Here is a 72,089-nt window from a genome sequence, read left to right on the forward strand (position 1 = left end):
ACATCGACGGCATGGACGACGATGCAGGAGAGGAATAGGAACCAGTGCCCACAGAGCGCTGGACAGCCACCCCATCATATGATATATACATGGTGGACACCCCCAAAGAAGGCAATGGTGACGAGACAGCGGAGGATGACCCCTCCAAGAAGCAACCCAAGCGCCAACGTCAGCGGCGCCGCTCTAAGTCTCGCCATAGAAAAAACAGCGATAATAGCACAAGAGAAAATAACACCCCAGTTGACTCCAGAGGAAACGACGACCATATTGACCCAGCGGCAGACCACAACTAAACTGCAAATGGCGAACATAGTACGGATCCAATATCCGAACACGGCGACGCCGAGGATAAAGCTCATCAACCTCTCTCCGGGGAGGAAAACAGTCTGGACGAAGATGCACACATCATCCCGGAAAGGCACTTGGAACAAGAGAACCTCCGCAGAAGGCTTATTGCCACAGCGAGGAGTCTGAAGAAGCAGAAGCAAAGGCTTAAGGCCGCACAAAATACGCTCAGCTGCAGATGGAACAAAGTGCTCGACAACGAAGAAAAGTACGGTGGAAGTTACCACACAAAGAGCTATCCAAAGTGCAAGCTACTGCCTGAATTTGACGATGAGGCCTCAGAGCCCACACAGCCGAAAAATAAAACGACCAACCGGCCGGATCAACCATCTTGTGGCCACGATAGAGAGGCAAACAAGGCCGCACATAAGTCAACACACGATCTACGTGAAGACTTGCGCCAAAAATCCAGTATGACCAGATCCATTTATGGACCTAGGAAGCGCGCTCCGGCACAAAATCAAAACCAAATACTACAACCGTATGAACGCCGTGATACATCCAAATACAGGGGTGCCACACACCCCCTATGTTTCACCGATGAGGTGCTGGACCATGAATTTCCAAAAGGATTTAAACCAGTGAACATAGAGGCGTACGACAGGACCACAGACCCTGGGGTCTGGATTGAGGACTTTATCCTCCATATCCATATGGCTCGCGGAGACGATCTCCACGCCATCAAGTACTTCCCCCTCAAGCTTAAAGGACCAGCTCGGCACTGGCTGAAAAGCCTCCCCGAAAATTGAATTGGAAGTTGGGAGGAGCTCGAGGATGCTTTTCAGGCTAATTTTCAAGGGACCTATGTCCAACCTCCGGATGCAGATGATTTAAGTCATATAATTCAACAGCCTGGACAGTCAGCCTGAAAGCTTTGGAACATGTTTCTCACTAAGAATAACCAAATCGTCGACTGCCCGGACGCTAAAGCCTTAGCAGCTTTCAAGCACAGCGTCCGAGAGGAATGGCTCGCCAGACACCTCGGCCAAGAAAAACCAAGAACAATGGCAGCCCTGACAAGCCTCATGACCCGCTTTTGCGCGGGCGAAGATAGCTGGTTAGCCCGCAGTAGCACCAGCGATCCAAGCACAGCCGAAGTCACGGATAGCAATGGAAAACCATGATGCAGTAAAAGCAAGCATCAAAATAAAGAAGATATCCCAGTTAATACGGCGGTAAACACCGGATTCAGGGGCTCTCGACCAGGTCAGCGGAAAAAGCCTTTCAAAGTCAGCAGAGATGGACCGTCCAGCCTAAAAAAGATTCTAAACAAACTATGTCAGATTCATGGCACCCCTGATAAACCTGCAAATCACACCCACAGAGAATGCTGGGTCTTCAAGCCGGCTGGTAAGCTAAACGCCGAACACAAGGGGAGGGAGACACCAAGCCAAGACAAGGACGAACCTCGCCAGCAAAGCACTACATCCGGCATGAAGGATTGGTTGCCTTGGTGTTAGACCCAATAGTAAACGGATACCATCTCACACGAGTCGTTATGGACGGCGATAGTAGTCTTAATCTGATATATCAGGACACAGTCCGCGAAATGGGGATAGACCCGACAAAAATCAGCCACGGTAATATTATCTTCAAGGGAGTAATACCAGGCCCAGAGGCCTGCTCCACGGGCTCTCTAATACTAGAGTTTGTGTTTGGTTCACCCGACAACTACCGAAATGAGAAGTTAGACTTCGACATTGATCCATTCCGAAGCGGCTATCAAGCACTACTCGGAAGAACAGCTTTCGCTCGTTTTAATGCGGTTCCACATTATGCTTCTCTTAAGCTTAAGATGCCGGGTCCATGTGGTACCATCACAGTTAGTGGAAATATTGAGTGTTCTCTACACGCGGAAGAACGTGCGGCGGCTTTAATAGCCGAGCACTAGACGGCCTCACCAACCAGAATAAATGACAGGTCGTCAAGACCGTGGACACAGTTAGGCGAGTCCGGCGCATCATTAGATATACCTGAGATTGGTTTGATGGTTAAACCATCATAGACGGTACCAGGAGCTTCCCGCGTGTAATCAGGGCTAGTTCGCTCAACTTGAATTATCTTGAATTATAATGGTTTATCGAGAATAACCATTTTTTTATTTTTTTGGCACGACAACTTTCACCTAAGTTCTTCTCTTTTATAGATGACAATCGTGCTACACCCATCCAGGACATGGCACAATGGAGACACATGCGCAGACGTGGAGCAGGGACCCGCTCAAAGGTTTCTTTTTAGATTAAGACCCTGCGTAAACCTTTTTTACTGTCTCTTGTTGTTCACATCCTTCGGAGACTCAATACAACCAAGAAGGATGCTGGTGTTATTGGCATTTCGCCATGTCAGACTACTGCACGTACCTGGACATGCATGGTTTATTATTAAGGGCATCGTTCAGCCCAGAATATATTATAAAGACCGAATACCTTAGGGAGTGTTCGGCGTCGCGAGTTTGGCCTTATATGCATCAGCTCTGAATCATGACTTTGGTCAAATGTTGGGTTTGCCCGACTCCCGTGTTTTGCTACCTTACGTTCCGCTCTATCGGCTAAGGCGGCACCGGGAGAACTACTACAATTGTGCCCTGGTTCATCCGGATGAGCACCTTAGTAGAGAATGCCGAAAACTGACTGTCATGATAAAGCGCGAGACTGGTCAACCACTTGATGACTTAGCGGAATCTTCGGGATTCCTCCGCATTAATAAAGGGACGTTTCCCGGTCATGTACGTACGCGCACCGTATTCGGATGAGTGCGGAGGTACCAGGGGCTATATAGTAGTACCACCGTCAAACTCCTATGGCTAAGTGAAAGTGTTAAAGCAATATAGTCCGATTGCCTTGTTCGCTGCGCTACCACCTCCTTAATGGACCAAGACGTTGGATCAAGTGTGAATATGCGTTTTTTGCGAACACCCCCGCATTATATGCGTGGGGGCTGAAGCCGACGACTGCAAACTTTCAGGTTATATACATATATACATAAACGGTTGCACATGAGGCATCATAATACTTTCAGGAAAAAGTATAAACACAGCCTTTATAATTCAATAGAACATTGTTTTTACAATGGGAATACATGTCACTAGAACATAATATTCTTCGAGCACTGAGCCTCTATTGAACGAGCGCCTTCAAGGACTTCTTCAAAGTACTGCTCGGCAGGTACTCGGCCTACGGCCGAACTCTGGGTTGCAATTGTGGTGGCCTCCATCTCTGCCCAGTATGTCTTGACACGAGCAAGTGCCATACGCGCACCCTCTATGCACGCCGACCTCTTCATAGTGTCGATATGTGACACAACACCAAGGAACTGTTGCACTAGACTAAAATAACTATTCGGCCTTGGCCCCTCCGGCCACAGATGATCCACAACAGACCTCATGGCAAGCCCGGACAACCTATGGAGCCCGGCCCACTCGGCCATTCGCTCATTCAAGAGTAGCGGACGCACTGGAACATGGAACTATGACCAGAATAGCCTTTCCACTTCACGATCTTTTTGATCTTTGAAGTACTCGGCCGCATCGGCATCACTGGCTGCCAAATCCACGTATGCATCTGCAAAGCTCCATAGTTGATCAAGAGGGGCATACTTCGGATCTCCGAACTTCGTCCGCAAAAAAAAGGGCTTCCCAGCCGCGATATCTCCAGCTTGACGTAGCTCCTCCTTCGTCGCTCTGATTTTAGAGCGGGCTTCCTTGGCTGCTACCATGGCCTTCTCTAGGTCCACCGCCTTCGACCGGCTTTCTTCTTCAAGAAGCTGGTAATGGTCGGCGGCATCTTTCAACTCAACGGTCATCTTGGCTATTTTTTCCTTGCTTTGGTAATGCGCAGCCTGTTCGGGACTTAGCTCTTCGACCGCCTTTAGAGCGGCCGTATCACTATTCCTGGCTTGTTCTCTGGCTCGGGCAAGTTCCGCTTGAAGGGTCTCCACGGTGGCAGCTCCATCTGCAGTCACAACATATTAAAGATACTAGCATCATTCTCCTCTTACTATGTGTTGATCACCGGAGAAATCACATACCCTATGCCTCGTCGAGCCGCTTGTTAACAAGCATGATGTCGGCATCTGCCGCATCAAGTTGCCGCTTCAGCTCGGCAAACTCACTAGTCAGGCTAGCCACCGGACCTTCAGCCACCTGCACATGAAGGTGGCCTGATTATTACCTGGGACTATGATCCTCTGTTTGCCACCATTCTCGACGGCAACCAGAGTCTAAGGGGATACTATCTTCATAGGGCACACCTAACGTGTGCGGTACTGTCAAAAACATACACTATTTCACGTACCTCAAAGCCTTTCAGCAGACTCATGAAAGCTTCATGCAACCCGCTCTCGGCGGATGAAATCCTCTCAATCACCGTACTCATCAGCGTACGATGCGCTTTTGAGATGGCCGCTTGCTCCAAAAGATCCCTCATTGCGTTTGATCACACACCGGATGGTTCCGGACTCTTTCTGTTGCTCTCTTTAGGAGCCGAATACTTTGGACTTCGGGTGCCGAAGGATTACCCTCTGGCCTTGGCAGATCAGGAGAAACCCTCCGCGACGACACTTCATGGTCGCCCGCTTCATGAGGCGGGGTGGCAGGGGGAGGTGTTTCTCTCTCCATCATCTCCGGAAGAAGATCCCCCGAAGACGAACTCTGTCAAGAAGGGCTGCGATCCGAACTACAAGATATATGCTTCGGTTATTTTCTTCAGAAGTAAGGTAGGATATTTTTACCATTAATACCTTTTGTTTACTTACAGCTCGGTAGAGGGCTGATCCCCTTGCAGGCACTGTGCGGCAGGAGTGCCCTCCGAGGCAGGACCCTCTGGCGAAGATTTCTTCCCCCGTTTGGAAACCTTTGTATCCGGGTCTTTAGAGGTGGTCCTCTTCCTTCCTTGGGGAGAGTGAATTTCAGATTCTTCTCCCTGGTTATCCTCCTTCACGGAGGCACTAATTCCCCCGGTTTGGATGAATACTGAGTGAGGCCTGCTTTCAGCCTCCTTATTCCCCCCTTTATCTTCCCCTGAGGGCGCCTGATAAGGCGTCGGCTCGAGCATTCTGGCTAGTACTGGATTGGTCGAGCCTTCGGGAAGGGGGGCCGAACACCTGATCATCTTCGCCTTTGTTACCCAGTCCTGGTCAAAGAGCGACTTTTCAGAATGATGTTGGGATAAATAAAAAGACAGCATGTTCGGCCGTAGGATTACTTACTTGGGTATCTGGGCGATTACAGCTTAGACCCGCATCCTCGGTGCTGTCCGGACACTTTATTTGTGGTCTGAAGAACAATTTGTACATCTCCTTGAGCGTCATGCTGGGGAAATGCTGAATAGTTCGCGGTCCTTCCGGGTTAAATTCCCACATACGAAGGGGTCGATGTTTGCAAGGCGGGACTCGACGAACTAGCATGACTTGCATTACCGTGACCAGGCTGGCATCTCTCTCAAGGAGATCTCGGATGCGACTCTACAATATCGGCACATCCTTTACTGGCCCCCAGTCCAGCCCCTTGTTGATCCATGACATCAGTTGTGGTGGGAGGGCCGAGCGAAAGGCTGGGGTGGCTACCCACTTGGTGCTCCGGGGAGCTGTGATATAAAACCACTCCCGTTGCCATAAACTGGACACCTCAGGGAAGGAACCCTCTGGACATGGAACATTAGCGTTTTTGCTTATTACGGCACCTCCACACTTTGTGTGTCGCCCCTCGATCATCTTCGGCTTCACATTGAATGTCTTGAACCACAGGCCGAAGTGTGGGGTAATGCGGAGGAAGGCCTCACACACGACGATGAACGACGAGATGTGAAGAAGGGAATCCGGGGCCAGGTCATGGAAATCCAGCCCATAATAGAACATGAGCCCCCTAACAAAGGGATCCAGAGCGAGGCCTAGCCCTCGGAGGAAGTGAGAGATGAATACAACGCTCTCGCCGGGTTCGGGAGTGGGAATGACCTGCCCTCGAGCAGGCAACCTGTGCGAGATTTCGATAGTCAAATACCTGGCCTCTCTTAGCTTCTTGATGTCTTCCTCTGTGACAGAGGAAGGCATCCACCGATCTTGAAGGTTGGATCTGGACATGGTTGAAGGTCCGAAGCACCTGACCTGAGCCTTGGGTGTTGGAACTCGAGGCAGGGGAAGAATTCGATTGAGCACGAGAGGAAAAAGGACAGGCCTTGGCCCCTTTATAAAGAGGGTGAATATCAAGCGTCCTCCTCGTGGCCGTTTGTGACTTGCCTAAAATCGAGGAGTCATACCAATGGGCACGATTAGGTTACCCACGTCTGTATTGATGAGAATCCCATAATAAGGGGGACACGATCTCTGCTTCGACAAGACGTGTCAATAAAACTGCCTCACGATATGTGCAGTGCTGGTTGAGAAAAGCGGTTCGAATAATTACCGGGCCATGGCATGATGTCATGTTGCTAAACATGTCAGCAGATTAGATTTGTGGAAATATTATCCTCTCTACGGTGGTATGTGGAACTTGTTTTGCAGAGCCGAACACTATCCTTGTGTTCAAAATCTTCTATGGAGTATTTGGAGGAAGAACCCGCCTTGCAATGCCGAAGACAAATCTGCGCACCGGACTCATTGTCATTGAAGCCTGGTTCAGGGGCTACTGAGGGAGTCCTGGATTAGGGGGTCTCCGGACAGCCGGACTATATCCTTTGGCCAGACTGTTGGACTATGAAGATACAAGATTGAAGACTTCCTCCCGTGTCCGGATGGGACTCTCCTTGGCGTGGAAAGCAAGCTTGGCAATACGGATATGTATATCTCCTCCCTTGTAACCGACTCTGTGTAACCCTAGCCCCCTCCAGTGTCTATATAAACCGGAGGGTTTAGTCCGTAGGAAAACATACAATCATACCATAGGCTAGTTTCTAGGGTTTAGCCTTGTAATACTCATATCATCAAGATCAATCAAGCAGGACATAGGGTATTACCTCCATCGAGAGGGCCCGAACCTGGGTAAACATCGTGTCCCTTGCCTCCTGTTACCATCCGCCTTAGACGCACAGTTCGGGACCCCCTTCCCGAGATCCACCAGTTTTGACACCGACACCCTCTGTGTGACACGAGGAATCCCAGCAGCTTGCCGGAAGGGACACCAAACACACACTTTTCCGGTTTAAGCCGCAAGTTCACCTGGCACAGGCTTTTGAAGGTCTCCTCCAGGTCTTGGATCAAGGTTCTCGCCTCCCGAGACTTCACCACAATGTCGTCGACGTAGGCCTCCGTGTTCCTCCCGAGCTGCCGCCCTAAGGCAATGTGCATCAGCCGCTGAAAGGTCGCACCCGCGTTGCGCAATCCAAAGGGCATACAGGTGTAGCAGTACACCCCACATGGAGTCAAGAAGGCTGTCTTCTCTACATCTTCCACCGCCATCTTGATTTGGTGATACCCTGAGAACACATCCAGGAAGCACAGTAGGTCGCACTCGGCGGTGGAGTCGACGATCTGGTCGATGCGCGGGAGAGGGAACGGATCTTGAGGGCACGCCTTGTTGACGTTGGTGAAGTCATTCGCTCCTTCCCGCCTTTCTTTGGCACCACGACCGGGTTCCCCAGCCATTCGGGGTACCTAACCTCATGAATGGCACCTGCCGCCTCCAACTTGCGGGTCTCTTGGACGATGAAGGCATGCTTCTCCATGGACTGCCGCCTTGCTCGCTGCTTCACAGGGCGCACATTGGGGCACACCCTTAAGTGGTTCTGAATCACCTCTCTCGGGACCCCCACCAGCTGATTGGGCTCCCATGCGAATATGTCCTAGTTCGCGTGCAAGAACTTCATCAATGCTTCCTCTTGGCTGGGGTTGAGGCCGGCACCTATGGTGAAGGTGGCTCCTGAGGAGCCGTCCTCGTCAACCGGCACCTGCTTGGTCTCTGCCTTGTCTTGGGTGAACAACTGCTTCTTCTTGGTTGGCGCGGCCTCCTTGGCCTCGGGGGCACCGATGCCGATGGGCTGCGCCACCGCAGCGGTCCTGAAGGCAAGTTTGAGCACCGTCATGACCTCCTTGGTGTCCCCCTTGACGGTGAGGACACCTTTGCTTCCAGGCATTTTCATGAGGTTGTAGGCTGGATAAGTCGCCGCCATGAACTGGGCCAGAGCTGGGTACCTGAGGATGGCGTTGTACAGGAGGCCGATGCGGGTGATGTCGAAGTCGACCAGCTCGGTACGGTAGTTGTCGCACGTGCCGAAGGTGACAGGAAGGCGGATCTGCCCCAGGGAGCGGGCAGCGCCGCCACCAACTCCTGAGAATGCATGCTGAGGCTGAGTCGCTCGAGCGACACGTGAAGAAGGCTGAAGGCCTCCATGGAGAGCAAGTTGAGGCCAGCGCCGCTGTCGATGAGGGTCTTGGTGACGGCCACGTTGCAGATGGTGGGCGTGCAGAGCATCGGAAGCATGCCCGAGCCGGTGGTGGTGACGGGGTGGTCTTCTGAGCTGAAGGTGAGGTCGGCCTCAGGCGCGGCCCAGCCCAGCGGAGCCCCCGAGCGCGTGGAAGATGCACCAATCTGGCGAAGGAATGACTTGATGTGGCGCTCTGAAGGCGGCGCCTGTGAGCCGCCTAGCAGGGCCGCGACCGCGTGGTGCGCCCGTGCCGCGTAGCGTGCAGTGAAGAGGTCGCGCAGCTCCTCCCAAGACGCCACCGTGGATCTGGGAAGGTTGAGCAGCCAGGCACGCGGCTCGCTGGCGAGGGCCATGGGAAGCTAGTTGGCCATGACCTTGTCATCACCCCCGGCTTCGAGGACGGCCTCCTCGTACGCTAACAGGAAAGCCGATGGGTCCGCCGCGCTGTCGTAGCGCGGTGGCATCTCCAGCTTGAACTTGGGCGGCCACTGCACCCACCGCAGGGCGGGGGCCAGGGCTCGAAGCCCCCTGGCCCCGTCGTCAACGCTGGCCATCGGAGTCGGCGGCAGGGCGCCTGCCATGTGGGCGAAGCGCGGTGGGGACGAAGCGCACATCGACGGAAGTGAAGCTACGACGCACCCTTACCTGGCGCACCAAATGTCGGATCATGGGTTCCGGCAAAACCCTCAAGGTTTGAACACTAGGGTGCGTGCGAAGGTTTCCTCCCTACCAATCCACACCCTAGCTCTCTAAGGTCTCGTGGACGAACTCAACGAACTCGCAACACAGAAAGACACAAGATTTATACCGGTTCGGGCCACCGTTGTGGTGTAATACCCTACTCTAGTGTGGTGGTGGTGGATTGCCTCTTGGGCTAATGATGAACAGTACAAGGGGAAGAACAACCTCTGAGGTTGAGGTGTTCTTGTGCTTGCAGCTCTTGTGTGGTTAGGTATGATCTTGATGATCTGTCCCCGCCTATGGTGGTGGCTAGTCCTAGTTATAGAGGCCTAGGTCCTCTCCCCAAGTATTGAGCGGGAAGGGAGCCAACGACGGCCAATTTGAAAGGGGACAACTAGTACAACTTATCCTGACAAAAGTGGTCTTCGCCTGCAAAAGGCTCTGGTGGTGATGCTGTCCTGAGCTCCATGGTGACCTCCATCTTGCCGCCCCGCTGGTCCTAATCTCGTTGCAATGGCATGGAAACCTTTGCCTATTGCCTTGGTACTCCATGCCTGCGCTTGCCCCTAGCACCAAAGAGGAAACAAGGACGCTACGCGTGCTGGAGCCCGCCTGACGCCCGCCTGGTCTCGACGTCATGGCTCACGTCATGAGAACCTCGCGAGGTTTTCCTTGCCTTGATCTCTCCGCCCCTCGTGAGCCTGCCTGGCGAGGCCGCTCCTGAGGAGGTCTTGCGTCATCTGCCTCGCGAGGCTTGGCCCCTCGTGAGGGTCTTGAATGCCTTGTCGATGAAGATAGGCCGTACAGACTTGCTAGCCCAGCCACGTCGTGGGCCGTAGGCAGGCAAGTATGGGGACTCCTGTTCCCAGAATGCCGACACAACGTAACTGGGTGATTATAAAGGTGCTCTACAGGTGTCTCTGATGGTACTTGTTGAGTTAGCATAGATCGAGATTAGGATTTGTCACTCCGATTGTCGGAGAGGTATCTCTCGGCCCTCTCGGTAATGCACATCACTATAAGCCTTGCAAGCAATGTAACTAATGAGTTAGTTATGGGATGATGCATTACGGAATGAGTAAAGAGACTTGCCGGTAATGATATTGAACTAGGTATTGAGATACCGACGATCAAATCTCGGGCAAGTAACATACCGATGACAAAGGGAACAACGTATGTTATGCGGTTCGACCGATAAAGATCTTCGTAGAATATGTCAAAGCCAATATGGGCATCCAGGTTCCGCTATTGGTTATTGACCAGAGAAGTGTCTCGGTGATGTCTACATAGTTCTCAAACCCGTAGGGTCCACACACTTAACGTTCGTTGATGATATAGTATTTATGAGTTATGAATGTTGGTAACCGAATGTTGTACGGAGTTCCAGATAAGATCACGGACATGACGAGGAACTCCGGAATGGTCCTGAGATAAAGTTTGTTATATGGGATAATAGTGTTTGGTCTCCTGAAGGGTTCCGGAATTCATGGGAAGGGGTTCTGGATGTTTCTCGAAATGTTTGGGTACGAAAACACTTTATTTGGGCCAAAGGGGAAAGCCCACAAGGTTTTTGGAAAGCGCAAAAGGAAGTTTTGCGGAGTCGAGGGGCCAGACGCCAGGGTCCCTAGCGTCTGGGTCCAGACGCCGGGAACCCTGGTGTAACACCCCATATGTAACCTTCTATATTTGTATGCCAACTCTTGCCATTTCCGACACTAAGTTATGTCATTTCCTCGTTGTTGGGTTTTTGTCTCCGTGTGCTTTTGTCTTTGTCATGCATCTCATATCATGTCATCATGTGCATTGCATTTGCATACGTGTTCGTCGCATGCATCCGAGCATTTTCCCCGTTGTCCGTTTTGCATTCCGGCGCTCCTATGTCCTCCGGTGTCCCATTCTACCTCTTTTCGTTGTGTGGGTGCTAAACGTTTTCGAATTGGACCGAGACTTGCCAAGAGGCCTTGGTTTACTACCGGTAGACCGCCTGCCAAGTTTCGTGCCATTTGGACTTCATTTGATACTCCAACAGTTAACCGAGGGACCGAAAAGGCCTCGTGCCTGTTGCAGCCCAACACCCCTCCAAAGTGGCCCAAAACCCACCTAAACCTCCTCCATCTTCTAGGCCGTTCGATCACGATCGCATGGCCGCAAACCGTGCTCAATTTGGAGCCCCCTAGCTCCTCCTACCTATAAAAAGGTCCCTCTCCCCCGAAATCCGGTTGAAACCGCAGACCCCTCCCCTCTCCTCGCGCCGCCGGACAAAACCCGGCCGGCTGGACACGTACGCCCGCTCCGCCGGACGAATCAGCCGCTGCCAAGTGGCACCGCAGCCACCGCCGCCGCCGAGGCCCGTCCCGGCCCAGGGCGGGCCCTCCCGCGCCGCCTCCCGGGCCGCGCCCCGTGTGCCGCCCGAGCCGCCTCTTCCTCAGCGTGTCGCCTCATCCCGCCTCCACGCCGGCGACCGCGCGCCACTGCACCGGCGACCGCCACTCCGGTGCTCCACGCCCTTGCCGCCCTGCCGCGTCGTCGCCGCTCCACCACACCGGCGCCGCCCTGACTCCGGCCGTCCTCCGTCCTCTTCCTCGCGACCGGATCCCCAAGTCTGGTGACCTCACGTGCAGCTTCGGCGAGCTCGGCATTGAACCTCGATATGCGTGCGATCCGGATCCAGATCTGAGTTTTCTGTTGTCTTTTTGACCTAATCCCCATAATTTTTGGCTTATTTCATCGCATCATAACTCTACAACCGTGGCTCCGTTTCGGGCGTGTAGCATATCAAATTGTTCGCCTCGACGAGTATTTCATTTTGTCTCATTGCATCATGTTTATTTGAGCTCATCTTGATGTCCTGAATGCTGTTGGAAGAGTGCTAGTTTCTATTAGTTTTAGTTTATTATCAGTAATTGGACATTTGTCATTTTTGCCATGATTAATGTGTGCCTCCTATGAACTCGAGCTCTACATGTGTTTTGAAGTATGCCATGCCATCTTTACAGGGGTCTATGCCATGTATTTTTTGTGATCTCTGTGGTGAATAGCACAAGCATGCAAAGTAGCCCTCTCATTGTTGCTTATTTCAGGGACTTAGAAATATTCTAAGTCTTTGCCCTGCCATTATTTTTATGCCATGTATTCATGTTGCTACCGAGTGATCCATGCCCCTTTTGAGCATGATCAGTAAGGATGTTTTGTAGATATTGTGGTGCTCTATCCATCCATGTCTTTGTTTGCAATTATGGAGCACCCTAGCTTGAGTCAATAGAGCTCTACTTTTTCCATAAAATGTTCCTGGTAGAATGTTTACATGTTAAGCATTTTTGCCGAGCTTGTTGTAGTTGATCCATGCATGCTATGATGTTGCTCTTGCCATGTTTAGCTTCTATGCCATGTCTACTTGCTGGGTGTATGCTTAGTTTATCATGCAATGCTTTGAGGTGAGTGCATCGAGCTCGTAAACATGCGTACTTAATATCTGTTTTGCCATGTTCCAATTTCTCTGCTAAGTCTGAATCTGTTAACGATAATTGCTATGTTCACATGGTTGCCATTGTATTTTCTGATCCCTTTTGGCTTCATGGTCAGTAAGTGACTTTTGCTGTATGATTTGAATAGCTTCATGCCATGCCTTGCTTTTCCATGATATGTTCCTGTAGCTTGCTGTTATCGTGCTCTAAACATTGCTTCCTGATGTTAAATTCCTGACATGTTTATTTCACCAAGTCTGTAACCTGATATCTTTTGCACTTTTGCCATGCTTGTTTGAACATGCTATTTAGTGAATTAGCCGTAGCTCAGTGTTCATCTCTTGTCAAGCATCTTGAGTGGATCCCTGACATGTATTTTGTTGTTATGTTAGAGTGCTGTAGCATGTTGTTCTTGATGCATTTAGATGGCCTCGTGCTGTTAATCGCAGATCGGTGCCATATTTGTTTTGCTTGTCATTTCCAAACCGTGCATCCGATTCCGGTGATGTTTATATCGATTTCGACCGAAATCAACTCCTCTTTCCAGTGGCACTCTTTGTTTTCCAAGTTGAGGCCAGGTTCAATCATTCCGTTCCGAATCATGCATATGCATCGCATATCGCATCCCGCATATCATGACATGTTTCGCATCATGTTGTTTGTGCATTGCACATGGTTGATTGTGTCTCCCTTTGCTTGTTGTTATTTCTTGGGTAGAGCCGGGAGACGAGTACGTGATCGAGGAGCCCGTTGAGTACACTTGCGAGGATCTAGCTGATGTCAACTCGGAGAACTTTGCACGCAAGATGACCATACCCTCGAAATCACTTCTATCTTTGCTTGCTAGATGCTCGCTCTTTTGCTATGCCTATGCTACGATACCTACCACTTGCTTATCATGCCTCCCATATTGCCATGTCAAACCTCTAACCCACCTTGTCCTAGCAAACCGTTGTTTGGCTATGTTACCGCTTTGCTCAACCCCTCTTATATCGTTGCTAGTTGCAGGTGAAGATTGGCGTTTGTTCTTTGTTGGAACATGTTTATTGTTGGGATATCATTATATTATCTTGTCTACTTTAATGCATCTATACACTTGGTAAAGGGTGGAAGGCTCGGCCTTATGCCTGGTGTTTTGTTCCACTCTTGCCGCCCTAGTTTCCGTCATACCGGTGTTATGTTCCTTGAATTCGCGTTCCTTACACGGTTGGGTTATAATGGGAACCCCTTGACAGTTCGCCTTGAATAAAACTCCTCCAGCAATGCCCAACATTGGTTTTACCATTTTCCACCTAGCCTCTTTTTCCCTTGGGTTTCCGGAGCCCGAGGGTCATCTTTATTTAAACCCCCCGGGCCAGTGCTCCTATGAGTGTTGGTCCAAACTAGAGCCCCTTGCAGCACCACCTTGGGGAAACTCGAGGGCTAGTTTTAGTTGTACGGATTGCTTATCATGTGTGCCCTGAGAATGAGATATGTGCAGCTCCTATCAGGATTTGTCGGCACATTCGGGTGGCTTTGCTGGACTTGTTTTACCATTGTCGAGATGTCTTGTAACTGGGATTCCGAGTCTGATCGGATTGTCTTAGGAGAAGGAATATCCTTCGTTGACCGTGAGAGCTTGTGATGGGCTAAGTTGGGACACCCCTGCAGGGATTTGAACTTTCGAAAGCCGTGCCCGCGGTTATGGGTAGATGGGAATTTGTTAATGTACGGTTGTAGAAAACCTGAAACTTAACTTAATTAAAATGAATCAACAGGATGTGTGGCCGTGATGGTCTCTTTTCGGCGGAGTCCGGGAAGAGAACACGGTCTCGAGTTATGCTTGACGCAGGTTGTTCTAGGATCATTTCTTGATCATAGTTCGTTGATCGTGCCTTTGCCTTCTCTTCTCGCTCTCATTTGTGTATGTTAGCCACCAAATATGCTAGTCGCTTGCTGCAGCTCCACCTCATACTTTTACCCTTCCTACAAGCTTAAATAGTCTTGATCGCGAGGGTGTGAGATTGCTGAGTCCCCGTGACTCATAGTTTACTTCCAAAACCAGATGCAGGAACCGCTGATACCGCTCCAGGAGATTCGACTTAGCTCAAGTGGGAGTTCGATGAGGACTCAGGACGATACTACATTTCCTTTCCAGACGATCACTAGTGGTGCCTAGTTGGGGCGATCGGGGACTTTGTCGCATTTGGGGTTGTTCTTTATTTTGGTACCGTAGTCGGACCTTGACTGTATCTGGATGAATGTAATGTTTTATGCTATTGTGTGACATGGCGAGTGTAAGCCAACTATGTATCTCTTTTCCTTATTTATTACATGGGTTGTGTGAAGATTACCTCACTTGCGACATTGCTTACAATGCGGTTATGCCTCTAAGTCTTGCTTCGACACGTGGGAGATATAGCCGCATCGTGGGTGTTACAAGTTGGTAATCAGAGCCTTCCCCGACCTTAGGAGCCCCCTGCTTGATCGAATCACTAGCATTGTTGAGTCTAGAAAAATGTTTTGAGTCATTTAGGATTATATATATCGGAGAGTAGGATTCTTTTTACTCCTCAGTCCCTTCGTCGCTCTGGTGAGGCATCCTGACGTAGAGTTTTGACTCTTCTCTTCTCAAATTTCACTAAAAAAATTTAGGTTCACACGGGTATCTTAGAATCATTCCGATGGTTTTGTGACGAGAACATTGTTCTTGGTGCCTCCTAACATTTAGGGGTTGTGGTGGTGTCCCGGGGAGTTGAGCTCCGAGGTGTTGTCGTCACAATTTTATCGTTGCAATTCTGGAATACCTGAGTTTCGCCGACATCGAAAATCTCTTTTATGCAATTGTTGGTGAGATAACCTCGACGCCACCCAGTACTGGGGCGGGAGTTTGAGAGTATTGCCATAACTCGTATAACGGATGCTTTCCGAAGGTTGAGGTAAATGATTTCCAAAGGTTTCTTGGTTATGTGTTGAAGGATGGGTACAGCTGGATGTAGGATTTTCTAGCTTTGGGTGAGATATTATGCTTCCCCTGTATCCCCAACACATGATTGCATAACCGGAAAAGTTCGGGAGTTTCATAGGTGGGAATTCATGTAGCTGTAGTATTTCTTCCGCGAATATTTGGTTTGAGATTGGGTAATCCTCACCAAGTATTTGTTCATATCCGTACCTTGCTATTTTGTTTCTTCTACCTCTATCTAAGTGGCTTCTCAATTTATGGAAGTGTGACCATTTCAATTGGAATGCATTCGTTCATTTTGTTCGGATGTTAATACTATATGTTGCAATTTCAATCCATTTGATTCAGCTTGAATATATGTCTGTCAAGATGCTAACGGATGTCACCCTCTTCAGGATGGCTCCTCCTACGCGTTCGAATCCTGATCCGCCACCACCACCTCCACCTCCGGAGGCATGGCAAGCTATGATGGCCGCTACCAATGCAAACATGCAGCTGATCATGCAAATTTTGCAAGAGCGCAACCAAGGGAATCAAGGCCATGGCAACAATCAGAATCAGTTTGCTACACTTAACCAGTTCCTCGCAAACCAGCCAAAGAACTTCAGTAACTATGTCGAGGCAACAGAAGCTGATGATTGGCTCATGGATATCTGCAAGCATTTCGAGTGCAGCAACGTCAGGCCTGAGGACTTTGTCAAGTTTGCTTCGTTCTAACTCAAAGACCAAGTTGCAGAATGGTATCAGCAATACAAAGATTCCAGAGGAGGTCGTGTGATTACTTGGAATGAATTCCGTCAAGACTTCAGAGCTCACCACATTCCTCAGAGTGTTGTTGAGAGCAAGCGTGAGGAGTTCTGCAATCTGAAGCAAGGCAGCTTGTCTATTTACCAGTATAACATCATGTTCCAGAAGCTCGCTCGTTTCGCCAAGCAAGACGTCCCTAACGAGAAGAGCATGATTTATCAGTTCAGAGGTGCCCTCAGAGAAGATCTTCAACTAGCTCTCATGCTTTTTGAGCCACAGAAGTACGATGAGTTTTACAACATGGCACTGAAACAATAGACTGCTCAGCTGAAGAGCGATGCTTCCAAGAAACGAGTCAGAGATGCAACTCCTTCTTCCTCAACTCAAGTGGCAACTAAGCAGCAAAAGTATTGGTTGCCTCCTCCTCCGTTCCGTCAGCCTTATCAGCAGAAGAGCAAAGGTGGCAATGGATCTTCCCACCCACCCAACCCAGGCTTTCAGAACAAGACTTCGTCTCATGCTCCAAGATCAAGTGCTCTGTATCACCGTTCGCTCTCGGAGGTCACATGCAACAAGTGTTAGCAGAAGGGTCACTATGCCAACAAATGCTTCAATCAGAGGCGTCTTCCTCCTCCTCCTCCTCCTGTGAGATCTGCTAGCACCACAGTGGTCAAGCATAACCCCAAGTTTGCAAAGGTCAACATGGTGAACGCAGCTCAGGCCGAGGACTCGTCAGATGTGATTATGGGTAACCTTCCTGTTAATGATATTCCTGCAAAAGTTCTTTTTGACACTGGTGCATCACATTGTTTCATCTCGAGACCTGTTGCATCTAAGCATGATTTGGTTACTCATGTTTTGCCGAGACCTTTGCCTATTGTCTCTCCTGCCCGACAAATGACTTCTCAAGTTTTCATTCTGGATGTTTCTATCACGTTGGGCGACTATAAGTTCTTGTCTTCTCCTAATGTCCTTGGTGACTCGGATATTGATCTTATTCTCGGAATGGATTGGCTTTCTAAGCACAAGGCTCAACTTGATTGTGCTGCCAGACAGATTCAATTGACACATTCGTCTGAGGATGTAATCATCTTTGCCGCTCGTGATGATACCATTTGACTGTTCTCTCTCAACGAGAAGGGCGAGATGGATGCCATTTCTTAGATTCCAGTCGTTTGCGAGTATCAAGACGTCTTTCCAGAATAGCTTCCAGGAATGCCTCCGCACCGGCCAGTTGAATTCATCATCGGTCTTGAGCCTGGCACGGAACCTATTTGCAAACATCCTTACAAGCTTGGACCTGAAGAGTTGAAGGAGCTGAAGAAGCAACTCGATATTCAAGAGCGTATGGGTCTCATCCGACCAAGTTCTTCTCCATGGGGTTGTGGTGTTCTTTTTGTCAAGAAGAAGGATGGAACGGACCGAATTTGTGTCGACTACCGTCCATTAAAAAAGAAGACAATAAAGAACAAGTACCCACTTCCCAACATCAATCAGCTTTTCGAACAACTCAAAGGTGCTCAAGTATTCTCCAAGCTTGATCTCCATATGGGCTATCATTAGATTCGCATTCGTGAAGAAGATATCCCTGAAAACGTTCAGAACAAGCTATGGCTCATATGAATACACTGTCATGTATTTTGGCCTTGTCAATGCTCCTCCAACATTCTCTCGCATGATGAACTTCATCTTCAATGCCTACACAAATGACTTTGTCTTGGTCTACCTCGATGACATTTTGGTCTTTTCCAAGAACAAGGAGGATCATGCCAAGCACTTGAGATTGGTGTTGGATAAGCTCAGAGAACATCAGTTCTATGCGAAGTTTTCGAAGTGCGAGTTTTGGCTCGATTAGGTTCTCTACCTTGGGCATATCATCTCTGCCAAGGGCATAGCTGTTAATCCTGAGAAGGTGTCTGCAATTGTGAATTGGGAACCACCTCAGAATGTGAAGCAACTCCGCAGCTTCCTTGGGCTCGCAAGCTATTGTCGAAGGTTCGTTGAGAACTTCTCTAAGATCACGAAACCTCTTTCCAACCTTCTCCAGAAGCATGTGAAGTATGTCTGGTCACCTGAATGTGACATCGCTTTCAACACCCTGAAAGAGAAGTTAGTCACTGCTCCAGTTCTGACTCCTCCTGATGAATCCAAACCGTTCGAGGTCTTCTGTGATGCTTCCCTTCAAGGTCTTGGTGCAGTGTTGATGCAAGAGAAGAAAGTTGTGGCCTATACCTCTCGCCAGTTGAAGCCCAATGAAAAGAACTACCCCACTCATGACCTCGAGTTGGTGGTAATTGTCCATGCTCTTTTAACTTGGAGACATCTCTTATTGGGAAGAAAAGTGGACATCTTCACTGATCACAAGAGTCTCAAGTACATCTTCACTCAGCCAAACCTCAACCTCAGGCAGACTCGTTGGGTCGAAATGATTCAAGAGTATAATCTGAGTATAGAATATACTCCAGGCAAGGCCAATGTAATTGCTAATGCATTGAGCAGGAAGGCTTACTGTAACAGTCTGATTCTCAAGCCTTACCAACTGGAGCTTTGTGAAGCATTCCGCAAACTCAATCTACAAGTTGCTCCTCAAGGATTTCTTGCCAACCTCCAAGTCTCTCCTACTTTGGAAGATCAGATTCGCGAGGCTCAACTTCTTGATGCTATGGTGAAGAAGGTGAAGATTGGGATTGCCAAGAGTCAACCCAAGTACAAGTGTTATCGTCTTGATGACAAGGATACTCTATTCTTCGAGGATTGCATTGTTGTGCCTAAAGGTGACCTTCGTAAAGTCATTATGAACGAGGCTCACAATTCACTCCTCTCTATTCACCCTGGAAGTACAAAGATGTACCAGGACCTCAAGCAGTAGTATTGGTGGACTCGAATGAAGCGCGAGATTGCTCAGTTCATGAATGAATGTGATGTCTGCAGAAGAGTGAAAGCAGAACACCAATGACCAGCTGGTCTCCTCCAACCTCTTGCCATTCCAGAATGGAAGTTTGACCATATTGAGATGGACTTCGTGACTGGATTTCCCAAGTCCAAGCGTGACAATGATGCTATCTTTGTTATCATCGACAAGCTCACCAAAGTGTCTCATTTTCTTCCTATCAAAGAATCTATCACATCAGCTCAGTTGGCAGAGCTATATACCTCCAGGATTGTCTCTCTGCATGGCATTCCGAAGTTGATATCTTCAAATCATGATAGCATCTTCACATCTAAGTTTTGGGATTCTTTTCAGAAGGCCATGGGCACCAACATCTACTTCAACACATCTTTTCATCCTCAAACCAGTGGCCAAGTCGAGCAAGTAAATCAGATTCTTGAAGATATGCTCAGGGCTTGTGTCATTTCTTTCGGTATGAAGTGAGAAGATTGTCTTCCATATGTCGAGTTCTCCTACAACAACAGCTTCCAAGCGAGTTTGGGCAAGGCCCCATTAGAGATTCTCTATGGCAGGAAGTGTCGTACTAATCTTAACTGGTCAGAGACTGGTGAACGCCAAAACCTTGGCAATGACTTGATCACAGAGGCAGAAGAAATGTGCAAAGTCATTTGTGATAATCTCAAAGTTGCGCAATCGCGCCAGAAGAGTTAGTATGATAGCAAGCATCGTGACTTGGCTTTCGAGATGGAGACCATGTCTACCTCCGCGTCTCTCCAATGAAAGGAACTCGCCATTTCGGTATCAAAGGGAAGCTTGCTACTAGATACATGGGTCCTTTCAAGATCATTGGCAAAAGAGGCGATCTCTCCTATCAACTTTAGCTTCCATCCAACTTTGCAAACGTGCATGACGTGTTTCATGTTCTCAACTCCGCAAGTGTTTCAAGACTCCTGACCGCACCATCAACTTCGAAGAGATTGATCTCCAAGAAGACCTGTCTTATCATGAGCACCCCGTTGCTATTCTTGAAGAAACTGAGCGCAAGACTCGCAACAAGTCTATCAAATTCCTGAAAGTCAAGTGGTCACATCATTCCGACCGTGAAGCCAGCTGGGAACGCGAGGATCACCTCCGTTCTAAGTACCCGGAGTTTTTCCAGTCCTAGATCTCGGGACGAGATCCTTTCGTAGTGGTGGAGTGTTGTAACACCCCGTATGTAACCTGCCATATTTGTATTCCAACTCTTGCCATTTCTGGCACTAAGTTATATCATTTCGTTGTTGTCGGTATTTTGTCTCCGTGTGCTTTTGTCTTTGTCATGCATCTCATATCATGTCATCATGTGCATTGCATTTGCATACATGTTCATCGCATGCATCCGAGCATTTCCCCGTTGTCCGTTTTGCATTCCGGCGCTCCTATGTCCTCCGGTGTCCCTTTCTACCTCTTTTCGTTGTGTGGGTGCTAAAAGTTTTCGAATTGGACAGAGACTTGCCAAGCGGCCTTGGTTTACTACCGGTAGACCGCCTGTCAAGTTTCGTGCCATTTGGACTTTGTTTGATACTCCAACGGTTAATCGAGGGACCGAAAAGGCCTCATGTGTGTTGCAGCCCAACACCCCTCTAAAGTGGCCCAAAACCCACCTAAACCTCCTCCATCGACTAGGCTGTTCGATCACGATCGCGTGGCCGCAAACCATGCTCAATTTGGAGCCCCCCAGCTCCTCCTACCTATAAAAAGGTCCCTCTCCCCCGAAATCCGGACGAAACCCTAGACCCCTCCCCTCTCCTCGCGCCGCCGGACAAAACCCGGCCGGCCGGACATGTCCGCCCGCTCCGCCGGACAAATCAGCCGCTGCCAAGTGGCACCGCAGCCGCTGCCGCCGCCGCCGAGGCCCGTCCCGGCCCAGGGCGGGCCCTCCAGTGCCGCCTCCCGGGTCGCGCCCCGTGCGCCGCCCGAGCCGCCTCTTCCTCGCCGCCTCGTCCCGCCTCCGCGCCGGTGACCGCGCACCACCGCACCGGCGACCGCCACTTCGGCGCTCCTCGCCCGCACCGCCCAGCCGCGTCGTCGCCGCTCCGTCACTCCACCACACGGGCGCCGCCCCGACTCCGGCCGTCCTCCGTCCTCTTCCTCGCGACCGGATCCCCAAGTCCGGCGACCTCGCGTGCAGCTCCGGCGAGCTCGGCGTTGAACCTCGAGACGCATGCGATCCGGATCCAGATCTAAGTTTTCGGTTAACTTTTTGACCTAATCCCCGTAATTTTTGGTTTATTTCATCGCATCATAACTCTGCAACCGTGGCTCCGTTTTGGGCGTGTAGCATATCAAATTCTTCGTCTCGACGAGTACTTCATTTCATATCATTGCATCATGTTCATTTGAGCTCATCTTGATGTCCTAAATGCTGTTGGAAGAGTGCTAGTTTCTATTAGTTTCAGTTTATTATCAGTAATTGGACATTTGTCATTTTTGCCATGATTAATGTGTCCCTCCTATGAACTCGAGCTCTACATGTGTTTTGAAGTATGCCATGCCATCTTTACAGGGGTGTATGCCATGTATTTTTTGTGATCTCTGTGGTGACTAGCACAAGCATGCAAAGTAGCCCTCTCATTGTTGCTGATTTCAGGGACTTAGAAATATTCTGTCTTTGCCCTGCCATTATTTTTATGCCACGTATTCATGTTGCTACCGAGTGATCCATGCCCCTTTTGAGCATGATCAGTAAGGATGTTTTGTAGATATTGTGGTGCTCTATCCATCCATGTCTTTCTTTGCAATTATGGAGCACCCTAGCTTGAGTCAATCGAGCTCTACTTTTGCTATAAAATGTTCCTGGCAGAATGTTTACATGTTAAGCATTTTTGCCGAGCTTGTTGTAGTTGATCCATGCATGCTATGATGTTGCTCTTGCCATGTTTAGCTTCTATTCCATGTCTACTTGCTGGGTGTATGCTTAGTTTATCATGCAATTCTTTGAGGTGAGTGCATCGAGCTCGTAAACATGCCTACTTAATATCTGTTTTGCCATGTTCCAGTTTCTCTGCTAAGTTTGAATCTGTTAACGATAATTGCTATGTTCACATGGTTGCCATTGTATTTTCTGATCCCTTTTGGCTCATGGTCAGTAAGGGACTTTTGTTGTATGCTTTGAGTAGCTTCATGCCATGCCTTGATTTGCCATGATATGTTCCTGTAGCTTGTTGTTATCGTGCTCTAAACATTGCTTCCTGATGTTAAATTCCTGACATGTTTATTTCACTAAGTCTGTAACCTGATATCTTTTGCACTTTTGCCATGCCTGTTTGAATCTGTTATTGAGTGAATTAGCCATAGCTCAGTGTTCATCTTTTGTCAAGAATCTTGAGTGGATCCCTGCCATGTATTTTAGAGTGCTGTAGCATGTTGTTTGTAACGCCCCGAGACCGATGTGCCAGGTGTCGTTCAGTTATTTGTGTGTGTTGCATTGTCATTTCTTGCGTGTCATGCATTGCATATCATGTCATCATGCGCATTTCATTTGCATACATGTTAGTCTCATGCATCCGAGCATTTTCCCCGTTGTCCGTTTTGCATTCCGGCGCTTCGTTCTCCTCCGGTGTCCCTTTCTACCTTTCTTTTGTGTGTGGGGATTAAACATTTCCGGATTGGACCGAGACTTGCCAAGCGGCCTTGGTTTACTACCGGTAGACCGCCTGTCAAGTTTCGTACCATTTGGACTTCGTTTGATACTACAACGGTTAACCGAGGGACCGAAAAGGCCTCGTGTGTGTTGCAGCCCAACATCCTTCCATTTTGACCCAAAACCCACCAAACTCAGCTCCATCATCTCGGTCGTTCGATCACGATCGCGTGGCCGAAAACCGCACCTCATTTGGAGCTTCCTAGCTCCCTCTACCTATAAAAGAGCACCCCTCCCCGAAATTTTGGATCAATTCGCGGATGAAACCCTAGTCTTCTTCCTCCACCGCGCATCCGGACGCGTCCGCGCTGCACCGGACATGTCCGCCCCCGCGCGCCACCTCACTCCAGCCAATCAGAAGGCGCCACGTCGTCACCACCGCCTCCCTCCTCCAATCCCACTGCGCCACATGGCACCGCGCTGCCCCACTTCGCCGCCGGCCCGCGAGCCCAGATCGAGCCCGCGGGGCCCAACCTCGCCGCCGCCCGCGGAGAGCCGCGCCCGCTCGCCGCCTTCTCCATCCTCCCTTGCGCCGCCGCACGCCGTCTTGACGCCGGCCGGCCGCCGACGCCACTCGCCGCCTCGTGCCCTACCCGGCCCCGGCCACCGTTGAGCTCGCCGGATGCCTCCCCCGTCGCCCTTCGCTTTCCGCCGCCGTCCCGGAGCGCAGCTGCCTCGATCCGACCCCAGGGAGGAGCCCCGGTGCCGCCCGCCCCAAGATCCGGCGCCGCCTCGGTTCCTGCCGTCCCCGTCGCCGGAGTTCCCAGCGCGCCGCCGCCGGAGAGAATCGGGAGGAGCCCCGATCCGTCCGCGTTGACCGCGTCCCCGCTCTTGGGCCCCGCCGTGGCCTCCCAGGCCCAGCGTGCCGCCCCCGCTTTCGGCCCAGATCCCAGGCCCATCTCCAGCGCAGCGCCCCGCCTCAGCCTGCTTCCTCTCCCTCCGACTGGGCCAGGCCCAGGGTGAGCAGCCCCGAGCGCCCCCATCTTTTTGTTTTTTTTCTCTGTTGGGCTGTCCAGATTCGGCCCGATGCATGTTTTTTCCTCTGTTGCGAATTTAGCTATTATCCAGAGATTGCCAGTTTTACAGATTAGACCCTCATGTTCATGCATTTAATAACTCATGAACCGTGCATCGGATTAAAATGATTTATATATGAAACTTGCTCAGAATTTTGTGTAGATTAATAATATCCAACTTTCACCCATGTTTAAAATGTTTAAAATGTTGTTTGCATTAATTTGCCCCTATGCCATGTTAAAATGATTTAATTCATAACTAAATAACCGTAACCCCGATTTTAATAAACTTTATATGTAAATGGGGTAGAATTTTGCCTAGTTTAACATGGTGGCATCATCTTTGCATGTTTAACAACTCTAAAATTGTGTTTAGGGCAGAACAGTACCAAACCTTAAATTATGCATATGAGGATTTTCCAGAATTGTTGTTCATTGCTTCCGGCCTCATTTAAATTTGCCTAGATAGGTAGTTTTATTATGCTTCTCCTCTTGCCATGTTAATCAACATTTAATATTGTTGGGTACCTAAACGAGAGAGAACTAAATAATTGATGTGGTGTTTTGTCAATTTGCATCCCGATGCATATTGAGCTCCACTTAATTTGTAGGATTGTTTGTGCATTTTGCCATGCCATGCTTCTTTAAACCGGTCATGCATCATACATGTTGTGCATCATGCCATGTCTATGTGGTGGTTGTTTACTTTGTTGTGTGCTTCTTTTCCGGTGATTGCTTCTTCGGGTTGGTTCCAGTAACGTCGTGATTGTGAGGACCCGTTCGCCTACGTTTCGGTTGTCTTCTTCATGGACTCGTTCTTCTTCCTTGCGGGATTTCAGGCAAGATGATCATACCCTCGAAATCACTACTATCTTTGCTTTGCTAGATGCTCGCTCTTTTGCTATGCCAATGCTACGATGCCTACCACTTGCTTGTCAGCCTCCCAAATTGCCATGTCAAACCTCTAACCCACCATGTCCTAGCAAACCGTTGATTGTCTATGTTACTGCTTTGCTCAACCCCTCTTATAGCGTTGTTAGTTGCAGGTGAAGATTGAAGTTTTGTTCCTTGTTGGAACATGGAGACCGTTCCTTATCGGGATATTTATTTACTTGTTGGGATATCACAATATATCTTATTTAATTAATGCATCTATATACTTGGTAAAGGGTGGAAGGCTCAGCCTTATGCCTGGTGTTTTGTTCCACTCTTGCCGCCCTAGTTTCCGTCATATCGGTGTTATGTTCCCGGATTTTTGCGTTCCTCACGCGGTTGGGTTATAATGGGAACCCCTTGACAGTTCGCCTTGAATAAAACTCCTCCAGCAAGGCCCAACCTTGGTTTTTATCATTTGCCACCCAGCCTTTTCTTTTCCCTTGGGGGTCGCTCGCCCAAGGGTCATCATTATTTTAACCCCCCTGGGCCAGTGCTTGTCTAAGTGTTGGTCCAACCCAGAGCACCGTGCGGGGCCGTCCCTTGGCAACTTGGGTTACGTTGGCTCCCGTACGCTTAGCTTATCCGGTGTGCCCTGAGAACGAGATATGTGCAGCTCCTATCGGGATGTCGGCGCATCGGGTGGTCTTGCTGGACTTGTTTTACCATTGTCGAGGATGTCTTGGAGTACCGGGATACCGAGTCTGATCGGAATGTCTCGGGAGGAGGTCTATTCCTTCGTTGACCGTGAGAGCTTGTGATGGGCTAAGTTGGGACACCCCTGCAGGGATTTGAACTTTCGAAAGCCGTGCCCGCAGTTATGGGCAGATGGGAATTTGTTAACGTCCGGTTGTAGAAAACCTGAACTTGACCTTAATTAAAATATATCAACAGCGTGTGTAACCGTGATGGTCTCTTTCCGGTGGAGTCTGGGAAGTGAACACGGTTGTTGGAGTTATGCTTGACGTAGGTAGTCCAGGATCACTTCTTGATCATACTTTTATCGACCGCGCTTTGCCTTCTCTTCTCGCTCTCATTTGCGTATGTTAGCCACCATATATGCTAGTCGCTTGCTGCAGCTCCACCTCATACCTTTTACCTTACCCATAAGCTTAAATAGTCTTGATCGCGAGGGTGCGAGATTGCTGAGTCCCTGTGGCTCACAGATACTTCCAAAACTAGCTTGCAGGTGCCGATGAGTCCGTGCAGATGACGCAACCAAGCTCAGGAGGAGCTCGATGAAGATCTTGTCCTTTGTGTTGTTTCGTTCTAGTTGATCAGTAGTGGAGCCCAGTTGGGGTCGATCGTGGACCTTTGTCGCATTTGGGGTTCTTCTTTTATTTTGGTTCCGTAGACGGACCATGAGTGTATTTGATTGATGTAATTTTTATTCATGTAATTGTGTGAAGTGGCGAGTGTAAGCCAACTATGTATCTCTTTCCCTTATGTATTACATGGGTTGTGTGAAGATTACCTCACTTGCGACATATGCCTTCAATGCGATTATGTCTCTAAGTCGTGCCTCGACACATGGGAGCTATAGTCGCATCGAGAGCGTTACATTGTTCTTGATGCATTTAGAACCGGTGCCATATTTGTTTTGCTTGTCATTTCCAAACCGTGCATCCGATTCCGGTGATCTTTCTATCGATTTCGACCAAAATCAACTCCTCTTTCCAGTGACACTCTTGGTTTTCCAAGTTGAGGCCAGGTTCAATCATTCCTTTCCGAATCAAGCATATGCATCGCATATCGCATCCTGCATATCATGACATGCTTCGCATCATGTTGTTTGTGCATTGCACGTGGTTGATTGTGTCTCCCTTTTCTTGTTGTTCTTGCTTGGGTAGAACCGGGAGACGAGTACATGATTGAGGAGCCCGTTGAGTACGCTTACGAGGATCAAGCGAACGTCAACTCGGAGAACTTTGCAGGCAAGATGACCATACCCTCAAAATCACTTCTATCTTTGCTTGCTAGATGCTCACTCTTTTGCTATGCCTATGCTACGATACCTACCACTTGCTTATCATGCCTCCCATATTTCCATGTCAAACCTCTAACCCACCTTGTCCTAGCAAATCATTATTTGGCTATGTTAGCGCTTTGCTCAGCCCCTCTTATAGCGTTGCTAGTTGCAGGTGAAGATTGGAGTTTGTTCCTTGTTGGAACATGTTTACTGTTGGGATATCATTATATTATCTTGTCTACTTTAATGCATCTATACACTTGGTAAAGGATGGAAGGCTCGGCCTTATGCTTGGTGTTTTGTTCCACTCTTGCCGCCCTAGTTTCCGTCATACCGGTGTTATGTTCCTTGAATTCACGTTCCTTACACGGCTGGGTTATAATGGGAACCCCTTGATAGTTCGCCTTGAATAAAACTCCTCCAGCAATGCCCAACATTGGTTTTACCATTTGCCACCTAGCCTCTTTTTGCCTTGGGTTTCCGGAGCTCGAGGGTCATCTTTATTTAAGCCCCCCTAGGCCAGTGCTCCTCTGAGTGTTGGTCCAAACTAGAGCCCCTTGCGGCGCCACCTCGGGGAAACTCGAGGGCTGGTTTTAGTTGTACGGATTGCTTATCTGGTGTGCCCTGTGAACGAGATATATGCAGCTCCTATCGGGATTTGTCGGCACATTCGGGTGGCTTTGCTGGACTTGTTTTACCATTGTCGAGATGTCTTGTAACCGGGATTCCGAGTCTGATCGGATTGTCTTGGGAGAAGGAATATCCTTCGTTGACCGTGAGAGCTTGTGATGGGCTAAGTTGGGACACCCCTGCAGGGATTTGAACTTTTGAAAGTCGTGCCCGCGGTTATGGGCAGCTGGGAATTTGTTAATGTCCTATTGTAGAAAACCTGAAACTTAACTTAATTAAAATGAATCAACAGAGTGTGTGGCCGTGATGGTCTCTTTTCGGCGGAGTCCGGGAAGAGAACACGGTCTTGAGTTATGCTTGACGTAGGTTGTTCTAGGATCACTTCTTGATCATAGTTCGTCGACCGTGCCTTTGCCTTCTCTTCTCGCTCTCATTTGCGTATGTTAGCCACCAAATATGCTAGTCGCTTGCTGCAGCTCCACCTCATACCTTTGCCCTTCCTATAAGCTTAAATTGTCTTGATCGCGAGGGTGTGAGATTGCTGAGTCCCCGTGACTCACAGTTTACTTCCAAAACCAGATGCAGGGACCGATGATACCGCTCCAGGAGATTCGACTGAGCTCAAGTGGGAGTTCGATGAGGAATCAGGACGATACTACATTTCCTTTCCAGACGATCAGTAGTGGTGCCTAGTTGGGGCGATCGGGGACTTTGTCGCATTTGGGGTTGTTCTTTATTTTGGTTCCGTAGTTGGACCTTGATTGTATCTGGATGAATGTAATGTTTTATGCTATTGTGTGACGTGGCGAGTGTAAGCCAACTATGTATCTCTTTTCCTTATTTATTACATGGTTTGTGTGAAGATTACCTCACTTGCGACATTGCTTACAATGCGGTTATGCCTCTAAGTCGTGCTTCGACACGTGGGAGATATAGCTGCATCATGGGCGTTACACCTGTCATCTGGCCCTAGAGTCCGAGAAGGACTCTTGCCTTTCTGGTGAAACCGACTTTGTGGAGGCTTTTACTCCAAGTTTCGACCCCAAGGCTCAACATATAAATAGAGGGATAGGGCTAGCACCCAAGACACATCAAGAAACACCAAGCCGTGTGCCGGCAACCCCGTCCCCTCTAGTTTATCCTCCGTAATAGTTTTCATAGTGCTTAGGCGAAGCCATGTGGAGATTGTTCTTCACCAACACCGTCACCATGCCGTCGTGCTATTAGAACTCATCTACTACTTTGCCCCTCTTGCTGGATCAAGAAGGCGAGGACGTCATCGAGCTGAACGTGTGCTGAACGCGGAGGTGCCGTACGTTCGGTACTTGACTGGGACGGATCGTGAAGGTGTACGACTACATCAACCGCGTTGATGAACTCTTCAGCTTTCGGTCTATGAGGGTACGTAGACATACTCTCCCCTCTCGTTGCTATGCATCACCATGATCTTGCGTGTGCGTCGGAATTTTTTTGAAATTACTATGTTCCCCAACATCATGTTCTATTATGGGCTAGACTTTCACGATCTAGCCCCAAATTCCTTCCTCCACATCTCAGCGTTCATCGTCGTGTGTGAGGTGTTCCTCTGCATCCCCCCACTTCTGATTATGGCTCAAGGTCTTCAATGTGAAGCCTAAAGTGGTCAATGGTCAACACGCGGAGTGAACCGGCGCCATGGTGAGCAAGCTCCACAACGTCACTTGGCCCTAGGGGGCCTTCATGGAGACCGTGAAGGGATGGCAAAAGGAGTGGTTCTATGTCACAGAACCTCACGACGCCACATGGGCCGCCACTCCTGAGTTCAAATCTGGGCCTCCAATGCGGCTCACATCATGGGTTAAAAAGGGCCTGGACTGGGCATCGTCTGACGAGGTGATCACGCTGCAGAAGCGCGTCAAGGGCGTGATAGAGAAGAACACCAGCCTCGCCAACGTGATCCAGGTGATGCTTTTTCACCGGATCCTCCCCTGCCAACGCCGGACTCTCCATATGTGGGAGTTCAATCCGGCCGGCCCTCAGACCCTGCAACACTTCTTTAGCACGACGCACGAAGACATCAGGAAGCTGCTTTTCAAGGCCCAGAAATCATGGCCGGGAACGACCGAAGACCTCGGACTCGACCATGCTCACCCTGCCACTCTAGTAAGTTTTCATATTTCCAAACATAACCTCTACTTGTAGATTCAAGGAGTATACTAAGCCTTCCTTTTCTCCTTCAGGTCCGGACGAAGAAAGCGGAGCGGATCAAATGTCTAGCTCCGCTGCCCAAACACCCAACTATTCCTCTACCAACAAAGATGATGGTTCCGATGTCGTCCAGGCTCCAAAGAAGAAGGCCAAGAAGAAGGGCAAGGAGGCCATAAGTAGCCTCCGCCATAAAGGTACTTCGGACATCGTGTCCGAAGACACCGAGGTTCTCTCCTCCCATGAAGGATATGAAGATGAGGAGGAAGAGGACGAGAGAAATTCTCCCCTCAAGGGAGAGAAGAAATGGGTGCCGTCCGCGCACCTAGAAGCGGAGGCATCCAAGAAGGGGAAGATTTCCCTTTCGGATGATTCGGATTCAGACATCGAAGTCATCGCCGAGGGGCACCTCAGGCCGAAGCCCCTGGCCGAATCATAAGTATTTAAAGATACTATACCTACATCTGGCCTTTTACAGATCATATGATAACATTTTATTTACGTATTTTCAGTCCAGCCCTTCATCTCCCCCAACAATCATCGTCTTTGGGAAACTAACTAGCGCCGGAGATGATGGAGAGCGAAACGCCTCCGCAATCCTCTCCGCCATGAGTCGCGGATGACACCGAGGTGTTGTCCCAACGGACTTCTGCCGGCCACGGGGAGGTGCGGAAGGCTGCTGAAACGGCACCAGAGGGTAATGCCTCGGCTGCCGAAAACATGGGGGACACTACCCCCATGGAAACTGATGACGGGGGCCCAGATTAGTCCGGCCCCCAGCCGAATACCACTCCAGAGATCCACATAGCTCTGGAGTCGAGCAAGCAGCCCCCTTCAGGGGAAGGGGGATTGTCGACTCCAACAGCGACCTCTATCCATCCAGAGGCGCCGGATACGTTGAGGGAAGCACTTCAACGTGCTTCCGTTGTGGAAGAGATTAGGGTACGGTGGTTGAGAAGGTTCAGTCCGCCAAAAGCGGTCTGAATGAAGCTTTCACTAGCGTGTTAACAGGTTTCGAGGTAAGTGATGCCTGTATATAGATAGTAGCCCTGAGACTTTATTTGGGTCTTTGGAAAAAAGAGCCGATAGAGGACCAAATAGTCACCGGAGAGAATGCATTCATCAATTTTGATAAACATGCTTTACTATTGGTGGCTTCAGCTAAGGATGCTGAAGTGTCCGAACTCCAGCAGAAACTAAACCTGGCTGACGATGAGCTTGACTGTATTAACAAGTGGTTCGATGAGGCCCAAGGTATGCCGCTTTATTTTGAAAAGACCCTTTTACAAGACTAAATCATAATGCCAACTCAGAGTTTAAGCTCATGCGCTGCTACGTAAATGATTTTAGGCACCGCGATCAAGGTCAAGGCCCTCAAGAGTGCCATTGTTGAGGGAAGAAGGAGGCGAGGGCGAGTAAAGAAGCCGCCGAGAAAGGGCTGCAGATGTAGAGGCCGAAAAGGCCGTCCACATTCAGTATGAGGAGAGAGTGACCAAAGTAGAGCAAGCGCTCCAGGAAGCCGCCAACAAGTGTGAGTCCTTGGAGGAGAGTAACAAGGTGTAAGTGCATCTAGTGCCACCCCTAGTTGGTTTTGGAGTATTGACGACAAACCTGGTTGAGGGACTAGTGTGTTTGTGAGAATTGCAGGATAACACAGGTAGAAGTCCCTCATTGATTCGGTTTTCCTACCAGAGATGACCCCTAAAAATGTATGAAGACATTGAAGTCAAAGGCGGTATGTGAAGACATTCACATTGAAGACTATGACAGGAGAAGACATTGCGTGAAGACTATGGAGCGCGAAGACTTAGTTGTCTCGTCGTTCTTTTTCTTCTTTGTTGAGTCATAGGAACCACCATACTGTTAAGTGGGGTCCAAGAGAACCAGTCAGAATGATTGAAGTGATGCTTAACCAAAATCCTATGTCTTCGACCGTAGACAATGAGAGCAAATCTTATCCAGAGTTGGATAAATCAGCTTCACTTGTAGCCCAAGTAAAGTTGTCATGTGTGTTTGAAATCTGACCGTTGGAACACGTGTCAGTTCCTTAGTGACCCAGGGTCATTTCGGACAAATCAGGTTGGGTTGCCTAGTGGCTATAAATAGCCCATCCTCTACAACCATAAACGGTTGGCTGCTCAGAGTTACTGTACGGCTTTTGTCGTTTGAGAGCAACCCACCTCAAAGCCTTTGAGAGAAAATTCCTTGCGAGGATAAAGCCCTAAACACCCAGAGCCAAAGAGTGTTAGGCATCACTTAAGTCTTCCTGTCTGTGTGATATGAAGAATTATTACACTTGAGGACAGTGAATCCTCCAGCCGGTTAGGCGTCGCGTTCTAAGCATTCAAGAGTCATTGTGGATTGCCGGTGAACGAAGTCTGTGAAGGTTTGGAAGTCTACCTTGAAGACTTACTAGAGTGATTGGGCGAGGACTGGGTGTCCTTAGCTCAAGGGGAATAAGGTGAAGACACGGTCTTCTGAGTTGAATCTCAGCCTCCCTAACCAGATGTACAGTTGTCACAGCAACTGGAACTGGTCCAACAAATCACTGTCTTCAACGAGTCACTGGTTCTATCCTTCCCATCTCTTTATTTACAATTGGTCCTTGTGAAGTCATTGCCTGTTTGCATTATCTTTTGTCTTCACTGAGTGACTGCTTGTTCTGATTGGCTTCATACTATCTTCCTACCTGATCTATACTCCCTAGCTGCTATTAGTCGTTGTGCTTTCACTTCATTGAATACTTGACTATGGCTTGCTTAGTGTAGTCTACCTTCCGCTGCATGGTAATAGGTTTGTTTCTATCGTTTGTCTCCGAAACTCCCATGTTTTGAAGACTTTCTTAAAAATCGCCAATTCACCCCCCCTCTAGTCGATCACTAGCACTTTCAATTGGTATCAGAGCAAGGTACTCCCTTGTTCTGTGTGATTCGGTTTAACCACCTAGAGTTTTAGCTATGTCGACTGTAGGGATAATCAAAGTCTCCGCTACGTGCCCAGTCTTCGATGGAACTGAATATCCCTACTGGAAGAATAAGATGTGCATGCATCTTGAAGCCATTGATGTCGACCTCTGGTATGTCGTCAAGAATGGTGTCCCCAAGGCTCGTGAAGGTGTCACCGCTGCTGATGTCAAGAAGTTCGTTCAACTGGACTCCACGGCCAAGAACATCATCTGTGGTCATCTGACCAAAGGACAGTATGGCCGTGTGAGTGCTCTGGAAACATCTAAGCTAGTCTGGGACTGGCTCTCCAAGGTCAACGAAGGCGTCTCAACCTAGAGAGATCAAAGAATCAGTGTCCTTCGCAACCTCTTCAACCGCTTCAAGAGAAACGACAATGAGAATGTTCAGCTCATGTTTGATCGACTCACTGACATCAGAAATGAGCTTCAAGCCCTCGGCGCTACTGAGATCACCAAGCATGAAGTCGTCAAGACACTCCCGAGGTCACTTGACATCTCGTTTGACACCCTAGCCCTGATGATTCAAGACCGTCCTGACTTCAAGACACTCGATTCGTCTAACATACTTGAAAGGCTCAACACACATGAGTTTCAGCTTTCTGAGAAAAGAGACATCTACGGTCCCAACTATGGGCGAACTCGTGCCTTGAAGGCAAAAGTTGTCTCCTCATCTGAAGAAGAATCTGACAGCAATTTCGATGATCCTGAAGACATAGGAGCTTGCTATGCTTGTGAAGAAGTTCCAAAAATTCACCAAGAAGAAAGGGTTCAGAAAGTCTTCACGATCAAGCTCAAGGAATGATGAAGGTTCTACTCATGACTACAAGAAGAGAACATGCCACAAGTGCAAGAAACCTGGCCACTACATCTCTGAGTGTCCGCAGTGGGACAATGAGAACAAAAAGAAGAAGAAGAGCAAGGAGTATGATTCTGATGACAAGAAGAAGAAGAAATACTCAAAGTCTTCTTCCAAGTCTTCCTCAAAGTCTTCATCACACAAGAAGAGCTCAACTGGCAAGGCTCGTGCGTTTGTTGGCAAGGAAATGGATTCAGAGGGGGAGTCCGCTTCTAAGGAGGTGGAGGTGGAGTCTGAGGAGGAGTCCGATTCTGGCGTTGCAAGTCTGGCTACATCATACGTTGCCAAGTCCATCTTCAACACTGAAGACAATGACTTCATCACTGACGCCGATGCAAATGACAAGGACTACTCCGCTCCCACCTACTGCTTCATGGCACGCGGTGCCAAGGTAAACACACACACTACTCTCTATCAAACATCCACTGAAGATGACTTTGATTGTGGTTCCAAACCCAGCTACAAAACACTTGCTAAAATTGCAACTGAACAATAGAAAGCTATGGAACATATTCAAAAACTGTTAGACAAAAGCGATATGTGACCATATTCCCGGCCATGATTTATTTCTCTACCTTAATTCTACGTGGCTTCTCAATTTATGGATATGTGACCATTTCAAGAGGAATGCATTCATTCATTTTGTTCGGATGTGAAGACTATATGTTGCAATTTTCATTCCGTTGGATTCAGCTTCAATATTTATCTGTCAATGTGCTAATGGTGGTCAACCTCTTCAGGATGGCTCCTCCAACGCGCACGACTCCGAATCCTGATCCACCACCACCCCCACCTCCTCCGGAGGCATGGCAAGCTGTGATGGCCGCAACCAATGCAAACACACAGTTGATCATGCAAATTCTCCAAGAGCGCAATCAAGGCAACCAAGGGAATCAAGGCAGCAATCAGATTCAGTTTGCTACACTCAACCAGTTCCTTGCTAACGGGCCAAAGACTTTCAGCAATTGTGTTGAGGCAACCGATGCTGATGATTGGCTTGTGGATCTGTGTAAGCATTTCGAGTGCAGTAACGTCAGGCCTGAGGACTTTGTCAAGTTCTCTTCCTTCCAACTCAAAGATCAGGCTGCAGAATGGTTCCAGCAGTACAAGGATTCCAGAGGTGGACGTGTTATCACTTGGGATGATTTCCGTTGAGATTTCCGAGCTCATCATATTCCGCAGAGCGTGGTTGAAAGCAAGCGTGAGGAATTCCGCAATCTGAAGCAATGCTCTTTGTCTGTCTATGACTACAACAAGTTGTTCCAGAAGCTCACCCGCTTTGCCAAGCAGGACGTCCCTGATGAGAAGAGCATGATATACCAGTTCAGGGGTGGTCTCAGAGAAGATATTCAGCTAGCTCTTGTTCTCTTTGAGCCCTTGAGGTACGATGAGTTCTACAACGTGGCACTGAAGCAAGAGGCTGCTCAGTTGAGGTGTGATGCTTCCAAGAAGCGAGTCAGAGATGTTACTCCTTCTTCCTCTACTCAAGTGGCCAAGCAGCAGAAGTATTGGCTTCCTCCTCCTCCGTTCCGTCAGCCGTATCAGCAGAAGAGTAAAGGCGGCAGTGGTTCTTCCCACCCACCCAACCCTGGCGTTCAGAACAAGACTTCGTCTCAAGCTCCAAGATAGAGTGCTCCGTATCACCATCCGCTTTCAGAGGTCACATGCAACAAGTGCCAACAGAAGGGTCACTATGCCAACAATTGTTTCAACCAGAGGCGTCTTCCTCCTCCTCCTCTTGTCAGATCGGCAAGTACAGCTGTGGTCAAGCATAACCCCAAGCACGCCAAGGTTAACCCCGGCTACTACAGTGCTCGCGCCGCCGCCTTGGGAAGCGTGCAGATCTGGAAACCCTAGATCGGAGGTTGAATTTTCGTCTAAGTCCCCGGATTTTCTAGCCCATATGCACATGTTCGTAGCTCCGTAACTTTGCATCCGTAGCTCCGATTCATGCATATAGCATATCAAAATGTTCACCTCAGAGGGTACATCATTTCATTGCATTGCGTCATTTTCATTTGAGCTCATCTTGATGCCCGAAATGCTGTTAGAAGAGGGCTACTTGAGTTAATTGCCAGGTCTGCTACTCCGTTTAGCACTTTTGTCATTTTTGCCACGATTATTGTGTGCATGATATGCCCGTGAGTTCTACATATGCTTTGTTAAGGGTTTTGTCATCTCTCCAGAGGTGCAACCCATGTATTTTTAGGATGTGTATGGTGACTAGTGCAAGCTTGCAAAGTGGTGCACTTGCTAATTCTGTTTTCAGGGACTTAGTAATTTCACTAAGTCCTGGAGCGGTTTATCTCATGATGCCATATGTTCATGTTGTTTCCTAGTGATCTGTGCCTCTTTTGAGGATGATCAGTAAGGATGTTTTGTTAATCTTGTAGTGCTCTATCCATCCATGTATTTATTTGCAATTATGGAGCACCCTAGCTTGAGTCAATCGAGCTCTACTTTTGCTACTTTGTGAATCTGGGCAGATTGTCAACTTGTTTGCAATTTTTCCGGTGATGTTGTAGTTGATCCGTGCATGCTATGCTATTGTTCTTGCCATGTATAGCTTGAATTTTGTGCCTTCTTGATGGAGGTATGCTTGTCTTGCCATGACTTGCACCGTAGTGAGTGCATCGAGCTCGTAAACATGCCTACTTGAGTTATATTTCAGCATGTGCCAGTTTTCACTAAGTCTGAAAACTGATTATATTTTTGCTATGTTCACATGCTTGCAATTGTATTTTCTGATCCCTTTTGGCTCAAGGTCACTAAGGGACTTTTGTTAAGCTCTTTGAGTAGCTCCATACCATGCTTTACTTTGCCATGTTCAGGTTCTGTAGCATGTAGGTTTGTTGCTCCGAAGAGGGCTACCTGATCTGAAATTCCAGGTGAGTGTTAATTTCACTAAGTCTGAGATCTGTTCGTCATATGCATTTTTGCCATGCTTGTTTGAACCTGTTAATGGATGAATTGGCCGTAGCTCAGTGCTAGGCTTTTGTTAAGCATCTTGTGTGCATCCCTGCCATGTATTTTGTTGTCATATTTGGTGGCTGTAGCATGTTCATCTCATTGCATTTAAATGCCTACTTACTGTAAATCGCAGACCGGTGTCATTTTTGTATCGCTTGCCATTTCCAAACCGTAACTCTGATTTCGGCGTTCTTTATATCGTTTTCAAGCGATTTCAACTCATATTTCTAGTGGCACACTTGGATTTCCATGTTGAGGCCAGGTTCATGCATTTCCTGTCATATCTTGCATTTTGCATCCCGCATCGCATTCCGCATGGCATATCATCATTTCATCATATTGCTTGGTCTTGCACGTGGTTGATTGTATCCTTGTTGCTTGTTTGTATTGTTTGGATAGAGCCGGGAGATGAGTTCGCTAACGAGGAGCCCGTTGAGTTTGCTTTCGAGGATCCAGTCAACTCTGACAACTGTGCAGGCAAGATGATCATACCCTCGAAATCACTACTATCTTTGCTATGCTAGTTTTGCTCGCTCTTTTGCTATGCCATTGCTACGATGCCTACCACCTGCTTTTAAGCCTCCCAAATTGCCATGTCAAACCTCTAACCCACCATTGTCCTAGCAAACCGTTGATTGGCTATGTTACCGCTTTGCTCAGCCCCTCTTATAGCGTTGCTAGTTGCAGGTGAAGATTGAAGGCCGTTCCTTGTTGGAACATTTATTAACTTGTTGGGATATCATTATATTGCTATGTTATCTTAATGCATCTATATACCTGGTAAAGGGTGGAAGGTTCGGCCTCTCGCCTAGTGTTTTGTTCCACTCTTGCCGCCCTAGTTTCCGTCATATCGGTGTTATGTTCCCGGATTTTGCGTTCCTTACGCAGTTGGGTTATAATGGGAACCCCTTGATAGTTTGCCTTGATTAAAGCTTTTCCAGCAATGCCCAACCTTGGTTTCACCTTTCGCCACCTAGCCTTTTTTCCCTTGGGTTACCAGAGCCCAAGGATCATCTTATTTTAACCCCCCCGGGCCAGTGCTCCCTCTGAGTGTTGGTCCGAACTGAGCTGCCTGCGGGGCCACCTCGGGGAAACTTGAGGGTTGGTTTTACTCGTAGCTAGTCTCATCTGAGTGTGCCCTGAGAACGAGATATGTGCAGCTCCTATCGGGATTTGTCAGCACATTCGGGCGGTGTTGCTGGTCTTGTTTTAACCTGTCAAAGTGTCTTGAATTACCGAGATACCGAGTCTGATCGGAACGTCTTGGGAGGAGGTCTATTCCTTCGTTGACCGTGAGAGCTTGTCATGGGCTAAGTTGGGACTCCCCTGCAGGGATTTGAACTTTCGAAAGCCGTGCCCGTGGTTATGGGCAGATGGGAATTTGTTAATGTCTGGTTATAGATAACTTGAACCTTAATTAATTAAAATGAATCAACTGAGTGTGTTACCGTGATGGCCTCTTCTCGGCGGAGTCTGGGAAGCGGACACGGTGTTGGAGTAATGTTTGCGCAGGTTGCTCTCTAGTTTCTCGTTCGCGCTTTGCCTCCTCTTCTCGCTCTCTTTTGCGAATAAGTTAGCCACCATATTCTTGCTAGTCGCTTGCTGTAGCTCCCCTCATATTATACCTTGCCTTACCTATAAGCTTAAATAGTCTTGATCGCGAGGGTGCGAGATTGCTGAGTCCCTGTGGCTCACAGATTACTATTACACTAGATACAGGGCCTGATGATTCCGCTCCAGGAGACGCGTATGAGCTCAAGTGGGAGTTCGACGAAGACTCTCAACGTTACTATGTTTTCTTTCCCGATGATCAGTAGTGGTGCCCGGTTGGGGGTGAACGGGACCGTTGTCGCATGTTGGGTTCTCTTTTATTTTGGCGCCGTAGTCGGGCCATGAGTGTTTGGTTGATGTAATGTTATTTATGTACTTGATTGACGTGGCGAGTGTAAGCCAACTATGTTATCTCCCCTTTTATTATCATATTACATGGGATGTTGTGAAGATTGCCTAACTTGCGACATATGCCTTCAATGCGATTATGCCTCTAAGTCATGCCTCGACACGTGGGAGATATAGTCGCATCGAGGGTGTTACACACTCACTACTCAACTCTTACTACTACTGCTTGTCTCTATGGCTTCGTCATTGTTGATGATTATTCCAGATATACATGGGTGCATATAATCCTCTACAAGACTGAAGTGCAGGATGTCTTCTAACGCTTCGCCAATCGAGCCATGAACAACTATGGTGTCAAGATCAAGCACATTAGAAGTGACAATGGCACTGAATTCAAAAACACCGGCCTCGACACTTATCTTGATACTTTGGGTATCACTCATGAATTCTCAGCTCCGTACACGCCGCAGCAAAATGGTGTCGTGGAAGGCAAGAACAGAACACTTATTGAGATGGCCCGGACGATGCTCGATGAATACAAGACTCCAATAAAGTTCTGGCCTGAAGCCATTGATACTGCATGCCATATCATCAACCGTGTTTATCTTCACAAGCTTCTGAACAAAACATCCCATGAGCTCCTCACTGGTAAGAAGCCAAATGTCAGTTATTTCAGAGTATTTGGTGCCAGGTGCTGGATCAAGGATCCACGTCACACTTCAAAATTTGCGCCGAAAGCACATGAAGGTTTTATGCTTGGATACGGAAAGGACTGACACTCCTACAGAGTCTTCAACCTCTTCACTATAAAGTGGTTGAAACTGTGGATGTGCGGTTCGATGAGACTAACGGCTCGCAAAGAGAGCACCTGCCAAATGTGCTAGATGAAGTTCCATCCAGTGAAACCATCAAGCTCATGGGAACTGGATAAATCATACCGTCTGAAGCTCAGCCTAAAGAGGAACTCATCATCTCTGCACCTGATCAACCCGAAGACAATGCTCAGCCTGAAGACAATCCTTCTAACGATGACAATGATCAGTAAGAACAAAATCTTCGCCCTGTTCATCCTCGTGTTGCAAATGAAGTACATATTGAGAGAATAATTGACAACATCAATGCACCAGGTCCACTCACTCATTCAAGGGCAACACAACTAGCAAATTTCTGTGGGCAATTCGCATTCATCTCAATATCCGAACCCAAGAAAGTTGATGAAGCCTTCATGGATTCAAGCTATGCAAGAAGAACTTCAACAGTTTGAGTTGAATAATATATGGGAACTGGTCAAGCGTCCTGATCCTCGTAAGCACAATATCATAGGCACTAAATGGATATATCGCAACAAGCAAGAGCATGGTCAAGTTGTCAGAAATAAAACTCGTCTCGTTTCTCAAGGATACACTCAAGTTGAAGGAATTGACTTCGATGAAACATTTGCTCATGTGGCTAGGCTTGAAGCTATACACATACTGCTGGCCTATGCAAATCATCATAACATTCTTTTGTATCAAATGGATGTGAAGAGCGCCTTTCTCAATGGCAAGATTGAAGAAGAAGTGTATGTTGCTCAACCGCCTGGCTTTGAAGATCCAAATCATCCTGACTTGGTTTACAAGCTCAACAAGGCACTGTATGGCCTTAAACAAGCCCCTCGAGCTTGGTATGACACACTCAAAGACTTCCTGAAGAGCAAAGGCTTCAAACCTGGTTCACTGGATCCCACTCTCTTCACTAAGACATATGATGATGAACTATTTGTGTGCCAAATTATATGTGGATGACATTATCTTTGGCTGCACTAACCAGAAATACAGTGATGAGTTTGGATATATGATCCAAGAGCAATATCAGATGTGCATGATGGGTGAGCTAAAGTTCTTCCTTGGTATTCAAATACGACAGCAACCCAACGGCATCTTCATATCTCAAGAGAAATACCTCAAAGATTGCCTGAAGAAGTTTGGAATGCAAGACTGCAAAGGCTACACGACGCCAATGCCAGCTAAACACCATCTGGGTCCCGACGACAATGGTAAAGAGTTCGATCAAAAGGTATACCGCTCCATGATTGGTTCTTTGCTTTATTTATGTGCATCTAGGCCAGATATCATGCTTAGTGTTTGCATGTGTGCCCGATTCCAAGCGGCACCAAAGGAATCGCATCACTTAGCTGTGAAGCGAATTCTTCGATATTTTGCTCACACCCCAAAACTAGGATTATGGTATCCAAAGGGCTCAGAGTTTGATCTAGTTGGATTCTCGCATGCTGATTATGCTGGTGACAAAGTGGATCGCAAGTCTACATCAGGCACATGTCACTTTCTGGGATGATCACTTGTATGTTGGTCTTCAAAGAAGCAGAACTTTGTATCTCTCTCCACTGCTAAATCTGAATACATTGCTGCTGGATCTTGCTGCGCTCAGCTTCTATGGATGAAGCAAACTCTCAAAGACTATGGCATTCATCTGAAGCAAGTGCCACTCTACTGCGACAACGAAAGCGCCATCAAGATTGCTAAGAACCCAGTTCAGAACTCGAAGACAAAGCACATTGAAATTCATCATCACTTTCTCAAAGATAATGTCATGAAGGAAGATATCGATATCATACATGTCAACATTGAAGAGCAACTGGCAGATATCTTCACAAAGCCCTTGGATGAGAAGAGGTTTTGCAAGTTACGTGTGAGCTAAATATCTTGGAATCCTCAAATGTCCTATGATCAGGCACACATCCTAACACTTGTGCATGTTGATGACTTAGATGTGCAAGACACGAAGTAACGTATGTCTTCAATCAATGAAGACTTGCATTCTGAGTGTGAATACATTAACGTGGAATTTACTTCGGAGTGCCACAATAATTGTGCGTCGTGTCTGGGTCTAATACTTCCTATACGGTGGGTAACTCCACCACCAAATTCTTCCCTAAGAAGTGTTTCTCACATGGCGTTACATTTGCAAAGTCTTCACTTTCTGTTTGTCTTCAGTGTTAACATGGCTTCATGTTTGTCTTCGATGTACTGATTTGGTTTCTGTCCTCTACAGCATTCACTTATAGCTATGGCTTCTTGCTGAATCTTTTGAACTAAGTGAATGTGATCGGACCCTAACCCCTCTATGCTTCTTTCCTAAGTCTATCTATCCAAATCATATGCATTCTATTAACATTGTCAAACTGTCTTCTCTGCGTCCTTGTCAGCAGAAGACACAGAGACAAACATTAATCCGTTTTCAATGCTAAATCCTTCCACCTAAAACCCGGAGAAGTGGGAACGACCACCCAACAATCCAGGCGTGCGTGGGAACGTGGAAGAACCTCCAATGTTTTGCATGATAGCCACGTGTCCTTTAGATGTGAACCGCCAGGGACACCTGTGTAATAACACTATGCCGTCCCTGTCCCTATAAATACACGCCTCACCCCAGTCATTATCTCTTCTTCCACTCTCGCACAAACCCTAGCGCCACCGCTAGCCCTTGACGACGCCGGGGACGAAGCGCTTAGCTGCCACGACCTCGCCGACGCCGTCCTCATGCCGGCCGCGGACATCGTCTTCTTCGCTGTCGCCATAGGTGTCCTCCGTTGCCAAGTTAGGGCATGGACGATCGAACTGCTCGGCCTCCTCTCCCACTCCGTCTAGCAGTTCCTCGTGTGGTAAATAAAACCTCCTTTTTACAGTCCTTTTGATCCGATAGATTCATCCTTTTCAACCACAAGTAGTTTCTGTTCACACAAGTTGGATCTATCTCATACTGCATCTCATAACATGCCTAGTATATTCACTTATGCTTCACAAAGTAGTTAGATTCCTCACTTGTACTTATTCGTGGATTCATACAAATCTGGAACCAACTCTCTACCTATGAGTGAATGTCTTCGCACTATGAGGTCAATGTCTTCTAAACTGATTTATCTTCAAAAATCTTCTGAGAATGCATATCACCTCTTCCCCTTCCCTCGCACCTTTAATGCTGTCACAGGTACATGTTCGTGGGAGAATCCCTTGGTTCTCATAGTCTGCATTCATTTGCAGAGTTCTTACAGCATCATATAAATTCTCCTGAAGCCAGTTCTTATCTGACCAGTAGACGGAAGACTTTGATATTTTTGAAGCCTTTCAGTCTAAACTTCATGGCCACAGAGAAATCTGCAAGGAAGGGTGGTAGACAGCGTCGTGGCAACATCTCAAGAGATTTGCCTCCTGACCTCTATGAGTTGTACAAGACAAATCCAGAGGAGGAGTACAATCAGCGGAAAACCCGAATCCAATGGATTCGAAGATATTGGGCAGAACAATGGTTCAAGTACAGGTTCGTGACCCAGGAGTATGCTGAGAAAAATGCCATCAAGCGACCGTGGGGAGACATCTTGTACAGAGATCTTCAACTCAGATCCAGAGCCGATGCCATTGAACAAGGCTTGTATCCTTGTATAGTCTGTGGACCACAGCCTGCCGATGCAGACCCATCTTTGCTGCTATGGTGCCGTGATGACAATTTGTTAAAGTGCAACTTCCAGTTTGCCAAGAACTCGGCCAAAGCAAACAAGAAGTCATGGGGACTAGACTTCAATCCAGGCCCCTCTGCTCCTCGTGCTGACGGCACACGCGAAGCTGAACCCAATCTGGTTGGGCCCTTCTATAACTTAGAAGGTCTCATTACTCACATACAGGTTCAAGGGGCAGTCGTGGATCAATCTGCAGACGACGCTGAATTTGACGAAGCGCCTGCACCACCGAAGCCAAAGAAGCTGAAGAAACCTAAGGCTTCGAAGCCTGCCCCTGCACCAAAGGTTTCACGGGCGAAGCCTCTGGCCACTGCACCTCCTGAACACAGTATGTAGTCTGAAGATCTGTCACGCATCTCCATGCCCTCCAAAGTGAAGATTCCCATGCAACCCACCAGCCAACCACTGACCCCTGCTACTGTTCTGCGCAACGAGAATGACGCCATTGATCTATCCAGCGACGACGACCTTGGCGATGACGCTCTTGAGCAGTTGATCAAGAGAAAGCAAGAGGCAGAAATCTTCAATGACCTTCCTCTCTTTGATGTTGAAATCATCAACAAGTTCATTGATGAGTGGTTTGACAGCCCAAATGTTAGCTTTGATGATCTTCAGCTTCCCATTGGCCTCAGCGTCGCCTTCCATGGAGCCATTGCTGCTGAGCTGGCTCTAGCTCAGAAAATTGTTGAGTTGAAGCATAAGATAGATTATGAAAAGGCTCAGTTCAAGAAGCATATGGCCAAGCTCAATGTTGAAGACATTTAGAACTTTCAGGTCATGATGCATGAGCTCAAGGAAGCATTCCGAACCAAACGTGAAGAAGCCAAAGGTTCTCGTGAGCGCATGAAGGATCTTGTTGGTAAATGTGTTCAGGGATACAATGAAGCTGAAAAGCGCAAGGCTTTGGGGCGACCAGGCATCGACCCCAGAATGGCGGCCAAGAAGATGAAGAAGCCAGCTGTGGCAGAACTCGAAGCACCAAGGCAGGAAGTACATCCAATTGTCTTCCCAGCCAGTATGACAGACTCGAAGCCTAAGGTCCCCACAGTGGCTTCAGAACTGAAGAAAACAAGGGCAGCTGAAGCTGAAGCCAGAAAGCACAAAACCAAGGCCAGCACTGATGATGCTCCTCCAACCAAGAAACGCAAAACCAAGAAGAGAGACTGGGATGCTCCCACAGAGCCCCTTGAGGTCGAGCCAATCTTAGTGGCTCGTCCTACGTCTGAACATCAAGAATGCCAAGTGGTAGTTCATGAGCCTGCTTCCACAGAGGCTCATGAAGCTGAAGACAATCCAGCTGTTGACAATACCGTAGCTGATGACATTGGTCCTCACGACAATGTTGAAGATGATGAAGTCCTTCCTCAGATCGATCACCAATTGGTATCATCGCCTGTTCTCACGCATAGCAAACTCATCAGCATTGGTCGTCCTGTGACGCCAACTGCTCAGGATGCATCGTGGGCTGATCACCCACAACGACAAGACACCCCAAGTTCTCCCCAACCACAAGTCACCTCACCCGTGCAAGACGATGATGACTTTGAGGCCCAGCAAACTCCATCTCCACAACCGTCGCCAGCATTACGCAGGCTTCGCAAAGGTCCGAGGCCCCAAGTCACTCCCACTGTGCACATGTCAGAGTCTGAAGCCAAAACCGCTAAAGATATTCCGGCTGCATCAGCCGATGAAAGAGAAGAACCAAGAGTTGAAGTAGAAAGAGTTGCTACACCCCCGTCCCACCAAGATGTTGTTCTCGAGGAGAACGTGTCCGACCCTCCAGCTTTTGAAGTGACGTTGTCATGGCTGAAGCTAATGTGGCGCCTGAAGCTACTGCGGTGCCAGAAGTGCATGCACCTGAAGCCACTGCAGCGCCCGAAGCCAATACTGAAGCACCTGAAGCCAATGTGGCCCCTGAAGCCCAAATCAACGACAATGTCAATGCTCCTGTACCCCCTACAAGACCTCCTACAATTGATTTGGCATTTGATTGTGGTCAGCCTATTATGGTCCGATGGCCCATTCTGGTTCCTCCACCTACTGCGGGTCCACAATTTGACTATCATGTCGAGCACAGACCTCCCGTCCAGAAGCCCAAGCCAAGACTTCCACGATTCCCTGGCACTGCAACTTCACCTGGGGTCTTCAATATGAATGGCTTCGTGGCACACAACACCTTCTTCAATAGCTCGAAGAACCCTTACACCAAACCTCGCATTTCATCAGATCGGTTCTGGAGATATCAGCAGCGCAGCTACTATTCCTGCATCTTATACAATCAAGGGCACATATTTCCACATATGCGTCTCAACAATGAGGCTATAGGTGGTCTGCCTTGCCTTGAAGAAGCATTGGATTGCTTCAGAGACGCTGGACTGCTGCAGTTTGTCACAGATAAGGAACACTGGAATTAAGAGCTTCTGCTACAGTTCTATGAAACTCTTCACATTCAAGGCTACAACAAGGATCCAAAGACTTGGGTCCTTGAGTGGATGACAGGCAATGTCCATCATGAAGCCAAAGCTCTTGTTATCATTGAGCTCACAGGCCTGCCCACTCCTGGTGAATACTATGAACCAGGTTGTCAACAACACCAGAATGCTTTGGAGAGCATCTTTCAGAAGCCAGAACCCAACACGAGCCAAATGTTGAGCATGATGAAGCCTTTGCCTCACGACGCTGACTACCCATCTGAATTCTTTGTTGAAGACCTAGAGTATCTGCCTCGCACCATTTATCATATCATCAGAAAAACTCTATGGCCCGTCAAAGGACATTCATATGCAGCGACGCTTGAAAGAGCAATGAAGACTTTGGTCTTCTATATCTTCAATGGCATCAGCTTCAATGCTCAAGACTTATTCATCAGGCAGTTGGCTGCATCAGGCTCCGACATTTTTGGTCTGAAGTTCTATGCTCCATGGGTAATGCGACTTATCAAGCTTCACTCTACCATTAACTATCAGCCGTCTGCGCGCAATCATCTTGTCTTCTTGCCAGAGGTTGATCTGTCTGTTGAAGCTATTTACCCAGAGCCTGCTAAGGATCCCATTTATCTTCACAATGTTGATCACCAAAGCTTCACCCACCCATTGAAGGAGTTCAGGCAGTCTCGCGCGTTTATCCCTTGGCTGGCAACACACGTGCCCCTCGCGTTCAAACTGACGCTACTGGTAGCACCATTGTGCAAAGGCCTCGAAGGTGATCTCGTGTTCTAAATGACCGACAGCTTCTCGTCACGCTACACCAGAAACAGGACAAACATCACAACTGGCTTAAGCGTCAGATGCAAAGCCTCTTGGTGGATGTCAACCGCATTCGCAATCCTGCCACCAAGAATGTCTTTGTCACTCATGAAACCTGTCGGAGCTCGTGGAAGAGTTTGACATTGCTTAGTGCTGAAGCTGATCTGCAAGGCGATGGCTTCACCAAAAGATTCAAGTTTGACTCAACTCCTCCCAGGAATGCTCACTTGCGTCGGACTCCCTCACTTGAAGACTCTGACTATTCTTCCTCAGTTGCGACAATGAATGCCAGAGTCATCGATAACCAAGATGATGCAACTTCACCTCCTCCAACTTCAGCGCATGTCGACACTGCACCAAGTTCTTCTGCAACACCGGACCTCAACAACGACCCTGCTGCCTCGCCTGCACCTCATGGGAACGAGTAGGCGCTCTATGTCTTCAAACCTTTTTGGTCCTTACTGACAAAAGGGGGAGAAGCATATGAGTTGATAGTCATCAAGCGGGTCCAAATGGGTGGTTTCTTTAGGTTTTGCTACTTTTGCCAAGTGCTTACAACTCTTGCTTTTCGATACATTTGGTTCTTCGAGTTGTAACGCTTAAACTCGATGGTCGTCTGCTACTTATTTGCTATTCTGTGATGCAATGATAAATTCCGCATGTGCGATGATAACTTCCGCACTTAGGTCATTTTGCAGACGTCCATTTTTTATGCATGTCATTATCTTCGTTACATCAAATCATGCATGATGAATTGTCATCATAAGTTGAAAAGGATCTCCACAAGTACAACCTGCCATGTGCATTTGCATTCCAAGAGCAAATTACTTATATGCAGATCTTCAGGGGGAGCCTTTGCCACTTATGAAGACAATACCCTATCCTTTACAATTTCACATATTTTATTCCCCGTTGAAAACTTCAACCAGTTTGTCATCAATCACCAAAAAGGGGGAGATTGTAAGTGCATCTAGTGCCACCCCTAGTTGGTTTTGGAGTATTGACGACAAACCTGGTTGAGGGACTAATGTGTTTGTGAGAATTGTAGGATAACACAGGTAGAAGTCCCTCATTGATTCGATTTTCCTACCAGAGATGACCCCTAAAAATGTATGGAGACATTGAAATCAAAGGTGTTATGTGAAGACATTCACATTGAAGACTATGACAAGAGAAGACATCGCGTGAAGACTATGGAGCGCGAAGACTTAGTTGTTTCATCGTTCTTTTTCTTCTTTGTTGAGTCATAGGAACCACCGTACTGTTAAGTGGGGTCCAAGAGAACCAGTCAAAATGACTGAAGTGATGCTTAACCAAAATCCTATGTCTTCGAGCGAAGACAATGAGAGCAAATCTTATGCAGAGTGGGATAAGTCAGCTTTGCTTGTAGCCCAAGTAAAGTTGCCATGTGTGTTTGAAATCTGACCGTTGGAACACGGGTCAGTTCCTTAGTGACCCAGGGTCATTTCGGACAAATCAGGTTGGGTTGCCTAGTGGCTATAAATAGCCCACCCCCTACAACCATAAACGGTTGGCTGCTCAGAGTTAGTGCACGGCTTTTGTCGTTTGAGAGCAATCCACCTCGAAGCCTTTGAGAGAGAATTCCTTGCGAGGATAAAGCCCTAAACACCCAGAGCCAAATAGTGTTAGGCATCACTTAAGTCTTCCTGTCTGTGTGATCTGAAGACTTATTACACTTGAGGACTGTGAATCCTCCAGCCGGTTAGGCATCGCATTCTGAGCATTCAAGAATCATTGTGGATTGCCGGTGAACGAAGTCTGTGAAGGTTTGGAAGTCTACCTTGAATACTTACCAGAGTGATTGGGCGAGGACTGGGTGTCCTTGGCTCAAGGGGAATAAGGTGAATACATGGTCTTCTGAGTTGAATCTCAGCCTCCCTAACCACACGTACAGTTGTCACAGCAACTGGAACTGGTCCAACAAATGATTGTCTTCAACCAGTCACTGTTTCTATCCTTCCCATCTTTTTATTTACAGTTGGTCCCTGTGAAGTCATTGCCTGTTTGCATTATCTTTTGTCTTCACTGAGTGACTGCTTGTTCTGATTGTCTTCATACTATCTTCCTACCTGATCTATACTACCTAGCTGCTATTAGTCGTTGTGCTTTCACTTGATTGAATACATGACTATGGCTTGCTTAGTGTAGTCTACCTTCCGCTGTATGGTAATAGGTTTATTTCCATCGTTTGTCTCCGAAACTCCCATGTTTTGAAGACTTTCTTAAAAATCGCCTATTCACCCCCCTCTAGTCGATCACTAGCACTTTCACAGAGCCAAAGAGTGTTAGGCATCACTTAAGTCTTCCTGTCTGTGTGATCTAAAGACTTATTACACTTGAGGACTGTGAATCCTCCAGCCGGTTAGGCGTCACGTTCTAAGCATCCAAGAGTCATTGTGGATCGCCGGTGAACGAAGTCTGTGAAGGTTTGGAAGTCTACCTTGATGACTTACCAGAGTGATTGGGCGAGGACCGAGTGTCCTTAGCTCAAGGGGAATAAGGTGAAGACATGGTCTTCTGAGTTGAATCTCAGCCTCCCAAACCAGACGTCCAGTTGTCACAACAACTGGAACTGGTCCAACAAATCATTGTCTTCAACGAGCCACTGGTTCTACCCTTCCCATCTCTTTATTTATAGTTGGTCCTTGTGAAGTCATTGCCTGTTTGTATTATCTTTTGTCTTCACTGAGTGACTGCTTCTTCTAATTGGCTTCATACTATCTTCCAACCTGATCCATACTGCCTAGTTGTTATTAGTCATTGTGCCTTCACTTCATTGAATACTTGACTATGGCTTGTCTAGTGTAGTCTACCTTCCGCTGCATGGTAATAGGTTTATTTCTATCGTTTGTCTTCGAAACTGCCATGTTTTGAAGACTTTCGTAAAAACCGCCTATTCACCCCCCCTCTAGTCGATCACTAGCACTTTCACAAGGCCCAAGCAGCCGAACTCACCAAGGCTCTTCAAGCTGCGAAGGAGGCACAGTCCAACGCCCGGGTGGATCGCGAGGAGATCAAGCAAGCCGGACATATGGTGGCTGGTAAGCTTTTTCTTTTACAGAGTATATTCGGCGATCGAAGATGCTTTGCTAAATCGACTATGGAGTGCTCCCGATGCTTTTTGTGGATCTCCTGAGGAGTGCTGCCGATGCCGCCTAGTATTTCTAGGCCTAAGAAGGGAATGCGATGGAGAAGCTGTTCTGGTCGCAGTATTCGGCGCCGGAGCGACCAACGTGTAATGCCCAAGATGTGATTCTATCCCAATCACGTGATGAACTCATGATCGGGGCACAATCGCATTTCGAGCGCATAGCAAGGTGGATATCATTACAACATACCATGTACTGAATAGATGAGAATACATGATAAAGGCTTACACTCGCCACAAGCTACATTATTCATACAACAGTTCATCAATACATAGCAATCATCATACAAAAAAGCACGATCCTACTACGGATGAAATCAAACAAAAAAGCAGAACAACATCCACCCTGCTAATCACAAGCTCCTCGACCCGGAACCTATCCCTTGACCGAAGAAGAAGGACTCCAAAAGCAAGCAAGCATTGCTCTCACATCAGAGCATCGGATTACCTGTACTTGCAACTGCACCTGCCACTAGCAACGCTATAAGAGGGGCTGAGGAAAGCGGTAACATAGCCAAACAACGGTTTGCTAGGATGGTGGAAAAGGTAAGAGGCTATCATGGCAATTTGGGAGGCTTGATAAACAAGTGGTAGGTAGCATGGCATAGCGATAGCATCGAGACAACTAGCATGGCAAAGATAGTAGTGAGATCCAATGTGACGGTCATCTTGCCTGAAATCCTGCCAGGAAGAAGACCGGATCGATGAAGAAGATGACCCAACATAGTTGAACGAATCCTCACTATCGCAACGTTACCGGAACTATCAAGGAGAAGCACAACCAGAAACAAGCAAACATCATTGTCGGTGTCAAAACCGGCGGATCTCGGGTAGGGGGTCCCGAACTGTGCGTCTAAGGCTGATGGTAACAGGAGGCAGGGGACACAATGTTTACCCAGGTTCGGGCCCTCTCGATGGAGGTAATACCCTACTTCCTGCTTGATTGATCTTGATGATATGAGTATTACAAGAGTTGATCTACCACGAGATTGTAGAGGCTAAACCCTAGAAGCTAGCCTATGATTATGATTGTTGTTGGCCTACGGACTAAACCCTCCGGTTTATATAGACACCGGAGGGGGCTAGTGTTACATAAAGTCGGTTACAAGGGAGGAGATCTACATATCCGAATTGCCAAGCTTGCCTTCCACGCAAAGGAGAGTCCCACCCAGACATGGGATGAAGTCCTCAATCTTGTATCCTCATAGTCCAACAGTCCGGCCAAAGTATATAGCCCGGCTATCCGAGGACCCCCTAATCTAGGACTCCCTCAGTAGCCCCTGAACCAGGCTTCAATAACGATGAGTCCGGCGCGCAAATTGTCTTCGGCATTGCAAGGCGGGTTCCTCCTCCGAATAATCCATAGAAGATTTTGAAGACAAGGATCGTGTCCGGCTCTGCAAAACAAATTCCACATACCACCATAGAGAGTATATTATTCCACAAATCTAATTAGCTGACAACTTTTCATAACGTGACGTCCCGCCGTCGCCCGGTCATTACGAACTGTTTTTCCCTGCGTGCCACTGCATGTGTTGCGAGGCGGTTTTATCGGCACGTCTTTGTCGAAGCAGAGATCGTGTTCCCCTTATCACAGGACTCTCATCAATACTGATATGGGTAACCCAACCGCGCCATCAATCACGGCGCTTGGGGAATAAGAGATTTTATGGGGCATGTAGGGAGGCGCACAGTTTCTATTGCCTTTATAAAGGGACAAGGACTCCTCTTTTTCACCCACGCCTTCTTCTTCCCCTGCCCATCCATTCTCGCGCACTCGAGCTCCAGCGCCCAAGTTCTCATTTTCTCTGCAAAGCCATTCCAAACATGTCTGGAGCGGGAGGCAAGTGGATGCTCTCCTCCGTTACGGAGGAGAACATTACGAATCTCTGGGAAGCCGGATACCTGGCCGCAGACATCGCGCACCGGCTCCAAGACGCGGGACAGATCATCCCTACTCTAGAACCCCATAAGAGGGTTGTATTCCTCACCCACTTCGTCCGCGGGCTGGGATTTCCCCTCCACCAATTTGTCTGCGGGCTCATGTTCTACTACGGGCTGGACTTCCATGATCTGGCTCCCAATTTCATCCTCAACATCTCGGTGTTTATCGTCATGTGCGAGGCCTTCCTCCGCATCAAGCCCCACTTCGTCCTGTGGCTGAAGACCTTCAACGTGAAACCAAAGGTGGTGGTCGGCCAGCAAGCGGAGTGCGGAGGCGCCATGGTGGGCAAAATGCCCAACGTCACCTGGCTCGAAGGCTCCTATGTGGAGACCGTGAAGGGGTGGCAATCGGGGTTGTTCTACATCACCGAGCCGCGCGACACCAACTGGGTGGCAGCCTCCGAATTTCGATACAGCATCCCCATGCGGCTCACCTCCTGGAAACAGAAGGGCCTATCTTGGGGTTCATCGGTGGAGCTGACCGGACTCCAGAACTGTGTTAAAAATATGATAAGCAAGAAAATCAAGCTTGTCAACATGGTCCAGGTCATGGTCTTCCGCCAGATCCTTCCGTGTCAAAGGTGGGCATTCAATATGTGGGAGTTCGACCCGGCCAAGCACCAGACACTGCGAGAGCTTTTCGACAGACGCACCAAGACATCTAGAGGGTGCTATTCATGGCCGCCGAGGTACCTCCTCCCCTTACCGAGGACCGCGGACTCAGCACAAAGCGCCCTACCAATCCGGTAAGCTCTTTATATCTCACAAGATGTTCCTTTCCCCAGTATAATCATGTGAGGGATCTGAGCCTCCATGCCATTTTAACAGGACTGGGTAGCGACAGCGGAGCAGATCGATTGTCCGGCCCCACTGCCAAAAGATCCAGCAGGGGCTCTCTTAACGGAGATGCTGGTTCCAGCGCCCTATGAGGCGCCGGAGAAGATGGCCAAGAAGAAGGCCGCGGGGACCAGAAAAGGTCTCCGGCGCAAGGTCGTATTGGACTCATTGTCCGAAAACACCGAGGTGCACTCCTCCCACGAAAACGAGGAGGAGGAAGAGGAAAGATCCCCCCCCAGTCGGGGGAGACAAGAAAAGGAAGGCCGCCCCATCTGGGGAGGCCGAAGCGTCCAAGAAGGGAAGGACCCTCCTTCCGGACTACTCCACAACAGCCGCTTACAGCGACGAGGAGTGGTTGCCCAGGGAAAAGCCCCTAGCGAAGTCGCAAGTATCCGGATACTATAATAGTTCTGGTATGTTTTGTTTTATTACTTCTTATTATGTCAAACATGATCATGCAGTCCATCCAAAGCCCATATCGACGTATCCTCTTCGGATGAGTCTTTGGGCCAGTCGGCGATGAACAGCGATTCACTCCCGACAGCCACCTCTCCCCGGCCCACGGACGACGTCGAGGTGTTGTCTCAAAGGGCACCGACTGGGCACATGGGGGGAAAGACTCCCATGGGCTCTAATGACGGGGGCCGCAGCAAGTTTGGCCCCTAGCCGGATACTACGCCAGAACCTCTAGTGGTTCCGGATTTTGTCAGGCGACCCCTCTCTAAGGGGGGCGAGCCATCTGTGTCGATGGCCTTTGTCCATCCAGAGGCATCAGACAACTTGCGGGAAGTGCTTCGTGGCGCTTCCATTGACGAAGAGCATCGCACTATCATGAGTGTGGTGGTCGAGAAGGTTCGGTCCGCCAAAAGCAAACTGGTCGAAGCCTGTGCCAGCCTCCTAACAGGCTTTGAGGTAAGTAATCAAATTATGAGAAAATATCACAGTATAGATAGTAGCCCCTGATGCTCTGTTTGCTGTTCGCAAAGAAAGGCTGAACAAAGGATCAAATAATAATCACAGGAGTCTAATCAGAATATGTCTATGTGAATAAGCAGGCTTCGCTGTTGGCCGCTGCCGCTCGTATTGTGGAGGTCTCCGGACTGAAGTGTGACCTTGAGCGGTCCGAGGAAGACCTCGGCCTTACCAAGAGACAGCTCGAAGAGAACAAAGGTAAGTGATACCCCGTCTGTATATTGATAAAGAAAAAATAAAGTGGTTACTAGATCATGGGATCATCATGAATTTTGCTAGGGGCTGCGACCGAAGTGGCGTCCCTGAAGAAGGCGCTGTCCGAGGCCAAATACAGAGCGGCCCAGGAGCGCATCGAGCGCGAGAAGCAAGAGGCCCGAGTCGGCGAGGTTCAGCAAGAGCTCCAGGATTTCGTCAAAAAATACGAGTCCTTGGAGCGTGACTCTAAGACGCAGGGGTCCGAGCTTGCGAAGGCCCTCGAGAATGCACAAAATGCCAAGGCCGAAGCTCAAAAGGCCCTCCAGGAGATTCAGGCGGTCAAGAAGATAGCGGCGGGTAAGGCATTCATTATGCAAAGCAAGCATGTGAAGGAAACTTTCCTTTTACTTACCTGAATTCATAGCTCTCCGGGAGCGTTCGCAGATCTACCCAACAGCGTATCAGATGCCGCGGAGTTCTACCGGGCCAAGGAAGGGAGCTCGATGGAAAAGTTGTCGTGGTCTCAATATACTGGGACCGAACATCCGATGCCCTTGAGCGACCAGCTGGAGCTACTGGTCGAGCTTCACAAGGCGGCCTAACTGGCCATGAAGGGTCTCATAGTCCGGATGTGGCCTGGCGAGCCCCTTCCTGGCAGCTACTTCGGCCTGGTAAAGTGGCTTGTGAATGCTTGCCCACGACTTGAAGTCATAAAGTGGTCCGTCTGCATTGAAGGTGCGCGCTGCTACCTCTTGAGCACTTCGTTGGTTTTCCCTGAAGAGGAAGGGATGATGCAGCAAAGTAGTGTAAGTATTTCCCTCAGTTTTTGAGAACCAAGGTATCAATCCAGTTGGAGGCTACGTGCGAGTCCCTCGTACCTGCACAAAGCAAATAACTCCTCGCAACCAATGTGATAAGGGGTTGTCAATCCCTTCAGGGTCACTTACGAGAGTGAGATCTGATAGATATGATAAGATAATATTTTTGGTATTTTTATGATAAAGATGCAAAGTAAAATAAAAGCAAAGGAAATAACTAAGTATTGGAAGATTAATATGATGAAGATAGACCCGGGGCCATAGGTTTCACTAGTGGCTTCTCTCAAGAGCATAGATATTTTACGATGGGTGAACGAGTTACTGTTGAGCAATTGACAGAATTGAGCATAGTTATGAGAATATCTAGGTATGATCATGTATATAGGCATCATGTCCGAGACAAGTAGACCGACTCCTGCCTGCATCTACTACTATTACTCCACTCATCGACCGCTATCCAGCATGCATCTAGAGTATTAAGTTCATGAAAACAGAGTAACGCCTTAAGCAAGATGACATGATGTAGAGGGATAAACTCATGCAATATGATGAAAACCCCATCTTGTCATCCTCAATGGCAACAATACAATACATGCCTTGCTGCCTCTACTATCACTGGGAAAGGACACCGCAAGATTCAACCCAAAGCTAAGCACTTCTCCCATTGTAAGAAAGATCAATCTAGTAGGCCAAACCAAACTGATAATTCAAAGAGACTTGCAAAGATAACCAATCATACATAAAAGAATTCAGAGAAGATGCAAATATTGTTCATAGATAGACTTGATCATAAACCCACAATTCATCGATCTCAACAAACACACCGCAAAAAGAAGATTACATCGAATATATCTCCACAAGAGAGGGGGAGAACATTGTATTGAGATCCAAAAAGAGAGAAGAAGACATCTAGCTAATAACTATGGCCCCGTAGGTCTGAGGTGAACTACTCACAATTCATTGGAGGGGCTATGGTGATGATGTAGAAGCCCTCCGTGATGGATACCCCCTCCGGCGGAGCTCCGGAATAGGCCCCAAGATGGGATCTCGTGGATACAGAAAGTTGCGGCGGTGGAATTAGGGTTTTGGCTCGGTATCTGATCGTTTGGGGGTACGTAGGTATATATAGGAGGAAGGAGTACGTCGGTGGAGCAACAGGGGGCCCACGAGGGTGGAGGGCGTGCCTGGGGGGGTGTAGGCGCGCCCCCCTACCTCGTGGCCTCCTCATTTGTTTCTTGACATGGGGTCCAAGTCTCCTGGATCATCTTCAGTGAGAAAATCACGTTCCCGAAGGTTTCATTCCCTTTGGACTCCGTTTGATATTCCTTTTCTTCGAAACCCTAAAATAGGCAAAAAAAACAGCAACTCTGGGCTGGGCCTCCGGTTAATAGGTTAGTCCCAAAAATAATATAAAAGTGGATAATAAAGCCCAATAATGTCCAAAGTAGTAGATAATATAGCATGGAGCAATCAAAAATTATAGATACGTTGGAGACGTATCTGAAGAAAATATGCCCTAGAGGCAATAATAAAGTTATTATTTATTTCCTTATATCATGATAAATGTTTATTATTCATGCTAGAATTGTATTAACCGGAAACATAATACATGTGTGAATACATAGACAAACAGAGTATCACTAGTATGCCTCTACTTGACTAGCTCATTAATCAAAGATGGTTATGTTTCCTAACCATGAACAAAGAGTTGTTATTTGATTAACGGGATCACATCATTAGGAGAATGATCTGATTGACATGACCCATTCCATTAGCTTAGCACCCGATCGTTTAGTATGTTGCTATTGCTTTCTTCATGACTTATACATGTTCCTATGACTATGAGATTATGCAACTCCCGTTTGCCGGAGGAACACTTTGTGTGCTACCAAACGTCACAACGTAACTGGGTGATTATAAAGGAGCATTACAGGTGTCTCCAAAGGTAGATGTTGGGTTGGCATATTTCGAGATTAGGATTTGTCACTCCGATTGTCGAAGAGGTATCTCTGGGCCCTCTCGGTAATGCACATCACAAAAGCCTTGCAAGCATTGCAACTAATGAGTTAGTTGCGAGATGATGTATTATGGAACGAGTAAAGAGACTTGCCAGTAACGAGATTGAACTAGGTATTGGATACCGACGATCGAATCTCGGGCAAGTAACATACCGATGACAAAGGGAACAACGTATGTTGTTATGCGGTCTGACCGATAAAGATCTTCGTAGAATATGTAGGAGCCAATATGGGCATCCAGGTCCCGCTATTGGTTATTGACCGGAGAAGTGTCTTGGTCATGTCTACATTGTTCTCGAACCGTAGGGTCCGCACGCTTAACGTTACGATGACAGTTATTATGAGTTTATGCATTTTGATGTACCGAAGGTTGTTCGGAGTCCCGGATGTGATCACAGACATGACGAGGAGTCTCGAAATGGTCGAGACATAAAGATTCATATATTGGAAGCCTATGTTTGGATATCGGAAGTGTTCCGGGTGAAATCGGGATTTTACCGGAGTACCAGGAGGTTACCGGAACCCCCCGGGAACCATATGGGCCTTAGTGGGCTTTAGTGGAAAGGTGAAAGGGGAAGCCAAGGTGGGCTGCACGCCTCCCCCCTCCCCTAGTTCTATTAGGACTAGGAGAGGTGGCCGGCCCCCTTCTCTCTCTCTCTCAGTTGAGGATTCCTATTCCAACTAGGATTGGGGGGGGAGTCCTACTCCCGGTAGGAGTAGGACTCCTCCTGGCGCGCCCCAAGGCTGGCCGCACCTCTACCCCTTTGCTCCTTTATATACGGGGCAGGGGGCACCTCTAGACACACAAGTTGATCATTGAGATCGTTCCTTAGCCGTGTGCGGTGCCCCCTGCCACCATATTCCACCTCGATCATATCGTTGTAGTGCTTAGGCGAAGCCCTGCGTCGGTAGAACATCAAGATCGTCACCACGCCGTCGTGCTGACGGAACTCCTCCCCGAAGCTTTGCTGGATCGGAGCCCGGGGATCGTCATCGAGCTGTACGTGTGCTAAGAACTCGGAGGTGCCGGAGTAACGGTGCTTGGATCGGTCGGATCAGGAAGACGTACGACTACTTCCTCTACGTTGTGTGATCACTTCCGCAGTCGGTCTGCGTTGGTACGTAGACAACACTCTCCCCTCTCGTTGCTATGCATCACCATGATCTTGCGTGTGCGTAGGAATTTTTTTGAAATTACTACGTTCCCCAACAGTATCAAGCATCCCCAAGCTTAATTCATGCTCGTCCTTGAGTAGGTAAATGATAAAAACAGAATTTTTGATGCGGAGTGCTACTTGGCATAATTTTAATGTAATTCTTCTTAATTGTGGTATGAATATTCAGATCTGAAAGATTCAAGATAAAAGTTCATATTGACATAAAAATAATAATACTTCAAGCATACTAACTAAGAAATCATGTTCTCTCAAAATAACATGGCCAAAGAAAGTTCATCCCTACAAAATCATATAGTTTAGTCATGCTCCATTTTCGTCACACAAGAATGCTCTCATCATGCACAACCCTGATGACAAGCCAAGCAATTGTTTCATACTTTAGTAATCTCAAACCTATAAACTTTCATGCAATATATGAGCGCGAGCCATGGATATAGCACTATGGGTGGAATAGAATATGATGGGGGTTATATGGAGAAGACAAAAAAGGAGAAAGTCTCACATCAACGAGGCTAATCAATGGGCTATGGAGATGCCGATCGATTGATGTTAATGCAAGGAGTAGGGATTGCCATGCAACGGATGCACTAGAGCTATAAATGTATGAAAGCTCAACAAAAGAAACTAAGTGGGTGTGCATCCAACTTGCTTGCTCATGAAGACCTAGGGCACTTGAGGAGGCCCATTGTTGGAATATAGAAGCCAAGTTCTATATTGAAAATTTCCCACTAGTATATGAAAGTGACAAAACACAAGACTCTCTATCATGAAGATTATGGTGCTACTTTGAAGCACGAGTGTGGCAAAGGATAGTAGCATTGTCCCTTTTATTTTTTTATTTTTTATTTGGCCTTTTTTTGGACAATGCTCTATAAATGATGGTCATCACACTTCTATTACAACTCAAGAATTACAACTCGATACCTACAACAAGATATGACTCTATATGAATGCCTCCGGCGGTGCACCTCGGGCTTGGGGGCTGGGACCTCGGCCATGCCAAGGACTGCGAACCTTGTCGGATCTGTCAGAGATCAATGGGCGTCTTCGTCCCGCCACAAGCCCGGATCATGTCATCGACACCGAGCACATTAACCAGCTAACTCGCTTCAATTCTCAAAATCTTTTAGTTTAAAATTTCCCACTAGTATATGAAAGTGACAAAACAAAAGACTCTCTATCATGAAGATTATGGTGCTACTTTGAAGCACGAGTGTGGCAAAGGATAGTAGCATTGTCCCTTTTATTTTTTTATTTTTTATTTGGCCTTTTTTTGGACAATGCTCTATAAATGATGGTCATCACACTTCTATTACAACTCAAGAATTACAACTCGATACCTACAACAAGATATGACTCTATATGAATGCCTCCGGCGGTGCACCGGGATATGCAATGAACCAAGAGTGGCATGTATGAAAGGATTATGAACGATGGCTTTGCCAGAAATACTATGTCAACTACATGATCATGCTAAGCAATATGACAATGATGAATGTGTCATGATAAACGGAATGGTGGAAAGTTGCATGGCAATATATCTCGGAATGGCTATGGAAATGCCATAATAGGTAGGTATGGTGGCTGTTTTGAGGAAGATATAAGGAGGTTTATGTGTGAAAGAGCGTATCATATCACGGGGTTGGATGCACCAGCGAAGTTTGCACCAACTCTCAATGTGAGAAAGGGCAATGCACAGTACCGAAGAGGCTAGCAATGATGGAAGGGTGAGAGTGCGTATAATCCATGGACTCAACATTAGTCATAAAGAACTCACATACTTATTGCAAAAATCTACAAGCCATCAAAAACCAAGCACTACGCGCATGCTCCTAGGGGGATAGATTGGTAGGAAAATACCATCGCTCGTCCCCGACCGCCACTCATAAGGAAGACAATCAAATAGCACCTCATGTTTCAAATTTGTTACATAACGTTTACCATACGTGCATGCTACGGGACTTGCAAACTTCAACACAAGCATTTCTAAAATTCACAACTACTCAACTAGCACTACTTTGATATTATTACCTCCATATCTCAAAACAATCATCAAGCATCGAACTTCTCTTAGTATTCAAAACACTCAAAAGATTATTTTTTTACTAATCTTGAATACCTAGCATATTAGGATTATTTAAGAAAATTACCATGCATTTTAAGACTCTCAAAATAATCTAAGTGAAGCATGAGAGATCAATAGTTTCTATAAAACAAATCCACCACCGTGCTCTAAAATATATAAGTGAAGTACTAGAGCAAAACTATATAACTCAAAAAGATATAAGTGAAGCACATAGAGTATTCTAACAATTTCCAAATCATGTAAGGCTCTATAAAAAGGTGTGTACAGAAAGGATGATTGTGGTAAACTAAAAAGAAAAGACTCAAATCATACAATACGCTCCAAGCAAAACACATATCATGTGGTGAATAAAAATATAGCTCCAAGTAAAGTTACCGATAGAAGTAGACGAAAAGAGGGGATGCCTTCCGGGGCATCCCCAAGCTTTGGCGTTTAGGTGTACTTCGATTATCTTGGGGGTGCCATGGGCATCCCAAAGCTTAGGCTCTTGCCACTCCTTGTTTCATAATCCATCAAATCTTTACCCAAAACATGAAAACTTCGCAACACAAAACTTAAAGTAGAAAATCTCGTGAGCTCCGTTAGCGAAAGAAAACAAAAGACCACTTCAAGGTACTGTAATGAACTCATTCTTTATTTATGTTGGTGTTAAACCTACTGTATTCCAACTTCTCTATGGTTTATAAACTATTTTACTAGCCATAGATTCATCAAAATAAGCAAACAACACACGAAAAACAGAATCTGTCAAAAACAGAACAGTCTGTAGTAATCTGTAGCTAGCGCAAGATCTGGAACCCCAAAAATTCTAAGATAATCTGTAGCTAACGTGAGGAATTTATCTATTAATCATCTGCAAAAAGAATTAACTAAATAGCACCTTCCAAATAACAATGGCAGCAGTTCTCGTGAGCGCTAAATTTTCTGTTTTTTACAGCAAGATATCAAGACTTTCCCCAAGTCTTCCCAACGGTTCTACTTGGCACAAACACTAATTAAACACAAAAAACCTAAATAGAGGCTAGATAAATTATTTATTACTAAACAGGAGAAAAAAGCAAGGAATAAAAATAAAATTGGGTTTCCTCCCAACAAGCGCTATCATTTAACGCCCCTAGCTAGGCATAAAAAGCAAGGATAGATCTAGGTATTGCCATCTTTGGTTCTCAACTTTTTAGCGGAATCAAGCTCGAATCCGGGAGGTTCTTTACGTTTCCCTTCATATTCTGAAATTTTTAGATCTAACGAATCCAACCGCTTATTGCAAAGGGTAATCAACATATTCATGCGGTGGAGATTCCCGCTAACGTTTTTAAGAGGTTCAAGAGACTTTTGTAAAATCTTGGTTACTTCGCAAATTTTCTCAAAACTTGCGTTTCCTCTTGGGTATGATGAGGCCCCTTTTGTTGAGGTAGAGTTCCTACTATACCTTCTATAATTTCATGCGCAATACTGGGATCAATTTCAATAAAATTGCCTTTGGCAACGCAATCCAAAAGTTGTCTATGAAACATATTTAGTCCAACATAGAAGTTGCGAAGCAAAATTCTAAAATTCACCTCTAGGGTAGAATTACGATAAGATTCCATCATTCTAAACCAAGCATCTGTTAAATTTTCTCCTTGACTTTGTTTGAAGTGAAGAACCTCAAACTCGGTAGACAAAGGAGCAGATAAGGGACTAGCCATAACGACAAGCAAACGGAAAAGAGGCGAACAAAAAAGAGAGGGAGGATAGAGAGAGAGGGCGAATAAAACGGCAAGGGTGAAGTGGGGGAGAGGAAAACGAGAGGCATATGGAAAATAATGTAATGCGGGAGATAAGGATTGTGATGGGTACTTGGTATATTGACTTTTGCGTAGACTCCCCGGCAACGGCGCCAAGAATCCTTCTTGCTACCTCTTGAGCACTGCGTTGGTTTTCCCCGAAGAGGAAGGGGTGATGCAGCAAAGTAGCGTAAGTATTTCCCTCAGTTTTTGAGAACCAAGGTATCAATCCAGTAGGAGGCTACGCGCGAGTCCCTCGTACCTGCACAAAGCAAATAACTCCTCGCAACCAACACGATAAGGGGTTGTCAATCCTTTCACGGTCACTTACGAGAGTGAGATCTGGTAGATATGATAAGATAATATTTTTGGTATTTTTATGATAACGATGCAAAGTAAAATAAAAGCAAAGTAAAAAAGCAAAGGAAATAACTAAGTATTGGAAGATTAATATGATGAAGATAGACCCGGGGGCCATAGGTTTCACTAGTGGCTTCTCTCAAGAGCATAGGTATTTTACGGTGGGTGAACGAATTACTGTTGAGCAATTGACAGAATTGAGCATAGTTATGAGAATATCTAGGTATGATCATGTATATAGGCATCACGTCCGAGACAAGTAGACCGACTCCTACCTGCATGTACTACTATTACTCCACTCATCGACCGCTATCCAGCATGCATCTAGAGTATTAAGTTCATGAAAACCGAGTAACGCCTTAAGCAAGATGACATGATGTAGAGGGATAAACTCATGCAGTATGATGAAAACCCCATCTTGTTATCCTTCATGGCAACAATACAATACGTGCCTTGCTGCCCCTACTATCACTGGGAAAGGACACCGCAAGATTGAACCCAAAGCTAAGCACTTCTCCCATTGCAAGAAAGATCAATCTAGTAGGCCAAACCAAACTGATAATTCGAAGAGACTTGCAAAGATAACCAATCATACATAAAAGAATTAAGAGAAGATTCAAATATTGTTCATAGATAGACTTGATCATAAACCCACAATTCATCGGTCTCAACAAATACACCGCAAAAAGAAGATTACATCGAATAGATCTCCACAAGAGAGGGGGAGAATAGTGTATTGAGATCCAAAAAGAGAGAAGAAGCCATCTAGCTAATAACTATGGACCCGTAGGTCTGAGGTGAACTACTCACAATTCATCGAAGGGGCTATGGTGATGATGTAGAAGCCCTCCGTGATGGATACCCCCTCCGGCGGAGCTCCAGAACAGGCCCCAAGATGGGATCTCATGGATACAGAAAGTTACGGCAGTGGAATTAGGATTTTGGCACCGTATCTGATCGTTTGGGGGTACGTAGGTATATATAGGAGTTAGGAGTACGTCGGTGGAGCAACAGGGGGCCCACGAGGGTGGAGGGTGCGCCTGGGGGGGGGGGGGTAGGCGCGCCCCCTACCTCATGGCCTCCTCCTTTGTTTCTTGACGTGCGGTCCAAGTCTCCTGGATCATGTTCAGTGAGAAAATCACGTTCCCGAAGTTTTCATTCCGTTTGGACTCCGTTTGATATTCCTTTTCTTCGAAACCCTAAAATAGGCAAAAAAAAACAACAATTCTGGGTTGGGCCTCCGGTTAATAGGTTAGTCTGAAAAATAATATAAAAGTGTATAATAAAGCCCAATAATGTCCAAAACAGTAGATAATATAGCATGGAGCAATCAAAAATTATAGATACGTTGGAGACGTATCACGCGTAGGGCCTTTGCCCGTGCGAAAGTGCACTGGGCGAAGATGGACGCCGGAAAGCTGGTGAAGGAGGGGCCACCGGAGGGCAAGGAGCATCGCCACCCCGAAAAGTATTATGACAGTGTCCTGAAGGGTGACCACCTTGTGGAGGAGGAATGTGCGAAGGATGTAATATTTGAATGAATGTACTCATGTGATCCTGTAATATGAAAATGAGTTCATCTATGCTGTATTACGCTTGTCGATTTAAAATATTACCTTCTGTACGACCGTTTATAAAATTTGAGAGTTGGCCAGTCGTCGGCTTCTGGCCCTTTTGTACCGAGGTGTTCGAGATTAATCTTAAACACTCTTTATCCAAAAAAAATTGGTCCTTTGAGGAGGTGTTTAGTGCGGCGAACAAGGCAATCAGACTATACAACTTTATCACTCTCACTTAGCCATAGAAGTCTACAATTTAAAATTTTGGCAAAGCCCCTAGTATTCGGAAGGCCGAACTTGGGGCACTATATACGCCAAAATCGGACAAGGACGATTCCTCGCCCGAAGCGGAAAAAATCTTTAAGGATTTGAGACCTCTCGAACAGCGACTATCTCTCGCCGCATCATGACAGTCAGTTTTTGGCTTTCTCTACCGAGGTGCTCGTCCGAAAGAACCGGGACACAACCGCAGTAATTCTCCCAGTGCTACCTTAGCCGATATAGCGGAACATAAGGTACCAAAACATGGGAGCCGGGCAAACCCAACTATTGACCCAAGACATGATTCAGAGCTGATGCATATAATGCTTTAAGTTCGGGGTGCCGCACTGTCAAAAGTGTTCAGACTTTTCTTGCCATGTTATGGGGTACACTGAAGCCCCTGGCGCAGTGAACGTACCAGAATGTATGGGTGCAATTTGTCGTAAATAAGCAGACAAGGAAAAAAGATGAAGAAATGCAATAATAAGCTAACACTGTACATTGTTATTTAAATGATATGTCAAAGTGTACGTATACAAGTAGTGCAATAAGAAAAAATAGGACTATTTAACATGTCATATCCAAGGGCAGGCTCCGTGTGGGTATGTAAAACAGGTATAGCGATTGTTATCAGAGACCACCTGGGGATTCCCTTGTACGTGAAATCTTATTGCTTCCTTGGTGTTTCCTTCCCGTGATGGGTCCGTTAATTAGGGTATCGGAGAGGGCCTTCAGAGAATAGGGTCCTGAAAGGAAGAAAATGGTAAAGATATACAGGTCCTAAGGCGGTTGAGCTGCATTGTGGGCCGTGCCATAGCCGTGCCTCCGCCTATGCCCATGGTATCTTGAGTGCGTAATTATGGACACGCGACGCAAATTTCGCCCCTTGACTCGGACTGGGACGGAGGCCGGATTGCTAGGCAAGCTCAGAACGTGCCGGGCGATCCTGTTGTAGGGTACTCCGGACTCGCTTGAAGGTGTCCGGGGGCTTTATCGCTAAATTGGCGGTTTGCCTCAGAAGGCTGCTTTGAACTGCTGCTGCGAGGGCCGCAGTGTGCTCCTGCGTACGGAGCGAGCGTTCTGTGTTTCCATTAACTGTTATAACCCCACGAGGTCCTGGCATTTTGAGATTGAGGTATGCATAATGCGGTACCGCATTGAATCTGGCGAATGCGGTTCGTCCGAGCAGTGCGTGATAGCCACTGCGGAAGGGGACGATATCGAAGATCAACTCCTCGCTTCGGAAGTTGTCCGGGGATCCGAAGACCACTTCCAGTGTGATTGAGCCCGTGCAACAGGCCTCTACACCTGGTATGACACCTTTAAAGGTGGTTTTTGTGGGTTTGATCCTCGAGGGGTCGATACCCATTTTGCGCACTGTATCCTGATAGAGCAGGTTCAGGCTGCTGCCACCATCCATAAGGACTCGAGTGAGGTGAAATCCGTCGATGATGGGGTCAAGCACCAATGCGGCAGAACCGCCATGACGGATACTGGTAGGATGGTCCCTGCGATCGAAAGTGATCGGACAAGAAGACCATGGGTTGAACTTTGGGGCGACTGGCTCGATCGCATAAACGTCCCTTAGTGCACGCTTCTGTTCCCGCTTGGGAATATGGGTTGCGTATATCATGTTCACTATTTTCACTTGGGGAGGAAATTTCTTCTGTCCTCCTGTGTTCTGCGGCCGGGGCTCCTCCTCGTCGTCGCTATGCAGCCCCTTTTCCTTGTTTCTGGCATTCAACTTGCCGGCCTGTTTGATCACCCAGCATTCTCTGTTGGTGTGGTTGGCTAGTTTATCGGGGGTGCCATGAATTTGGCACGAGCGATCGAGTATGCGGTCCAAACTGGACGGGCCCGGATTGCTTCATTTGAACGGCTTTTTCTGCTGACCGGATTTAGAGCCATTGAATCCGGCATTGACTGTCATGTCTTCGGTGTTGTCCCCATTGTTGCGGCGTTTATGTCTGTTGCGACCTGGCTTGCCGTTGCTATCTCTGGCATCTGAATTGCCAGGATTTCTTGATGTGTTGTTGCTGCAAGCCAGCCAGCTGTCCTCGCCCGCACAAAAGTGGGTCATGAGTGTCATGAGGGCTGCCATGGACTTCGGCTTCTCTTGGCCGAGGTGTCGGACGAGCCACTCGTCACGGATGTTATGCTTAAATGCCGCTAAGGCCTCAGCATCCGGACAGTGGACAATTTGGTTCTTTTTAGTTAGGAACCAAGTCCAGAATTTCCTGGCTGACTCCCCGGGATGTTGGGTTATGTGACTCAAGTCATCAGCATCCGGTGGTCACACATAAGTGCCTTGGAAGTTGTCAAGGAATGCATCTTCCAAGTTCTCCCAACTGCCAATGGAGTTTGCCGGCAGGCTATTCAGCCAATGCCGAGCCGGTCCTTTGAGTTTTAGTGGGAGGTACTTGATGGCATGTAGATCGTCACCGCGGGCCATGTGGATGTGGAGGAGGAAATCTTCAATCCATACCGCGGGGTCTGTTGTACCATCATATGATTCAATGTTTACGGGTTTAAACCCTTCTAGGAAATCGTGATCCATTACTTCCTCGATGAAGCATAGGGGGTGTGCGGCGCCTCTGTGCCGAGGTATATCACGACGCAGTTCGTATGAGTCTTGTCTACTGTATTCGGCATGACCGGATTTTCTTCTAGTATATCTGGCGTGACGGTCCTCGCACGCGTTGGGGCGCGCCCCCGTGATCGTTAGATCGATCTTATATGTCCTGCTTTGTTTTCCAATACGTCTCGCAGGTCCTGCGTGTAGCCCCGGGCCTTAGTGTTTTTGTTTGACTGGTGACGGGGTGCGGGCTGGACTTTGGGCTGATATGCCGCTTTGTCTCGGCCACGAGGTGGCCAGTTAGCCGCATTATATGCTGGTAGAGTAGGTTTTAATGCTTCCTCCTCAAGTTGGGGTAGCAACCTGCACTTTGGGTAGCTTTTGGTTGGGCGCTCGGGTTTGTATTCCTCGGCTGCCAGGACCTCGGTCCATCTATCCGCTAGCAGATCTTGATCAGCTTGAAGCTGTTGTTGCTTTTTCTTCAGGCTTTTTGCTGTGGCTATAAGCCGGCGCTTGAAGTGCTCCTGCTCGATGGGATCCTCAGGCACGATGAATTCTTCGTCGCCGAGGCTCACCTCTTCTTCGGAGAGGGGCATGTAATTGTCATCCCCTGATTCTCCATCTGTCGCCTGTTCCTTAGGGCTCGCTTGCCCATCCTCCCGCTCGAAGCCTGGCTGTAGGGGATTTTCTTCATCTTTGACACTGTCCGCAACGTTATTGTCTCTTGTGCCGGTATCGCTGCTTTTGCTATGGCGAGGCTTAGAGCGGCGTCGATGACGCTGGTGCTTAGATTGCTTCTCGAGGGGGTTATCCTCTGTTGCCTTATTGCCATTGCTTTCTTTGGGGGTGTCCACCATGTATATATCATATGATGAGCTGGCTGTCCAGCGCCCTGTGGGCGGTGGTTCCTGTTCTTCTCCTGCATCGTCGTCCATACCGTCGATGTCTTCGGAGCTGAAATCAAGCATGTCAGTTAAGTCGTCGACAGTGGCTATTAAGTGGGTGCTGGGTGGGGAATGAATTTTGTCATTCGCTTCCCACTCCAGCCGGACATAGTTCGGCCAAGGGACTCCTGACAAGGAGAGTGACCTCAATGAATTTAGCACGTCGCCCAAGGGCTAGTGCTGAAAGATATCCGTGGAGGTAAACTCCATGATCGGTGCCCAGTCAGATTCGATAGGCACGCACGCAAGCGGTTCGGAGCCTGTGGCCGGGGACGAATCCAAGGGTCCGATAACACATGTCTCATAGGAGGTGAAGTCAGTATTCGGCTCTATCGCCGCTGAGTGTGCGGCCTCCGATGCGGGGTCCATCCACCCGTCCTCGGATGGCACGATCTGCTCCGGATTGGGGGCCGGAGTAGCAACAGGTGTGATCGCACGAACACCGTCCGACGGCAGAGCTAAGTCATGCTCGTCGTGACTGTGCGGCGCACCTGACATGGGCTCGAATCCGTCGAAGATCAACTCTCCACGGATGTCAGCAGTATAGTTCAAACTTCCAAACCTGACCTGATGGCCAGGGGCATAGCTCTCGATTTGCTCCAGATGGCCAAGCAAGTTGGCCCGCAGTACGGTGCCGCCGAATACGAAGATCTGTCCGAGGAAAAAAACCTCACCCGGATCGCATCGTTGCCGATGATCGAAGGAGCCATCAAGCCTTTATCGTGATGGCACAATGGAAATCTCAATGAAAGCACCAATGTCGATGTCAAAATCGGCGGATCTCGGGTAGGGGGTCCCGAACTATGCGTCTAAGGCTGATGGTAACAGGAGGTGGGGGACACAATGTTTACCCAGGTTTGGGCCCTCTCGATGGGGGTAATACCCTACTTCCCGCTTGATTGATCTTGATGATATGAGTATTACAAGAGTTGATCTACCACGAGATCGTAGAGGCTAAACCCTAGAAGCTAGCCTATGATTATGATTGTTGTTGTCCTACGGACTAAACCCTCCAGTTTATATAGACACCGAAGGGGGCTAGGGTTACACAGAGTCGGTTACAAGGGAGGAGATCTACATATCCGAATTTCTAAGCTTGCCTTCCACGCAAAGGAGAGTCCCACCCGGACACGGGACGAAGTCTTCAATCTTTTGTATCCTCATAGTCCAACAGTCTGGCCAGTGTATATAGTCCGGCTGTCCGAGGACCCCCTAATCCAGGACTCCCTCCATCATGTTAAACAAACAAGCATAATCATGGCATGATACACAATCAAGTATGATGCATGTCCGATTTAATGAGGCATGTCATGGCAAAGTGCAACAAACAATACTACAAATTAAGTGGAGCTCAATATGTGATGAGTTACATATTGACAATACACCACATGACTTATTTAGTTCGCTCTTGGTTATGTATCCATCAATAGTAAATGTTGATTAACATGGCAAGAGGTGAAGCATATATAAACTATCTATTTAGGCAAGTTTAAATGAGGCCGAAAACAATAAACAACAATTCTGGAAAATCCTCATGTGCATATTTCGAATTTGCTACAGTTCTGCCCTATACACAATTTTAGAGTTATTAAACATGCAAAGTAATGCCAACATGTTAAACTATGCATTTTTCTACCCCATTTACATATAAAGTTTATTTAGAACAGAGCTACAGTTATTTAGTTATGAAATAAATCATTTTAGCATGATATTTAAGCAAATTAAATGCAAACAGCAATTTAAACATTTTTAACATAGATGAAAGTTGCATATCATGAAACTAGATGAATTCTAAGCATTTTACATATTTAAACCATTTTAATCTGATGCACGGTTGGTGAGTTTTTATATGCATGAAGTGCAAGGGTTTTTTCTGTAAAACTGTAGTCCCTGGAATAATTTGCAAAATTCACTGGACAGAAAAAAATATCCACGGGCCGAAACTAGAGGGGATGGGGGAACTGCTCAGAGGGGGCCTTGGGCCGGATCTGGAGGTGCGCTGGGCCTTAGCGGGAGAAGGCGGCCCAAGGTGTGGAGGCCACGCGCGGCTGCGGTCAACGGGGATGACCGGGCGAGCTGCTGCTGCTCGTTTCTGAAGAACAGAAACAACAGCACGTCCATCGCGATGCAGGAGACGACGACAGGGGTCCATGCAACGGGGTTGGCGGGAATCGGCGGGAACGGGCGGTTCAAGGCGCGGATCTGAGCGGCGGATCCCCATCTCCGATGTTGGTGGCGCCGGCTGGTGCTCCTGTTGGTCGCCGGCGGCAGCAGGATGAGGTGTCTCTCGGTTGTATATCCGGCATACCTCGTAGTAGGGGTCATAAGCTAGGCGTCTTGGAGCGATGGTAACATGGACACGGGAGTTTACCCAGGTTCGAGCCCTCTTAATGGAGGTAAAACCCTACGTCCTTCTTTTGATTGTATTCATATGAGGTGTAGTACAGAGTACATGTATCTACCACGAGATTATTCTAATGAATTTTAGATGTCTATTGACTAGCCTGGCCTCAGTTTATGTAACACATTCTAATGAATTTTAGATGTCTATTGACTAGCCTGGCCTCAGTTTATGTAACACACCAGAGGGCTAGGGTTTAGGTGAGTCCTTGTCTTGGGCGCCAAGTCTTGTGGGATATCCCTTGTATGCGGCATGGGCTGTCCAAACTGGCTCAGTAGTGAACCGCCTTGGGGGTCCTCGGCCTGACCCACTGGTCGGGAGACGACGTGGTGAGTACCCGCTAGTCCAGGACACCGTCAATAGCCCCCTAAACCGGTCTTCAAGTTGGTGACGCTCCTCGTTTCTTCCAAACCGTTCTTCATCTTCGGTCGCCGGTCTTGAAAACTGGTTCAACAAATCTTCCCATCTTTGAACTTGAGGATCGCCGAAGTGAATCCGAAGAGTCTACATGTTGGGTATCCGAGGAGCCCCTTTAAGTTTTCAGCCTTTAGAAATGCCTTGTTATTTTTTACGCCACACCTCGGGTTTGAAGCTATTCTCGTGCGGCGGTGTCCTCTTGCGTCCGAGCTCCAACGCCGGACTGCATCCGAGATATCTTTTGCAGCCGAGCACCAACGCCGGACCCCTTCCGAGCTCCAACACCGGAATGTATCCAAGATCTAACGCCGGAATGTATCCGAAGTGTCATAGAATACCTCGGTCTTGAAAAAGTTAAAAAGGATAGAACCGAGCCTAATGCCGGAGATGCCCTCTATGCAGCCGCCGACCTGCAACCGAGCTTTATACCGTACTGCTTCCGAGGTATCTTTTGCAGTCGAGCACCAACGCCGAACTGTATCTGGGCTCCAACACCAGACTGTATCCGAGGTGTATTTTTATAACCGAAGTCCAATGTTGTCCGGCATCCGAGGTGTCATAAACTACCTTGGTCATGAAAGTTTTGGAGGAGTTCACCCGAGCTTAATGCCGAAAACATCCTCAGTGAGGCCAGCCACTCACATCTGATTTCTCTGCCAGGCTGATTCCGAAGTGTGCGATTTATTCTCTGCCGAGATGTATAGTCAGTAGCCCTCAAGGTGTGTGTCGGTATAAAACCCGAGACGCACCTGATGGATGACATAAGACCACTGATCCCAGTAGCCCTTGGGACTCAGGTCAATTTGTGAAATCGTCCTGAGGATGGAGTCCTAGCTTGGTGGCATACTTCAGAACACAAAAGCGGTGTGCACATACTCCAGAGGATCGTAATCTCCCCGGAAACTGTATTGCACTTAAATTTTCTGCATTGAATTGTAAATGCAGTAGCCCCCGATACTTGGGTTGGGCAACATGGCCGACCCTAGGATCATAACTCCTCGGGAACTAGCTTCAACCATCGTTTATGTTTTGACAACACCGAACTGTAGTTCAGAAAAGAGTTTCCAGGCAAGACCATCACGCTGAACACCTCAACCAAGAGGATGTCCATCTTCCTGAAAGGAGTACATAAGATAGGTTAAAGATGTTATATGCTCGAAAGACCAAAAAACTTATATGAAAACCTTACATCTCAATCGTATCAAGTTTTTTGGTGCCAATGCAAAATTGGTCTTAAAATTGTGCTTCCGTCATGCTTTAACATGACACATCCGATCTCTAGACATCAAGTGGGTCATCTTTCGGCTTCAACCTCCCTATCCCGAAGGCGGAGTGTTTCTCAAGTCAGTTTAACGTGCTAAGTGCGAGCAGCTTTAGAGGGAAACCAGGCAATCCGGCTGTTGACCATGCACTCGAGTCAAGAAAGGAGTGGTAGAAAAAGACTTTGCAATGACTATGAAGAAAATATTTATTATAAAACTTCTCATATAAATTTAAGATCCCCCAAGTGATTTGGATAAAAGAATTTTATGTATAATGGTTGTATGTACCGAAGTAGTTATATCATATCTGTGTTCACCTGAACTTTAAACGTGTCTTAACCGTCCGTCGGCTTCTCCCTCTTCCGTCAAGGGCCGAAAAGTGTTATGTACTACACCTGTCGAGAATATCGACGATGGTTCCGATAACCAGGCAATCAGGCCATAAGGCTATAATAGAAAAAGCGCGCTCAGGGAACTTATTCTGTATTACTGATGAAGTGTAAGAAGCATCTTCGAAGAAAATAGTACCCCCACCGATACCCTTCTTCGGTTGCTCATTGTTACTATGAGACTTGTGCAATAGATTTTTTGTACTCATGAGTTACGTTGTGTGCCGACCATGATTGAAAACAATAAGAGCGCTAGCTTTCGGCTTCACCCAGTCTGAGGTCCGAGCTCGGATGACCCGATCGTCACAATCGCAGAGGTGATCCCTTTACTCCCTAGCCGAACAATCGGGAACATAGGGGTAAACACAGGAGCAAGGCAACCCAGTTTGCGGAACACTTAAGTCAACATGGTGCATATTGTGGCGTAATACATGAACAAGGAACGAAGCCATACAAGTATAATCATATGCAAGAGGAAAGGCTTCATAAAGGAAGCCCCCAAGTAAACGGGGTATTTTAATTTGTGTGTCACAAACAAAGTTTTGACAAGGAAGTTTTTCACAAATAACTTTTTGCCAAAAAATTATAATTCTTGGTCGAACTGAACAAAATTTTAAATTGAAAGTTTTTGAGAATTGAAGCGAGTTAGCT

This window comes from Triticum urartu, chromosome 3 (assembly GCF_003073215.2).
Source record: "Triticum urartu cultivar G1812 chromosome 3, Tu2.1, whole genome shotgun sequence".
In the NCBI taxonomy this organism is placed as follows: domain Eukaryota; kingdom Viridiplantae; phylum Streptophyta; class Magnoliopsida; order Poales; family Poaceae; genus Triticum; species Triticum urartu.